The 61,563-nt window shown below is 31.5% G+C and overlaps 2 protein-coding genes, 1 non-coding gene and 1 pseudogene across 3 annotated transcripts; 2 read left to right on the top strand and 2 right to left on the bottom strand.

Annotated features, from left to right (window-relative positions):
- Positions 1 to 23,026: 23,026 nt before the first annotated feature.
- LOC140918771 (uncharacterized) lies at positions 23,027 to 25,092 on the bottom strand (annotated as a pseudogene).
- A 5,979-nt stretch (positions 25,093 to 31,071) lies between these two features.
- LOC101511119 (probable leucine-rich repeat receptor-like serine/threonine-protein kinase At3g14840) lies at positions 31,072 to 46,420 on the top strand. Its single transcript, XM_012712000.3, is given in 25 exon segments — positions 31,072 to 31,361; positions 31,435 to 31,597; positions 36,348 to 36,419; positions 36,521 to 36,589; positions 36,717 to 36,788; positions 36,869 to 36,940; positions 37,064 to 37,135; positions 37,424 to 37,495; positions 37,607 to 37,678; positions 37,776 to 37,847; positions 37,956 to 38,027; positions 38,287 to 38,358; positions 38,980 to 39,042; positions 39,833 to 39,898; positions 40,007 to 40,042; positions 40,542 to 40,582; positions 40,965 to 41,344; positions 41,570 to 41,765; positions 41,852 to 41,998; positions 42,281 to 42,399; positions 42,513 to 42,723; positions 42,839 to 43,088; positions 43,264 to 43,414; positions 45,390 to 45,734; positions 45,736 to 46,420. Coding segments are annotated over 25 exon segments (3,015 nt in total). The 5' UTR covers positions 31,072 to 31,264; the 3' UTR covers positions 45,769 to 46,420.
- Positions 38,423 to 38,530, top strand: LOC113784750 (U6 spliceosomal RNA). The gene has a single exon (XR_003470875.1). It is a non-coding gene; the product is annotated as a U6 spliceosomal RNA (small nuclear RNA).
- A 10,071-nt stretch (positions 46,421 to 56,491) lies between the features above and the next one.
- LOC101510793 (pentatricopeptide repeat-containing protein At5g04780, mitochondrial-like) lies at positions 56,492 to 59,447 on the bottom strand. Its single transcript, XM_004515966.4, has one exon. It carries the CDS (start codon positions 59,318 to 59,320, stop codon positions 56,543 to 56,545), a length of 2,778 nt encoding a protein of 925 aa, XP_004516023.1. The 5' UTR covers positions 59,321 to 59,447; the 3' UTR covers positions 56,492 to 56,542.
- Between the last annotated feature and the right edge of the window lie 2,116 nt (positions 59,448 to 61,563).

The raw sequence follows: 61,563 nt of genomic DNA on the forward strand, positions 1-61,563 counted from the left end.
TTTCAAAAAATAAAAAATAAAAAAAATGGACATTGCACTGCATGCTTTTTCATCAGAATTTATGGCTGTAAATGTTGAGAGTTTGTTTTGATTGGCATGATTGGATAATATTTTTGCATTCTTGGTAAAATAAATTTGATTAAAATGCTAAATTGTGTATCATTTGTGATAAGTCATTAACCTTTGTGAGATTTTTTAGCCTTATTATGAATGGAATACATTTTTCCATCTTTTTTTTCTTGTGTGTTATCTCACTCATGATTGCTAGTTACGCCAGAACTTGACTTGACTCTTGACCGCATGCATATATTAAAATGATGTAGGCAATTGTTTATGATTAAGCTACTAGTCAAATAAGCATAACCTACAATTATCCATTTGTTTAAGCCCCTTTGAGCCTAATTACCCAATTCTTTTTTATATAGCTCATTACAAGCCTAAAGTGAAAAACAATGAATTCACCCAATCTTGGAGGATAAATGAATCTTTCCTTAAATAAGTGTAGGGGTGCTCAACTTGTTTGTTTAAATTTGAGGGTTATGAAAAAAAAATATGAGGAAAAATGATTGTGTTGTGAGCAAAGGGAGTGTGAAAATAAAAATCATTGATGTTTTACTGAGTTACTTCTTAATGTTGTTTTTATCTCTTAATCATTACTCCTTTATCCTCTTTGATTTTCAGCCCTAGTCTCCTTATGATTATCTCACCCTTACCTTGGCTGCGTTACAACTTAAATAAAGACCTTTTGACCATTATGTGCATGTGTTTCAAATATAGATTATAAAGGTTTGCCAAGCCTATGGTAGTGTTAGCTTTAATGATGTGCTTTGAGTGTAAACGGTAGCCCAAACACTTTGAGATAATTTTATATCCTAGGAGGACTCTATCACTTATGATATATTCTTTAGTTAACTTGTCCTCTTGTTTCCCTTGGTTGTGATAACAAAACTATTCGCGATTGCCTTAAGCTAGAAATTATTTTTTTCTCTCACCACTCTGCATTCATAAGAATATTTGGAATCGCATGCATTATTTTGCTCGGAGTTCAAAAGTTTAAGTGTGGGGGAATTTGATCATAGCATTTGGACACATGTTTCTAGCTTTTTATTTTGGTATTTTAAAAGCTCTTTATAGCTTAGATTAATATTTTTAGCTTGTTTCTAAACTTTGGGTCGAATTTGAATTATCATTTTATTATTTGCATTTTAATTTTATTATTTGTATTTTGACTCTTTCTCGCTCTGTAGGTCATAACTTGAGCTCTGGATATCGGATTGACACATATGAGTAGGCGTTGGAAAGCTAAACATCCGAGATACAACGTTTGTGTTTAAAGAAAAGACCAATTCCGAACTTTACTGGGCCTAAATGGTAGATTTCGTAATCTGGACTTTTGTAATAATTTTAAATTAGCGGATCACTTGTTTTTAAACCCTAAAGCCCAATATCAAGTACTATATATTGACAGTTTTGTTTCTTTTCTAAAGACGGGAAAATTAGGATTCAAATTGCTACAAGAAATAAACAGTTTTTATTTTAATTTCATGGAAGGTTAATTTTATAAGATTAATCCACGAGTTCAGAGTTTCATCGACACATTGAGATTCAGGTTACACTGTCAATTTCGATTCACGATTCTATTCTTGTTTAGTTGATTATATTGATATTTTGATTGCTTAAATTGAATTTCAATCGAATTGATTAAATTTATTTGACAGAGTTTGGTTTTGGTTTCTAATTTAGTTGAATTATAATTTTGCGACATTTGATCGTTAATTGTAATATTTTGAGGATTGTGATGGTTAATCTAATCAAAGAAATCAACATCACATAGGATCGATTACGCTTGTTTGATCAATTCTATAGTCAAATAAGAATAGAATCACAAATTCGAAATTAAACTCATTGTTAAAATCTGTGATAGGTCTGAAACACGAATAAGTGGATTAATCGTTTTGCTCATCTGTTAAATCAAAAATCTAAAAATACACATTTTTAATTTCAATTTTCAATTCGGTTATTATTATTATATCAGAAGTCCTTGCGAAACAATTCGAGTTATTACCTCTATTTACATTTTATCAATTGTATTTGACCCGTGTGCGACAACGAATCAAAGTGTCTCCAAGTCCTCAATTTCATTGGGACTTTTTTGGTCATATTCGTATCATCAGACAAAAATGAACCGAAATCCATATTTTCAGACCAGATGATGGTTATTGTTTGAAATCTGACCTGGGACCGGAAATAGAGCACCGTGCTTATTGGGCGGTCAAGAGTTGTAACCTTGAGATGGAGAAAGCAGGTTTGGAGAGAAAGCTTCAATTGCAACATTTTGAAGAGCTTAGACTTGAAGCTTATGAGAAATCTCGGATCTATAAGGAGAAAACTAAGTACTTTCATGATAAGATGATATCTAGGAAGAAATTTTCCATTGGCCAAAAAGTTTTATTGTTCAACTCCCGTTATAAATTATGGCTGAGACACTTCGATCGAGGTGGATTGGCCCTTTTATTGTTACTAACATTTTTCCTCATGGTGCAGTGGAAATAAAAAGTGAAAACACCGAGAAAGTGTTCAAAGTAAATGGACAACGCCTCAAGCTATTCCATGAGAGCTTTGTGCTTGAAGATGCTATCATAGAAGAACTCTCCTTGAAAAACCCCACCTACACTGAAGTTTGAACACAGAGCTCCCTTTCCTTACTCTTATTTTATACTTGTTACTTTCATTAGGACAATGTGTAATTTAAGTTTGGGGGTATTATTTAGGATTTTATTTGTTTTAGGATTTTATTTTGTTTTAGAATTTTAGTATTTAGGATTTTATTTGTTATATTTCAAAAAATAATAATAAAAAATAATAATAATAAATAAAAAATAAAAAATAAATAATAAATAATAAATAATAAAAAATAAAAAATAAATAAAAATAAACATTGCACTGCATGCTTTTTCATCAGATTTTATGGTTGTAAATGTTGAGAGTTTGTTTGGACTAGCATGATTGGATAGTATCTTTGCATTTTTGGTAAAAAAAATTGGATTAAAATGCTAAATTGTGTATCATTTGTGATAGGTCATTAACCATTGTGAGACTTTTGAGCCTTATTATGAATGAAATACATTTACTCATGATTGCTAGTTATGCCAGAACTTGACTTGACTCTTGTCCGCATGCATATATTGAAATTATCTAGGCATTTATTTCTTAATTAAGCTACTAAGCCTACCCTACAATTATCCATTTGTTTAAGCCCCTTTGAGCCTAATTATCCCATTCTTTGTTATATAGCTCATTACAAGCCTAAAAGTGAAAAAAAATGGATTGACTCATCTGAATACAGACCTTTTGATCATTATGTTCATGTATTTCAAATATAGATTATAGAGGCTTGTCAAGCCTATGGTAGTGCTAGCTTTCATGATGTGCTTTGAGTGTAAACAGTAGCCCAAACACTTTGAGTGGAAACACTTTGAGAGAATTTTATATCCTGGGAGGACTCTATCACTTATGATGCATTCTTTAGTTAAATTGTCCTCTTGTTTGCATTAGTTGTGATAAAAAATAAAAAATAAAAAATAAAAAAAAACTATTCATGATTTCCTTAAGCTAGAAATATTTTTTTTCTCTCACCACTTTGCACTCATAAGAATATTTGGAATCACATGCTATGCTTTGCTCAGAGTGCAAAGGTTTAAGTGTGTGGGAATTTGATCCTAGCATTTGGGCACATGTTTCTAGCTTTTTAGTTTGGTATTTTAAAAGCTCTTTATGGCTTAGATTAATATTTTTAACTTGTTTCTAAACTTTGGGTCGAATTTGAATTATAATTTTATTATTTGCATTTTAATTTTATTATTTGTATATGACTCTTGTTCGCCTTGTAGGCCATAACTTGAGCTCTGGATATTGGATTGGCGCATACAAGTAGCGGTTGGAAAGCTAAAAATCCGAGCTATAACTTTTATGTTGGAAGAAAAGACCAATTCCAAACTTTTTTGGGCCTAAATTGTAGATTTGATAATCTGGACTTTTATAATAATTTTAATTAGCGAGTCACTTGTTTTTAAACCCTAAACCCTAAAACCCAACATCAAGTACTATATATTGGCAGTTTCGTTTCTTTTCTAGGGACGAAAAAATTAGGATTCAGATTGCTACAAGAAATAAATAGTTTTTATTTTAATTTCTTGGAAGGCTAATTTTATAAGATTAATCCACGAGTTCAGAGTTTCATCAACACCTTGAGATTCAGGTTACACTATCAATTTCGATTCATGATTATATTCTTGTTTATTTGCTCATCTGTTAAATCAAAAATCTAAAAAATCCTTTTTTAAATTTCAACTTTCAATTCGGTTATTATTATTCTATCAGAAGTCCTTGTGAAACGATTTGAGTTATTACCTCTATTTACATTTTATTAATTGTATTTGATCTGTGTGTGACAACGAATCATTGATCCTTCCTATATTATCACGTCAGGTGATATCCAGTTGAAGGAGAACATTTCCTTTGTAATTCCACCAGTAAGCATTGGAGATAGGACTACTAAGCACCTACGAGGCAAGGAGATCGCCTCAGTCAAAGTGATTTGGGACCAAACGACTGGAAATGCAACTTGGGAATTAGAGGAATAACTGAGAAAGCTCTACCCTAATCTTTTTATGTCTAACTAGTTTTGAGGACAAAACTATTTTTAAGGGGGTGAATATTGTAACATCCTCTAAAGTTATTATTTAAAAATAATTAGAACCTATCAATATTATTCAATATTAAATTACGTATGATAATTGTTTGCCTTGTTCGACTTATTGTAATTGATAAAGTTATTAGTAAGATTTATTAAATTAACGTGGAGTTTAAATATATATATATATATATATATATATATATTTAAGTAGATATATATTATATGTTGATGTGTTTTTCTAGTGCAAGAAGAAATTGGGATAAGAGTTTGAGGCTTGGTGTGACTCAACCCACTTGAATGAGTAGAAATTTGAGTTATGTGTTTGTGACTTGGTTTTTATGATGAAGGTTAACAACAACAAAAGGGACAAAAAGAGTGACATTTTATCACTTATTATTCATTAAGGCCCAATAATATCTAACCAACAAATTCCACTTTAAATTTCTCAAAGTCCACGATTTCTATATACGCACTAATAATAAACAAAAAAGAATACCGAACACTGTTGGTTGGATGACATGAAATAATGGCTTAAAGCTTTGAACTAGGAAGAAATGGAATAATGTAGACTAATGGATTAAAATAATAAAACCCCAATTTTTGTTGAGATTGAATTGTAATATATGAATTCTATGGAGTAAAATATGAAATTTTATGTTATATGTGATAAAATTGTACTTTTATGATGAATATGAAATAAAAATTGAATTTATACCTTATATGTAGGTGTAGGAATAGGCCAGGCCAGACTTTAAAAGACCTGAGTCTGGCCTACGATTAATTTTTTAGGCGTAAGCCTGGCCTACGGCCTATCATGGCCTCTTTTTTCGGCCTGACCTGACTTTTTTAAAAATCTGGCAGTGCCTGGAAGCCTATTTAAAAGTCTTACTCATATTAAAACATTTAAATGCTCTACTCATACCACATGATGCTCTCCACATACCAATATCAATGTACATATCTATATATATTACACAAAATAATTTTAAAAAAATCTGCCTTCAAACCCTAAAACATAATTTTTGGTTTCAAAGAATAGATTTTTTTTTTGAAACAGACGCACCCATTATTACCTCTCAAACAAATATGGAACGATTACTGAGTGATTGACTAATTGAATGACTACCGAATATGGAACGACTACCAAATATGGAACGATTGTCGAATATGGAATAACTATTGAGTGATTGACTAATTGATAGAATTTAAAATATGAAATAATATTATTAATATAATAATAAAATATATATAGGCCGGCCTGTCAGGCCTAATAGGTTTTTTTATAAGCTTGAGCCTAACCTATATAAATAAATAGGCTTTTCAAATAGTCTGAGCATTGCCTTTTTATTAAATAGGCCAGGCTAGGCCAAGCCAGACCATAAGTAGGCCAGGCCATATGTCCCTGACAGACGGCCTACTATTCCCATCCCTACTTATATGTGATAAATTTTTAACTTTTATTACATATATGAGTTGAGGTGTGAATTTTCTTGTTATATAGGTTAAAGTGTTAATTTTTATGGCCTATATGATATCAAATTTCTATTTTTATGTGTCTGTGGTGAAAGTCATAATTTTTATGATTATTTGTCTATGAATATGTGATACTCATGATATGGATGTGTGTATGTATTCTTAATGATATGTGAATAAGGTGATGATTTTAAAAAGTAATTTTGAATGCATATGATATGATTATTAGTGGATTGTGTGGGAATATATTTATTTGATACTATATCTTCATGTCATGGCATATGCATCTTCGTGGGAGTTGCCTTAGTGGCAGGTTTTTTTCCCCATTTGTATAGGTGATCTTTCTGTGTGGAAGTTTCCGTAGTGACATGTTTATATCCGGATCATATAGTTTTATGAGCATTCATTATGCATATGTTTTGATATATAATTTACCGGTTTACACATTTTTTTCTTTTAAATTGAAAGTTTTTACGTTTATAAGTTTTGTGTTATTCTTCTATATGTTTAGCTTTGGTTTGATGTAGATGATGGAAAAAACTAACCCTTACAACAACATTTTAGGTACTAATGAGTTCGAGGAGATTCAAGAGTAGTTAATGAGTATTGATGTCTGACGAACATGGGGTAAACATGGGTTTTTTTCAAGACGATTTAGTAATAATAGAATTGTCCAATATTTCTAAGTTCTTTTTAATCTTTTGTCACAAACTTTTAAAATGTACTAGAATTCAAGAAATACGGAAGTGGTTCTCTTCTGTTAAGAATAATTGTCTTTACTTTGTTTTAAATTTTGAATAAATATTTTCTTAAAGATATTAAATATTATGGTTGTTACCGATTATTTAAATGAATAAATGTAAAGTATTCAAAAAAAATGTAAACTTTTCTAAACAATAAGTATTTATTTAAGTAACATTTTAGATTAAAAATATGGGACGTTAGTGTATGGATATAGGATGAGTGTTAGAAACTAAGTCTATAGAGAACTCACTCTGCCTATCAAGTGGAAACCCAAGAAGTTCTTTAGAAAAAAAAAACATTTGGAAATTCACATGCTATTGGAATTTTTCAATTTCTCCTCAGCCACTTGTGTATCCCTTACCAAGGCTAAATACACTTGACAACATCTTCTCATTAACTTGCTAGTTCTCAAGGCTGAGATTTGGTTATGCGGTACCCAACAATATTCTCCTTGAAACGAGAAGACTGATTGCCCCGGTATCTCAAATTTCACCACTTTGTTATTACAATCCAAAGTGCATGATGCAAAGCCAACCAATCGATACTGAAAATCACATCAAAATCTACCAAGTCAATAAATACTAAATCAACTGGCAACACCTTACCCTCAATAGCTATATGACAAGAACGATACACTAACTTAGCAAACAAATTTTCTCCGAAAGGTGTAGCCACAACTAAAGTTTCTTCTAGAAATGATGAACACTTACCAAGTCGAGTAGCAAACCTCGTGGATACAAAAGAATGTGTAGCTCCAGGATCAAACAAAAGATGACCATCTTTGGAACAAATAAAAAGTATACATGTAACTACTGCATTGGACGTCTGAGCATCCTTACGAGTCAAAGAAAACACTCGAGCCTAACCTCTTCCTGCTGGTATTTGACCTCTACCATCAAATCCTCGACCTCCCTGTTGAGATGTTCCTAAACCTCTGACATAAGAATTTTCACTTTGTCGCGTAGATGCAAAATGAGCCTAAGAAGATGCCAAAGTTGTTAGTGCTGATGCATAACTAGAGGATGAATGTGTCGTGTCTATAGAACAATCCATCCTGATATGACCTACTTGGCAACATTGATAGCACACCTTACCATTACCATCTCTGGAACAATTTACAAAGTCAAACCTACCACAAATAAAACATTGTGTAGCTGAAACACTAGAATGTCTCTAACGGAAAGTGGATTGTGATGCTGCTCCAAAATCTGATCTACAACTCTGCACAGTCCCTGATGGCTGCCTGGTATGACCACCTCTTTGAGACATAAATCTTTGTTACCGCTGATAACCAAACATAGATCCACCACCGCAATTCAAATGGTTACTGTAAGATCTTTCAACCCTTTGTTTCTTCCATGAATCTTATTTATTGCCTCTTTTTTTCCTTCTGTTGTTGCTCAAATCTGAAAGGCCAAAACACCTCAGCAAAAGTAGAACAATTCAAACCAACCACATATATAAATAAGTAATCCCTCAATCCTTTGATAAACATCTTGACACACATCTCCTCAGTGATAGGGTAAGGATCGTGTCTAGAGAGCTATGTAAAACGAGCACTAAACTTTGAAACGGTCATGCCCTCCGTTTGCTCCAATCTCTCAAACTCATGAGCTAATCCATCTCTAACATTCTCTGGAAGAAAACGAGCCATGAACAACTGCGTGAACTCTCTCCATGCTAACGGAGGTGATCCAACATGTATACCACGTGACACTATATCAAACCAATCACGTGCCACACCTATTAGCCGAAATGATGTCAATTATATTGCTCTTACCTTAGAAAAACCCAATGTTCTCCAAAGCCGCTCTAGACTATCAATGAATTATTGTGGGTCCCCCTCATTGCAGTCGTCGTTTGAAGCTCAACTTGTCTAAGCTCTTGTTGACCATTGAGATTTTCATACTTTTGATTATCCTTATGTTGTTGTCCAACGACAACCCCAACAAGTTGTTGCACAACCTGTTGCAATCATTCCAGACCTGTAGCAAACTCTTCCATGGTTGGATTTTTGTGCCTCCTCCTAGGTACCATAACATTCGCATCCAAGCCACGTCCGCCAACATTAGTTCAACGCCTATTTCGAGCATAAAATGAAACACGACCTCGTTAACAAGCACTTTGGGATTGGGCAACTAACTCATCAAAAATTTCCCTTATAGTAGGATTCATAGTCTTGGGTGGAATTCTCACCTAATCAAAGAACAATGATCAAAAATTGAACAAGATGACAAGAAAATATGGAAAGATATTGTTGATGAACTTAAACACATATTTAGACAACAAATGAGACTCTCATAGAATGCTAATAGCCCTTGCAAGTAAGTTGCGCCCGGGTACATAATTTACTAACAAGAATCTATTATCACTCAATGTTTGCAGCTATTTTTAGACCTAAAACCTAGCTATGATACAAACTTTGTCACGACCCAAAAACTAAACACCGTGACCAGCACACAAGCTATACTCCTAGCTTGGCAAACCTATCGACTAACTTAACAATTAAGCAACTAAATCGTTCTCAATAACCGTTTAAAAAATATATATATATATATAATTTTTCTTGAAATTTCGACAGAGTATCTTCTATAACTTCAACATTTACAAATTTGTAAAATTCCTGTTTAAACTCTCGATTTAGTCATAATCCAAAAAGCATAAACTAAATAATCAGTACATCACCCAAAAGACTTTCTAGACTCAAAATAGCTGCAAATTACATAATGACTCTATAGACTATACAAAAAAAAGGATCCCCAGTCAAATAGGCCTACCAAAAAATTAAATGATCGAGACTTGAGTCTACTAATAACTTTCTACTCAACTTCCTGTGAATCTCAATGCATTAAGATTTAAGATCATTTTAGTCTTTTCTACATTTATTCTAGTCCATTTAAGTTCTTTTTCAATGTTGTTCTTCCAATAAGTGCATATGTTTGAACGGATTAAGATTTTTGGTCATTTTGGTCTTCAATAGGTTTATAGCTATCCATTTTGGTTCTTACTTCATATTGTTCTTCTAATAAGTGAACAATTCTAAATGGATTCAGACTTTTGTCATATTTTTCTTTCCTAGGTTTATTCTAGTCTAGTTAAGTTCTTATTTAATGTAGTTCGTCCAATAAGGGCAAATGTTGTAATGCAATAAAATTTTAGGCCATTTGATCTTTAATAGTTCGTCCAATAGGTTTAAATTTTTTGGTTCTTAGGCAATTTAGTTCGTCCAATAAGTGCACAAGTCTTAGTGGATTAAGCTTTTTGGTCGTTTCTGTCATTAATAAGTTTATTTTTGTCCACTTTTGTTCTTAGGAAATTTAGTTTGTCCAATAAGTGCATAAGTCGCAATAGATTAACATTTTACGTCATTTTAGTCTGTTCTAGGTTCATTATAGTCCATTTAAGTTCTAAGTCAATGTAGTTTGTCAAGTAAGTACAAATATTTCAATGCATTATGATTTTAGGCCATTTTGGTCTTAAATAGATTTATTCTAATCCATTTTGTGTTTTAGGCAATTTAGTTCGTCCAATAAGTGAAAAGTCTCAATGGATTCAGCTTTTAGGTCAATATAATCTTTAATAGGTTTCTTCTAATCAATTTGGTACTTAGGATTTTTAGTCCGTCCAATAAGTGCACAAGTCTCAATAGATTAAGATCTTAGGTCATTTTTGTCTTTAATAATTTATTCTATTTCATTTTTGTTCTTAGGCAATATAGTTCATTCAATAAGTGCATAAGTCTCAATGGATTCAGATGTTAGGTCATTTTGGTCTTAGCTTTTTTTATTCAAGTCCAGTTTGGTTCTTAATTAATGTAATTTTTCTAATAAGTGCACAAGTAATAATGGATAAAGATTTTTCATTTATGTCTTTTCTAGGTTTTTTCAAGTTCATTTAAATTCTTAGTCAATGTAATTCGTTCAGTAAGTGCAAATGTTTCAATACATTAAGATTTTCATTCAATTTGGTCTTTAATATATTAGTTCTAATCCATTTTAGTACTTAGGCAATTTAGTTCATCCAATAAGTGCATAAGTCTAAATGGATTAAGATTTTACGTTATTCTGATCTTTAAGAAGTTTATTCTAATCCATTTTGATTCTTAGGCAATTTAGTTCGCCCATATAAGTGCATAAGTCTCAATGGATTATGATTTAAGGTCATTTTAGTATTTTCTAGATTTATTCTAGTCCATTTAAGTTCTTTGTCAATGTATTTCTTCCAATAAATGCTTATGTTTTAAGGGATTAACATTTTAGGTAATTTTGGTCTTCAATAGGTTTATACCTAACCATTTGGTTCTTAGGCAATGTAGTTCCCCCAATAAGGGTACTAATGGATTAAGATTTTAAGCCAGTTTGGTCTTTACTAAGTTTATTAGAGCTCATTTTGGCTCTTAGTTGATATAGTTCTTCTTGTAAGTGCACAATTCTAAATGGATTAAGATTTTTGTCATTTTTGTCTTTTCTAGATTTATTCTAGTCCAGTTAAGTTCATAGTTAATGTTGTTCGTCCAGTAAATCCAAATGTTTCAATGCATTAAAATTTTACGTCATTTTGGTCTTTAATAGGTTTATTATAATTCATTTTGGTTCTTAGGCAGTTTAGTTCCTCCAATAAGTGCACAAGTCTCAATGGATTATGATTTTTTGGTTGTTTTGGTCTTTAATAAGTTTATTCTAATCCATTTTGGATCTTAGGCAATTTAGTACGTTCAATAAGTGCATAAGTCTAAATGGAATAACATTTTAGGTCATTTTTGTCTTTTTTAGGTTCATTATAGTCCTTTTAAGTTCTTTGTCAATGTAGTTCGTCAAGTAAGTGGAAATCATTCGATGCATTAAGATTTTATGTCATTTTCGTCTTAAATAGATTTATTCTAATCCATTTTGGCATTTAGGCAATTTAGTTCATCCAATACGTCAAACAGTCTCAATGTATCAAGCTTTTAGGTCAATATAATCTTTAATCGATTTGTTCTAATCCACTTTGGTACTTAGGCAATTCAGTTCATCCAATAAGTGCACAAGTCTCAATAGATTAAGATCTTAGGTCATTTTGGTATTTAATAAGTTTGTTTTAATCCATTTTTTTATCTTAGGCAATATAGTTCAGTCAATAAGTGCATTAATCTAAATGGATTCAGATTTTAGGTCTTTTTGGTCTTTACTGGGTCTTTTCGAGACCATTTTGGTTCTTAATTAATGAAATTCTTCTAATAAGTGCACAAGTTATAATGGTTAAAGATTAGTTCATTTAAATTCTTAGTCAATGTAATTCGTCGTGTTAGTGCAAATGTTTCAATACATTAAGGTTTTTGGTCATTTTAGTCTTTAATATATTTGTTCCAATCCATTTTGGTTCTTAGGCAATTTAGTTCGTCCAATAAGTGCACATGTTTAAACAGATTAAGATTTTAGGTCGTTTTGGTCTTCAATAGGTTTATACGTATCCATTTTGGTTCTTAGGCAATGTAGTTCACCCAATCAGATGTACTAATAGCTTAAGATTTTAAATCATTTTGGTCTTTACTAGGTTTAATTGAGTCCATTTTTGGTGTTTAGTTAAGATAGTTCTTCTAAAAAGTGCACAATACTAAATGGATTAAGATTTTTGTCATTTTTATTTTTTCTAGGTTTATTCGAGTCCAGTAAAGTTCTTAGTTAATGTAATTCCCCAAGTGCAAATGTTTCAATGCATTAAAATTTTAAGTAATTTTGGTCTTTAATAGGTTTATTATAATTCATTTTGGTTCTTAGGCAATTTAGTTCATCCAATAAAAGCACAAGTCTCAATGGATTAAGATTTTTTGGTTGTTTCAGTCTTTAATAAGTTTATTCTAATTCATTTTGGTTCTTAGGCAATTTATTAGGTCCAATAAATGCATAAGTCTCTAAGGATTAACATTTTAGGACATTTTAGTCTTTTATGTGTCCATTCTAGTCCATTTATGTTCTTTGTCAATGTAGTTCGTCAAGTAAGTGCTAATCTTTTAATGCATTAAGATTGTAGGTGATTTTGGTCTTAAATAGATTTATTCTAATCCATTTTGGTTTTTAGGAAATTTAGTTCGTCCAATAAGTCAAACAGTCTTAATGGATTAAGCTTTTAGGTCAATATAATCTTTAATAAGTTTATTCTAATCCATTTTTGTTCTTAAGTTATTTAGTTCGTCCAATAAGTGTATAAGTCTCAATGGATTAAAATTTTAGATCATTTTAGTCTTTTATAGGTTCATTCTAATCTATTTAAGTTCTTTGCCAATGTAGTTCTTCAAGTAAGTGCAAATCATTCAATGCGTTAAGATTTTAGGTCATTTTGGTCATTAAAAGATTTATTCTAATCCATTTTCCGGTTTAGGCAATTTAGTTCGTCCAATAAGTGCAACAGTCTCAATTGATTAAGATTTTAGGTCATTATAGTCTTTAATTTGTTTATTCTAATCAATTTTGGTACCGAGACAATTTAGTTCATCCAATAAGTGCGCAAGTTTCAATAGATTAAGACCTTAGGTCATTTTGTTATTTAATAAGTTTATTCTAATCCATTTTTGTTCTTAGGCAATTTAGTTCATTCATTAAGTGCATAAGTCCCAATGGATTCAGTGTTTAGGTCAATTTGGTCTTTACTTTGTTTATTCAGCTCCATTTTGGTTCTTGATTAACGTAATTCTTTTGATAAGTGCACAAGTGTAAATGAATAAAGATTTTTCATTTATGTATTTTCTAGGTTTATTCTACTTCATTTAAGTTCTTCGCCAATGTGATTTGTCTAGTAAGTACAAATGTTTCATTACATTAAGGTTTTAGTTCATTTTGGTTTTTAATATATTTGTTCCAATCCATTTTGGTTCTTAGGCAATTTAGTTCGTCCAATAAGTGCATAAATGGATTATGATTTTACGTCATTTTGGTCATTAATTAGTTTATTTTAATCCATTTTGATTCTTAGGCAATTTAGTAGGTTCATATAAGCTCATAAGTCTCAATGGATTAAGATTTAAGGTAATTTTAGTCTTTTCCACATTTACTCTAGTGCGTTTAAGTTCTTTGCAAATGTTGTTCTTTCAATAAGTGCATATATTTCAACAAATTAAGATTTTAGGTCGTTTTGGTCTTCAATAGGTTTATACTTATCCATTTTGGTTCTTAGGCAATGGAGGTCACCCAATAAGTGTACTAATGTATTAAGATTTTAAGTCATTTTGGTATTAACTAGGTTTATTCGAGTCCATTTTCAATCTTAGTTAATATAGTTCTTCTAGTAAGTGCACAATTCTAAATGGATTAGGATTTTTGTTACTTTTGTCTTTTTTAGGTTTATTCTTGTCCACTAAAAATCTTAGTTAATGTAATTCATCCAGTAAGTGCAAATGTTTCAATGCATTAAAATTTTAGGTCATTTTTATCTTTAATAGGTTAATTATAATTAGTTTTGGTTCTTAGGCAATGTTGTTCGTTCAATAAGTGCACAAGTCGTAATGGATTAGGATATTTGGTCATTTCGATCTTTAATAAGTTTATTCTAATCCATTTTGGTTCTTAGTCAATATAGTACGTCAAATAAGTGCATAAGTCTCAATAGATTAACATTTTAGGTTCATTTTAATCCATTTCAGTTATTTGTCATTGTAGTCAGTCAAGCAAGTACAAATCTTTCAATTCATTAAGATTTTAGGTCATTGTGGTCTTTAACAGATTTATTCTAATTCATTTTGGTATTTAGGCAATTTAATTTGTCCAATAAGTACACAAGTCTCAATAGATTAAGATCTTAGATCATTTTGGTTTTTAATAAGTTTATTCTAATTCATTCTTGTGCTTAGGCAATTAAGTTCATTCAATAAGTGCATCAATCTCAATGGATTCAAATTTTAGGTTATTTTTGTTTTTACTTGGTTTATTTGAGTCCATTTTGATTCTTAATTAATGTAATTCTTCTAATAAGTGCACAACACTTAATGAATAAAGATTTGTCGGTTTTGTCTTTTCTAGGTTTATTCTAGTTCATTTAAATTCATAGTCAATGTAATTCATACAATAAGTGAGAATGTTTCAATACATTAACGTTTTACGTCATTTTGGTCTTTAATACATTTGTTGTACACCATTTTGGTTCTTAGGCAATTTAGTTCGTCCAATAAGTGCATAAGTCTCAATGTATTAAGATTTTACATCATCTTGGTCTTTAATTAGTTTATTCTAATCCATTTTGATTCTTAGGCAATTTAGTTCATCCATATAAGTGCATAAGTCTCAATGGATTAAAATTTATGTCTTTTCTACATTTATTCTAGTCCATTAAAGTTCTTTGTCAATGTTGTTCTTCCAATAAGTGTATATGTTTCAACGGATTATGATTTTAGGTCATTTTGGTCTTCAATAGGTTTATACCTATACATTTCGGTTTTTAGGCAATGTAGTTCACCCAATAAGTGTACTAATGGATTAAGATTTCAAGTCATTTTGGTCTTTACTAGGTTTATTCAAGTCCATTTTGGTTGTTAGATAATATAGTTCTTCTAATAAGTGCACAATTCTAAATGGATTAAGATTTTTGTCATTTTTCTCTTTTTCGGGTTTATTCTAGTCCAGTAAAGCTCTTAGTTAATGTAATTCGTCCAATAAGTGCAGATGTTTCAATGCATTATAATATTAGCTCATTTTGGTCTTTAATAGGTTTATTATAACTCATTTTGGTTCTTAGACAATTTAGTTCGTCCAATAAATGCACAAGTATCAATGGATTAATATTTTTGGTCTTTAAGGTCTTTAATAAGTTTATTCTAATTGACTTTTTGTTCTTAGGCAATTTAGTACGTCCAATAAGAGCACTAGTCTCAATGGATTAACATTATAAGTCATTTTAGTATTTTCTAGGTTCACTTTAGTCCATTTATGTTCTTTGTCAATGTAGTTCGTCAATTAAGTGAAATTATTTCAATGCATTAAGACATTAGGTCGTTTTGGTCTTTAATAGATTTTGTGTAATACGTTTTAGTTTTTAGGCAATTTAGTTCGTCCAATAAGTGCATCAGTCTCAATGGATTAAGCTTGTAGATCATTATAGTCTTTACTAGGTTTATCCTAATCTGTTTTGGGTCTTAAGCAATTTAGTTCGTCCAACAAGTGCACAAATCTCAATAGATTAAAGTCTTTGGTCATTTTGTTCATTCATAACTTTATTCTAATCCATTTTTGTTCTTAGGCAATTTAGTTCATTCAATAAGTGCATAAGCCTTATTGGTTTCAGATTTTAGGTCATTTTGGTGTTTAATTGGTTTATTCGAGTCCATTTTGGTTTATAATTAATGTAACTCTTCTAATTAATGCGAAAGTCTTAACGTAAAAAGAATGTAATTTTTGTCTTTATTAGGTTTATTCTTGTTCATTTAAATTCTTCGTCAATGTAATTCGTACAGTAATTGCAAATGTTTCAATACATTAAGATTTTAGATCACTTTGGTCTTTAATAGATTTGTTCTAATCCATTTTGGTTCTTAAGCAATTTAGTTCGTCCAATAAGTGCATAAGTCTCAATAGATTAAGATTTTACGTCATTTTGGTCTTTAATAAGTTTATTCTTATCCATTTTGATTTTAATGCAATTTAGTTTGTCCATATAAGTGCATAAGTCTCAATGTATTAAGATTTAAGGTCTCTTTAGTCTTTTCTAGATTTATTCTAGTCCATTTAAGATCTTTGTCAATGTCTTTCTCCCAATTAGTGCATAAGTTTCAACGGATTAAGATATTAGGTCATTTTGGTTTTCATTAGATTTATTCCTATCAATTTTTTTTTCTTAGGCAATTTAATCCATCCAATAAGTGCATAAGTCTCAATAGATTAAGATTTTAGGTCATTTTTGTCTTTCATAGGTTTATTCTAATTCATTTTGGTTCTTAGGCAATTTTATTCGTAAAATAAGTGCACATGTCTAAATGGATTAACATTTTAGGTCGTTTTAGCCTTTTCTATGTTTATTCTAGTCTATTTAAGGTCTTAGTCAATGTAGTTTGTTAAATAAGTGCATAAGTCTCAATGGATTAAGATTTTACATCATTTTGGTCTTCAATAAGTTTACTCTAATCTATTTTGGTTCTTCGTCAATTTAGTTCGTCTAAAAAGTGCATAAGTCAAAATGGAATTAAGATTTTAGGTCATTCTGGTCTTTAATATGTTTATTCTAATTCATTTTTGTTTTTAGGCAATTTATTTCGTTCAATAAGGGCATAAGTCTCAATGGATTAAGATTTTAGGTCATTTTAGTATTTTCTATTTACGTCATTTTGGAATTTAGTAATGTTAGTCAAATATATTTTTGTTCTTAGGCAATGTGGTTCTTCCAATAAGTGCATATGTTTCAACGGATTATGATTTTAGATCATTTTGGTCTTCAATAGGTATATTCTTATCCCTTTTGGTTCTTACGCAATTTAGTTCAACCAATAAGTGTTCTAATGGAATATGATTTTATGTCATATTGTTCTTTACTAGGTTTTTTTCGAGTACATTTTGGTTCTTAGTTAATATAGTTCTTCTAATTAGTGCATAACTCTAAATGGATTAAGATTTTTTTTTTGTTTTTGTGTTTTTTAGGTTTATTCGACACCATTTAAGTTCTTAGTTAATGTTGCCCGTCCAGTAAGTACAAAATTTTCAATAGATTAAGATTTTAGTTTATTTTGATCTATTATAGAATTATTCTAATTCATTTCGGGTCTTAGGCAATATAGTTCGTCCAATAAGTGCACATGTCAATGGATTAAGATTTTAGGTCATTTTGATCTTTACTAGGTTTATTCGAGCCCATTTTGGTTCTTAGTTAAGGTAGTTCTAATAAGTGCAACTTTCTAAATGGATTAAGATTTTGTCATTTTTGTCTTTTATAAGTTTGTTCTAGTACATTTAAGTTCTTAGTCAACGTAGTTCGTCAAGTAAGTGGAAAAGTTTCAATACATTAAGATTTTAGGTCATTTTGGTCTTTAATTGGTTTATTCTAATCCAATTTTGTTTTTACTAGGTTTATTCGAGTCCAATGTGGTTCTTAGTTAAATGTATTCTAAGAAGTGCACAAGTCTAAATGGATTAAGATTTTTGTCATTTTTGTCTTTTCTAGGTTTATTCTAGTCCAGTTAACCTCTTAGTTAATATAGTTCGTTCAATAAGTGCAAATGTTTCAATGAATTAAAATTTAAGGTCATTTTAGTCTTTTCTATGTTTATTCTAATCCTTTTAACTTCTTAGTCAATGTAGTTTGTCCAATAAGTGCATAAGTCTCAATGGATTAAGATTTTACATCATTTTGTTATTTAGTAATGTTATTGTAATCCATGTTGGTTTTTAGGTAATTTGTTCGTCCAAAATGTCTACAAGTTTAAATGGATAAGATTTTAGGTCATTTTAGTATTTACTAGATTTATTCTAGTCCATTTAAGTTTTTTTGTCAATATTGTTCTTTCGACAAATGCATATGTTTCAACAGATAAAAACTTTAGATCATTTTGATCTTCAAAAGGTTTATTCCAATTCCATTTGGTTTGTAAGCAATTTAGTTCACCCAATAAGTGTCCTAATGGATTAAGATTTTTAAGTCATTTTAGTATTTACTAGGTTTATTCAAGTCCATTTTGGTTCTTAGTTAATATAGTTCTTCTAATAAGTGCACAATTCTAAATGGATTAAGATTTTTGTCCTTTTTGTCTTTTCTAGGTTTATTCTAGACCATTTAAGTTCTTAGTTGTAGTAGTTCGTCCAGTAAGTACAAATTTTTCCATACATTAAGATTTTAGTTTATTTTGATCTATTATAGATTTATTCTAATTCATTTCGGTTCTTAGGCAATTTAGTTTGTCCAATAAGTGGATGGATTAAGATATTTTTTTTTTTTATCTTTACAAGGTTTATTCGTGTCCATTTTGGTTCTTAGTTAAGGTAGTTCTAATAAGTGCACAAGTCTAAATCAATTAAGATTTTTGTCTTTTTTTTTTTTTGTTTTATAGGTTTATTATAGTCCATTTAAGTTCTTAGTCAATGTACTTCATCAAGTAAGTGCAAATCTTTCAATGCATAAAAATTTTAGATCATTTGGGTCTTTAATAGGTTTATTCTAATTCATTTAAGACCATTTTAGTCTTTTCTACTTTTATTCTAGTCCATTTTAGTTCTTACTCACTGTAGTTCATCCAATAAGGGCAAATGCTTCAATGCATTAAGATTTTAGGTCATCTTGGTCTTTAATAAGTTTATTATAATCCCTTTTGGTTCTTACACATTTTAATTCGTCCAATAAGTGCATAAGTCTCAATGGATAAAGATTTTAGGTCATTATGGTCTTTAATAAGTTTATTCTAATTCATTTTGGTTCTAAAGCAATTTAAATCGTCCAATAGTACAAAAGTCTCAATGGATTAAGATTTTAGGACATTATGGTATTTAATAAGTTTATTCTTATCCATTTTGAGTTCTTAGGCAATTAAGTTTGTTCAATAAGTGCAAATGTTTCAATGCATTAAGTTTTTAGGTCATTATTGTCTTTAATAGGTTTATTGTAATCCATTTTGGTACATAGGCAATTAAGTTCGTCCAATAAGTGCACAAGTCTCAATGGATTAAGATTTTAGGTCATTTTGATCTTTACAAGGTTTATTCGAGTCCACTTTGGTTCTCAGTTATGGTAGTTCTAATAAGTGCAGAAGTCTAAATGAATTAAGATTTTGTCATTTTTGTCTTTTCTAGCTTTATTCTAGTCCATTTATGTTTTTAGTCAATGCAGTTCGTCAAGTAAGTGAAAATGTTTCAATGCATAAAAGTTTTAGGTCATTTGGGTCTTTAATAGGTTTATTCTAATTCATTTAAAGTCATTTATTCTTTTCTACAATTATTCTAGTCCATTTAAGTTCGTAGTCAATGTAGTTCGTCCAATAAGTGAAAATGCTTTAATGCATTAAGATTTTAGGTCGTTTTGGTCTTTAATAAGTTTATTCTAATCCCTTTTGGTTCTTATACATTTTAGTTCGTCCAATAAGTGCACACGTGTGAATGGATAAAGATTTTAGGTCATTATGGTCTTTAATAAGTTTATTCTAATTTATTTTGATTATAAGGCAATTTAGTTCGTCCAATAGTACAAAAGTCTCAATGGATTAAGATTTTCGGGCATTATGCTATATAATAAGTTTATTCTTATCCATTTTGAGTTCATAGGCAATTAAGTTTGTTCAATAAGTGCAAATATTTCAACGCATTAAGATTTTATGTCATTATTTTCTTTAATAGGTTTATTCTAATCAATTTTGGTACATAGGCCATTTAGTTCGTCCAATAAGTGTACAAGTCTCAATAGATTAAGATCTTAGGTCATTTTGGTCTTTAATAAGTTTATTCTAATCCATTTTTGTTCGTAGGCAATTTTGTTCATTCAATAAGCCCGTAAGTCTCAATGGATTCAGATTTTAGGTCATTTTGGTCTTTAATAGATTCATTCCTTTCCATTTTGATTCTTAGGGCAATGTGTTCATCCAATAAGTTCATAAGTCTCAATGGATTAAAATTTTAGGTCATTTTTGTCTTTATTAGGTTTATTCGAGTCTATTTTGGTTCTTAGTTAATGTAGTTCTTCTAACAAAGTGCACAAGTCTAAATGGATTAAGATTTTTGTCATTTTTGTCTTATCTAGGTTTATTCTAGTCCAGTTAATTTCTTAGTTAATGTAGTTCGTCCAGTAAGTGCAAATGTTTCAATGCATTAAAATTTTAGATCATTTTGGTCTTTAGTAGGTTTATTCTAATTCTTTTTCGTTCTTAGGCCATTCAGTTCGTCAAATAAGTGCATATGTCTCAATGGAATATGATTTTAGGTCATTTTAGCCTTTTCTATGTTTATAAGTCTCAATAGATTAACATTTTAGTCTTTTCTTTGTTCATTCTAGTCTATTTAAGTTCTTAGTAAATGTAGTTTGTCCAATTAGTGCATATGTTTCATTGGATTAACATTTTAGGTCATTTTGGTCTTAAACAGGTTTATTCTAATCTAATTTTTTTCTTAGGCAATTTGGTTTGTCAAATAAGTGCATAAGTCTCAATTGATTATGAGTTTAGGTCATTTTAGTTGTTTTAAGGTTTATTCTAGTCCATTTATGTTTTTTTGTCAATGTTGTTCTTCCAATTAGTGCATATGTTTCAACAGATTAAGATGTTAGGTCATTTTGGTCTTCAATAGATTTATTTCCTATCCATTTTGATTCTTAGGCAATGTAGTTCATCCAATAAGTTCATAAGTCTCAATGGATTAAGATTTTGGATCTTTTTGACATTACTAGAGTTATACGAGTTCATTTTGTTTTTTAGTTGTTGTAACTCTTCTAAAAATTGCACAAGTCTAAATGGAATAACATTTTAGGGCATTTTGGTCTTTAAAAGGTTTATTCTAATCTATTTTTTTAAGGCTATTTAGTTCGTTAAATAAGTGCATAAGTGTAAATTGATTAAGATTTTAGTTCATTTTAGTCTTTTCTAGGTAGTTTGTCCAATATGTGCATAAGTCATAATGGATTAAGATTATATGTCAATTTTTTCTTTAATAAGTTTATTCTAATCCATTTTGGTTCTTAGGCAATTTTGTTCGTCCATTATGTGCATAAGTCTCAATGGATTAAGATTTTAGGTCATTTTAGTCTTTTGTAGGTTCATTCTAGTCCATTTAAGTTCTTAGTCAATGTAGTTTGTCCAATTAGGGCATATGTTTCAATGGATTAACATCTTAGGTAATTTTAGTCTTTAATAGATTTATTCTAATCCATTTTGGTTCTTAGGCAATTCAGTTCGTCAGATAAGTGTATAAGTATCAATTTATTAAGATTTTAAGTCTTTTTAGTCTTTTCTTGGGTTATTCTAATCCATTTCAGTTCTTTGTCAACGTTGTACTTCTAGTAAGTGCATAAGTCTCAATGGATTAAGATTTTAGGTCATTTTGGTCTTCATGAGGTTTATTTGTGTCCATTTTATGTCATAGGCAATTTAGTACATCCAATAAGTGTATGGATTAAAATTTTAGGTCGTTTTGGTCTTTACTAGGTTTATTTGAGTCTATTTTGGTTCTTAGTTAATATAGTTCTTCTAATAAGTGCACAATTTTAAATGGATTAAGATTTTTGCCAGTTTTTTCTTTTCTAGGTTTATTCTAGTCTGTTTAAGTTCTTAGTTAATGTAGTTCGTGCAGTAAGTGAAATGCTTCAATGCATTAAGATTTTAGTTCATTGTGGTCTATAATATGTTTATTCTAATTCATTTTGGTTCTTAGGCAATGTAGTTTGTCCAATAAGTGCACAAGTCTCAATGGATTAATATTTTAGTTCATTTTAGTATTTTCTAAGTTTTTTCGAGTCCATTTTGGTTCTTAGTTAATGTAGTTATAATAAGTGGAGAAGTCTAAATGTATTAAGATTTATGTCATTTTTATATTTTTTAAGTTTATTCTATTAAACAGGAGGAAACAGAAAAAGAATTAGTTGACACTACAATTGACGATGTTAGAATTTAACAAGTACGTAAAAGGAAACCTCAAAATACAGTTTCTTCGGGATCCATTCAGAAAGTTCCTTAGTTTCCATCATTTTGTTCTTTTTTTCATCCTCAAAAAGTGTTTGATCATATACCTGGAAGGTAAATCAAAGTCATCGCTTCAGCTTTTCAAATCTCACATGTATAATGAATGCTCTTTGTTTATTCAAGGTCTTAAATTATACCAAATATTAATTTCAAATAATAGGCACATCAATAGGCTTTTTAAGTACAACTAACCCCAAACATTGCGTAAAAAAAACATATACACTTGCAAGAATAGACAGAGCTTATCTTTCAACAATGGAGAATGGCGTCGAAAATGAGATCAAAAATGAAAATAGTGGTGTTGAGAACAAGATGAAGGAGAACATTGTTGATAATGGAGAACGAGAAGAACAGTGGCGGAGCTTGACTAAAAAGTTTGGGGTGAGTGACATAAAAATATAATGTATAAATTAAATATACATATAATATTATATAGCAAAAAAATTAAGTTATAATAAACACAAAGTGAAGTATCAAATAATTTAACTACATGACTTACGAATACCTTAAAGTAATGCTCTACGCTCTTTAATTAATTTGAAATCATCAATAATAGACTTAGAACTGATACTTGCAACAATTTCTCTTTCAATATAAACTGGCATGCTATCTGTCAAAAAGTCAGCTTCCATCTTATTTTTTAACCTAGATATAATTATTTTCATTGCTGAAAACGATCTTTTAGTTGTGGCAGTAGAAAATGAAAGAGTGATGATAAGACGAAGTAGCCTATCAATCAAGTAGAAATTTTACGCCTTTTCAGTTGCAACCAAACATGAGCACAATTCTTGGATAGTTGATAAATTCTTTAAATTTAAATCTTGACGAGCATCAACCAAGAAATGTTGGAGTTAAAATTTCAAATTAATCTTCTCTTGCATATTAAAATCCACAGGGTATTATTTTTCAACTAGAGTGCAAGTTTTCTCAATGTTAAAAGCTTTATAATTATCCTTAGGATTCAAAGCACAACTTAGAGTTAAGAAATCCATTGCTTGCTCACTAAATCTGTTATTCAACTCTTATAATTGATGATCAATGGCAGTAAAAAATATTTCAACTCTAAAATAATGCTCTATTATAACCTGACCTTGTTGAAGACGAGAGCGTCCAAATCTTGTTCTTGAATGAACATCGTTAAGATCAGGAATCTCAATATCATGTTTTTCACAAAAAGTCTTCACTTCAGTAAATAATGCATCCCAACCATCTTCTCTCAATGTTTGAATAAGAGACTTTGTTGTTCCAACCAAACACATGGCATTAACTATATCCTGAGATTGTTGTTGTAAGGTTTGACAAATTATATCAGTTATCCCTATAATTTCTTTCATCAAATGCAAGATAAATATAAAATCAAACGCCTTTAAATAATTATAGGCACTATCAACATCCCCACGTGCAGAATAACTTGATCTTTCATTTGTAATTTTTTTAAAACAATACAAGTTACCTCACACATATTTAGCAAGCTACAAATAGAAGAGAAATGTGATCTCCAACGAGTAACCTCAGCTCGTTTCAAAGTACCAATTTGATTTATACCTTAACCAGTAACAATCTCATCAATTTCTAGCAAATGTGCAATTTCCTTTAATTGAACAGCTTGTAACTCATCATGACGCTTAGTAAAAGAACAAACAACATTAACAACAAAAGTTAGCTTCTCCAAAAATTTATGAACTGAAACAAATTCTCTTGATACAGTGTCAATTGATGTCTTTAGACGTATTTGATTCTTCAAAATTTGTTATGAGCTTTCACTTAAAAAGTATTCCTAATATGTCCATCTTGATTCAACAAGTCTAGACAAGCTTTCATTGCATTCTTGTGTGGTGAGCAAGGATTCATCCCTATGTGTTTGAGAAAGGCGCAAAATTTTCCATTTTTAATTTTCTTCCAATTTCTAAAACTCATACGAATGAAGACATCTGATTTGGAACGTCCACTTGGTCTTTTACTAAATAGATAGCTTGGTAAATAATATGCAACATCTTTAGAAGGTGAATATTATAGCCATGAAGAAAATATGTTAACCAAGCATATTGAAACCGTTTTGGATGAACATCGTTGCCAGATAAAGGATATTCTTCTAAATTTAGTTTCAAATGTAGAAGTTATAATTTTTTCATCTCTTTCACTCTCACAAATTTTTCTCCTTAAAAAATAATCAATTATTTTACTCTTCTTCATTCTCACAAACTTCTCTAAATCAACCAATTTAGGAAACATAAAACATCTTTTCAGCGAAAATTAAATGGAAACAAAAATCAAACACCTTATATGAACAAAAAATCAAACACCTTATATGCAACAAAAAACTCCAAACAAAAATCAGCACTAACATCAAATTTCAAACAAACAAAAACTTCAAACAAACAAAACTCCAAACAAATAAAACACCAAAACAAAACTCTAAACTCCAAAGCAAAAATCCAAACTCCAAACATCAATTCTGATTATAAACGAAAATACAAAATTGAAATATGAACCTTTCGAGTTTTGACGAACGGCCAAGGCGGCGAGGAGGAGGCAGAGCGACTGAGCAACGCGACGCGAGGCGAAGCGACATGACGCGACGTTGGGCGGAGCGACTGAGCAACTGAGCGTATGGAAGAGAGGTGAGGTGGAGCGATTGAGCGGAGCGACGTGAGGCAGAGGCAGAGCGACGCGAGGAGCAAGAGGGGGAGAGAGAGAGTGGAAGATTGGAAGAGAGAGGATACTTATTTAGGTTTAAGGTATTGTTATAATTTCTTAATTTTAATAAGGGAATTTTGGTCATTTACTTATATATTTTTTTTGGTGGTCGCGGCCCTTCCCCCTATCCCTACCAAGATCCGCCCCTGGAGAAGAAGTGAATGAACGAGAAGAATAGGGTTTTTACTTTTTGGTTTTAAAAAGCTTTTGTTTTATAATTTCCAAAACTATGAAGTTTTTTTTATTGGAATTATATTAACAAACAAGTTTAATTAGTAAAATTTTTACTTATGGATTTTGCTGGTGATTAAATATGTAAAAAAAGTTCTTAGGATTTTTCTGCTAGATTAAATAAGAGAAAATGTTACTTTAGGATTTTGCTTAGAATTATTGCTGAAGAACATATCTTCTTATGTAAAATACTGTAGGAAAATTCTAAGATAATACATCTCGAAAATTTTCGCAGGTAAATTCATAGAAAAAAGTAAATTTCTAATACTTAGAGCTTAAAGGTTGAAGGTTGAGGAGACTTTGACGGTATTTTCAAAATAGGAAGTTTCGCGTAATAACTACATATATACTATATACTATTGAGACAATCCACTTTATCAACTAGACACTTTGACTAGACACCATTGCATGGGATAGTAGGTGATTTTTCAACCATATCAATTTAGTGTTAATTGAATCCATATATTAGAGTAGATGTTGTTTGTTTGTTGCATGAGCACCTATTATACTCTTTCTACTTTCATTGTATATATTGAATTGTGATTTTCACTGTACAACCAATAGCTTAGATATGCTACAGTGAATAAGACTTGAAGAAGTTGCTATTGAAGGTGCAAACACGAGAAAGTGGTTGAATTGTATTTGAAAAAGTTAAAAACGATAATTTATTAAAAAAACAAGTTTGGCTTGGGTGACTAACTTAGAGTAAAAGCAATCGGATCAGAGGTAGTAAACAATGAAAGCGTAAATAACTGGACACATAGATTTATCCTGGTTCACCACTAATTTGGCTACATGCAGTCCCCTCATTCAAAAGGATTTAATAAACTAATTCAAATACGTTGAATTACAAAGTACCTCACCCTCCAAGACAGTCGTCCCAAACAGCTTGACAACCCCAAAATTTTGAGGAACTTGTTGAGACAAAATCCCAAATCAATGTTTTGATGTAAACAAACAGTGGTTAATTAAGACTCTAATTATGATTCTAAATGATGTGTTAATTTAATATTTTCTTTTGAGTGTAATAATCAAAGATAAGTATTAAGCAATGCAAGCAAAATCAGTTTAAGAAAAAAGCAAAACATGAACAAACATAACCAATAACATTCTTGACAATATTATGGAAAACCAAGAATGTTCTCCACGTTTTTCATTTTCATCAAAAAGTTCAAATCATCTGTTAATGCATGGAAAGCTCTTGCAAATTACAAATGCATTTCCAATACATCTACCAGGAATACACAACTCTCATATCAACAAAAGAAACACTCCAAAAGTAAAAAAGAAAATAATCAATCTTCAACATATTAACATTAATCTCTAGAGTATTAACATCAATCTTCAGAATGTTAACATCAGTCTCTAGAATGTTAACATCATTATCCAACATGTTAAAAATAAATCTCCAACATATTAACAATCAATCTCTAGTATGTGGACACCATTCTCCATCCTGTTGGCACGAATCAAAGACGGTCTTAATCTAAATACATTTAGCACATCTCTAATATATTTGTGCACATTACAAATGATCATAAAATCACAGTCAAGAATGAGAAGCTACAGTACCCAACCATTATTAACACCAAAGCAAAACGTAGAATGTGGAAGTCAAGAACATTCCTGGTTCAAAAAAAGTCTAGTTTTTAGTCAAATCTGACACATGATAGTTGGACACTTTTCAACAGTCAAATTAGTTGTCATCAACCTTCTTGAAGCCTATAAAAGGAAGTCCCAAGCTCAAGAAAAAATCAGAACTTCAAGTGTTAAAATATTAATCACTTACTTACATTCATACACTTGAAAGTCTCTCTTCCATCAAAAGAATTAGTGCTATTCATATTCAAATCTCTTGTTATTATTTTACTAAATCTTTTGTAAAGAATCTAACCTCAAACAAGTGTTGATATTACTCAAATTCTGCCAAACACTTTAAATCATTATTGTGTAAACTCAAAACTATAAGTTTTGATTATAGTTTGAGTAGTTTGTAGAAAATCATTTTATGGTTAAAAAGTGAAGTGTAAAATTCTCTCTAAAGATTGGTCGGTGACCTGATTGAATCCCTTTCTAGGTGGAAAAGAATTGTTGTAACAAATCAAAGTTGATCCGAACAAACTATGTAAAACTAAGAACGTTGTAAAACCAAGAACGTTTTTCCGTTTGAACACTTAGTGGAAAATTTCATAATTGTGAAGACTAGACGTAGCCCGAGTTGGATAAACTAGGATATATCATTGTGTGATATCTCTTCTCTTATCTCTATTTACTTTCAATCCATTTGATGGATTTTTACCATTATATTCCCTTTTTTTTATTTTTAAATCAAAATACCCCACTTTGAGTTTTATATACTAAATTGCCCTACTTTTTGGGCCCAGTAGGAGGTTGTGGCCTGGGGGTGCGACCAGGTAAAGGAAAAAAAAAATTCATCCAGTAGGAGGTCGCTAGCCGGAGATGTGACCTCCCAAAGGAATTTTTAATTTTTTTGTTGTTGTTCGTTTTAGGGTTTATTTAGTTGTTAATATGTTATTAAATAATTAAATTAATAAATAATTATATTAAATAATACATTAATAAATAATAATATTAATAATACATTAATAAATAATAATACAATAATAAACTCGGTTCTAACATGATATGTACAAGCATAATTATTATTGTTATTATTATTTATTAATATATTATTATTATTTATTAATGTATTATTTAATATAATTATTTATTAACATATTAACAACTAAATAAACTTTAAATAATAAATAATAATATTAATAATACATTAATAAATAATAATACAATAATAAACTCGGTTCTAACATGATATGTACAAGCATAATTATTATTGTTATTATTATTTATTAATATATTATTATTATTTATTAATGTATTATTTAATATAATTATTTATTAACATATTAACAACTAAATAAACTTTAAAACGAACAAAAAAAAATCCCTTTGGGAGGTCGCATCCCCGGCCAGCGACCTCCTACAGGGTGAAAAAAATTTGTCTTTACCTAGTCGCACCCATTTGGCTACATGCAGTCCCCTCATTCAAAAGGATTTAATAAACTAATTCAAATACGTTGAATTACAAAGTACCTCACCCTCCAAGACAGTCGTCCCAAACAGCTTGACAACCCCAAAATTTTGAGGAACTTGTTGAGACAAAATCCCAAATCAATGTTTTGATGTAAACAAACAGTGGTTAATTAAGACTCTAATTATGATTCTAAATGATGTGTTAATTTAATATTTTCTTTTGAGTGTAATAATCAAAGATAAGTATTAAGCAATGCAAGCAAAATCAGTTTAAGAAAAAAGCAAAACATGAACAAACATAACCAATAACATTCTTGACAATATTATGGAAAACCAAGAATGTTCTCCACGTTTTTCATTTTCATCAAAAAGTTCAAATCATCTGTTAATGCATGGAAAGCTCTTGCAAATTACAAATGCATTTCCAATACATCTACCAGGAATACACAACTCTCATATCAACAAAAGAAACACTCCAAAAGTAAAAAAGAAAATAATCAATCTTCAACATATTAACATTAATCTCTAGAGTATTAACATCAATCTTCAGAATGTTAACATCAGTCTCTAGAATGTTAACATCATTATCCAACATGTTAAAAATAAATCTCCAACATATTAACAATCAATCTCTAGTATGTGGACACCATTCTCCATCCTGTTGGCACGAATCAAAGACGGTCTTAATCTAAATACATTTAGCACATCTCTAATATATTTGTGCACATTACAAATGATCATAAAATCACAGTCAAGAATGAGAAGCTACAGTACCCAACCATTATTAACACCAAAGCAAAACGTAGAATGTGGAAGTCAAGAACATTCCTGGTTCAAAAAAAGTCTAGTTTTTAGTCAAATCTGACACATGATAGTTGGACACTTTTCAACAGTCAAATTAGTTGTCATCAACCTTCTTGAAGCCTATAAAAGGAAGTCCCAAGCTCAAGAAAAAATCAGAACTTCAAGTGTTAAAATATTAATCACTTACTTACATTCATACACTTGAAAGTCTCTCTTCCATCAAAAGAATTAGTGCTATTCATATTCAAATCTCTTGTTATTATTTTACTAAATCTTTTGTAAAGAATCTAACCTCAAACAAGTGTTGATATTACTCAAATTCTGCCAAACACTTTAAATCATTATTGTGTAAACTCAAAACTATAAGTTTTGATTATAGTTTGAGTAGTTTGTAGAAAATCATTTTATGGTTAAAAAGTGAAGTGTAAAATTCTCTCTAAAGATTGGTCGGTGACCTGATTGAATCCCTTTCTAGGTGGAAAAGAATTGTTGTAACAAATCAAAGTTGATCCGAACAAACTATGTAAAACTAAGAACGTTGTAAAACCAAGAACGTTTTTCCGTTTGAACACTTAGTGGAAAATTTCATAATTGTGAAGACTAGACGTAGCCCGAGTTGGATAAACTAGGATATATCATTGTGTGATATCTCTTCTCTTATCTCTATTTACTTTCAATCCATTTGATGGATTTTTACCATTATATTCCCTTTTTTTTATTTTTAAATCAAAATACCCCACTTTGAGTTTTATATACTAAATTGCCCTACTTTTTGGGCCCAGTAGGAGGTTGTGGCCTGGGGGTGCGACCAGGTAAAGGAAAAAAAAAATTCATCCAGTAGGAGGTCGCTAGCCGGAGATGTGACCTCCCAAAGGAATTTTTAATTTTTTTGTTGTTGTTCGTTTTAGGGTTTATTTAGTTGTTAATATGTTATTAAATAATTAAATTAATAAATAATTATATTAAATAATACATTAATAAATAATAATATTAATAATACATTAATAAATAATAATACAATAATAAACTCGGTTCTAACATGATATGTACAAGCATAATTATTATTGTTATTATTATTTATTAATATATTATTATTATTTATTAATGTATTATTTAATATAATTATTTATTAACATATTAACAACTAAATAAACTTTAAAACGAACAAAAAAAAATCCCTTTGGGAGGTCGCATCCCCGGCCAGCGACCTCCTACAGGGTGAAAAAAATTTGTCTTTACCTAGTCGCACCCCTAGACCAACACCTGCTACTGGACCCAAAAAGTAGGACAATTTAGTATATAAAACTCAAAGTGGAGTATTTTGATTAAAAAAAAAGGGGGATATAATGGTAAAAAATCTTTATTTGATTATCAAGTTAAATAGATAAGCTAAATTGTTGATTTTAACTAACCAAAAATATTTTCCGTTTTCTGTTTCTAGAACCAAAAACGTTCTTTGTTTTCTGTTTTCACAACCAAGATCAATTTTGAGTTATTTTCTTAAATTTTTAATAGATGAATTTATAATTCAAACCTCCTTCCTTATAAATTAACATTACTACTTCATAATTAACCATTTTGACCCAATAATCGCATGTAAATTCGCAACAAAAGAAAAACCTAGTTTGAGAGACTTCTCTTTAGTCAATGATGACTCAAAGTGATAACTGTTGATAGTATTATATTCAAAATTTGAATTGGTCATATTATCTTGAAAATTTAAATTAAATATATTTTAAATTAAATCAAAATTTATTTGTTTACTTTTATTTATAAATATAATCGGAAGAAGTAGATATATATCAATCAGAGGAGTTGTTGAGCATACAACAATATATTGGACGTACTCTGATACAAATTCCATTTCACGAAAATACTTACCAAGCATTTATAAAACAAAACACTGATAAACCTCATACTATACCCTTGTTCCGAATCATCATAAAATCAACCAAAAAAGGATGACTTTCATCCTCCCTCTAATATTGTCTTTCATTTTGCTCCTTACTTTGTGCTTTGCTTCATGTGCTCTGATAGCCACTCTACAAGAAGATGAAGGTATCCCAATATATTTGCATTTTGTTATATATTTATTTATTTAGTTATTAATTTGTGTATTTACTAATTTCAGTGGAAGCACTGAAAGATATAGGGAGAACGCTTGGGAAGAAGGATTGGGACTTCAGCGTAGATCCATGTAGTAGACGGAATTACTGGATATCCCCTACTCAATACAGGGATATTACCTGCAATTGCTCTTTTCTAAACAACACTGTTTGTCATGTTGTTAGTGTGTACGTATACTCTTTCCTTTTCTCTCTCTTTTAACGTGTCTGGCTCCTCTCCTCAATAATGTCACCCAGATGTCGATAGATAATTTAATGAATAAATTGACATTAAAGTCTTTTTCATCATAAGGACTAGTTTGCTAGTTTGTTGATTTAAATTGACCACTCTTAGGATGACAAGTATGACAATGGATAGAATAATTTATCCTAGTCTCTATACTTTATATTAGAAAAATAATCTCTTGGCTGATCTTTTAATTTAATTTTAAATAATATTTTAAGTTTTTATATTTTTTAATTTAATTTTTTTTTAATTTTAAGTAATAATTTAATTATTTATATTTTATAAAGTTAATGATATTAAACTTTTTACAAAAATTTAAAAAAAATTTCAAAATTTTCAAACACAGCCATAAAATTAATTATGATTTTTAATATAATGTAAATTTTATAAAATTTATAACTCAAATATTTCAATAAGCTCACATTTTCATTCTTTATTTAAAGAATTTAATGTTATTAGAGATGAAAATATAAGTTTTATTTAAATATATGAGTTATTAATTTAATGAATATATAATTTTTTTTTTAAATTAGTATTAAATTTTATGAATTTTGTTTTATGATTTTAATGAATTTTTTAAGTCTGTAAAAAAAAAAGGACAATATTGTTGATTTTTTAAAACATAAAATATCAAATTGTTATTTAAAATTAAATAAAAAATTAAATAAAAAAAATAAAATAAAAAACTGTAGTGTTAATTAAAATTAAGTTAAGAGACTACATGAACAATTATTTCTATTTTAAAATTTAAAAGATTAGATTACTAATTTGTTAATTTGAAAAGTTAAATTGACCACTCTTACATTAACTACTGACTAGTATGACAATGAATAGAATAGTTTGTCTTTGTCTTTATACTTGCAGTTAGAAAATACTCGTATTCATATATATTTATATGTGCACGAATACAAAATTGAATATCCATATTCGTACTATCTAAGTTCATTCATAAATACTTGTACTTATACCTGTTATCTACTATTTAAAGTAAAAATCTTTTTGCCGTTATTTTTTAATCTTTTTAGTCATATTTATATTTTCTTATCATTTAAAAAATTTATGCTTTAAAATTTACATAAAACATTCATTTTCCATTCAAAAATGGTCATTTCGTACAAACCAAAAAATTATAATAACTCAAACATGATTAAACAACACTCTATCACTCTATTGTCAAGGAAAATCACGAGCATCATCACTATGGTAAATATGTTTTGGCAATATGAAAGAATCAATAAATAGATGAAAAAAATTAATCGCAATACAAAAACGACAGAAAAAAAAAAACAGAGAGAGAATTTAATTTAAGGATAAATAAAGAATACTATTTTTGTATCAATTAAAAAAATTATTATTATTAAATGATAATGTAAATAATTTTATATTATTATTATATAAATTAATCTATTAAAGATAAAATTAAATTAATTTAATATTAAAAAATTATTTATTTATTTATGGCGTATGGGGCTGTCGCCTCCACATATAAAAAATATTAATCGAAAAATGTCTAATAATTTTTATTTTACCTCTATAACAAAATAGATCTTACCTCTTTATAAAATAATTTTATTTAAGAAAATAAATATAGAAAAATTATAGTAGACTAGTAGCTATTTTTATCGTATATTTATTTAATTTGTAGTAATTTTTATCATACATCCTTCTAAATTTATCAAACCTTTAACATTAAACATTTACAATGATAAAAATTAAGTTAAATAGCACATGCGGTCCCTTAACTTAATTTCAGTTAACAATTTAGTTCTTGATCTTTTTTTTTTCTTTCGATTTCAATTTTTATTTAATTTTAAGTGACATTTTGATATTTTCTTTTTAAAATGTCAACAATGTTATCGTTTTATTTACAAAAATTAAAAAAAATTCATCAAAATTTTCAAAAAAAATCCATAAAATTAATAATCATCTTCAATATAATACAAATTTCATCAAATGCATAACTCAAATATTCAAATAAACTCATATTTTCATCTCCAACAACATAAAATTCATTAAATAAATAATACAAATATGAGTTTATTTTAAGATTTAAGTTATAAATTTGATGAAATTTGTGTTATATTGAAGATGATAATTAATTTTATGGGTTTTATTTGAAAATTTTGATAAATTTTTTTAACTTTTGTAAAAAAATAGATAACATTATTGACATTTTAAAATATAAAAGATTAAATTATCACTTAAAATTAAGAAAGGAAAGAGTATGGTTGAGTTTGATAAAGTTGTCATCCCTAATTTTAAGAAAGGAAGGAGTAAAATATATTATTATTATTATTATTATTATTATTATTATTATTATTATTATTATTATTATTATTATTATTATTATTATTATTATTATTTTTATTATTATTATTATTATTATTATTATTTAATACATATTCTTAGTAACCAAGTGTCAACCACTAGACCACGTGCAAAATACACTATTTAATACATATTCTTATTATTATTATTATTATCACTATTTAATACACTGGTTTATAGTTTATATTAGGTAAATCCGTTTATTTATGAGTTGATTTAAATTGGGTATTAAATTATCTACATTTTTTTTAAATGACATAGTCTTAACTTTTTTTTAAAATATAGTATGATTTATTTTTACAATTTTTTTAGCATACAATATATATAAAATATTTTCATCATGAGCATAAACTTCATAAAATAATGAAAATATCAAAATTATAAAACTTATCATAAACATTAAAATAATTAAAGTGTAATATAGTAAACTAGTGTTAAATTAATTGAAAAGCTTGGTAAATAGGTTTGGTCTAATTTTATTGGTATTTAATTTTTTTTGAGCGATTTACTATTTTGCTAAATCAAAATCGACTATTTACACTTATTTTGTGAAACCTAAATTTTTTTGGCAAATCCTTGTGCAACCCTAGTGACCATAGTGATTAAAATTCATTCAAGATCTTAACGATAATCAACAAAGTTTTTTGAAAAAATAAATTAATGATTTTTTTTATCTTTACGGTTAAACAATCACTTAATCGAACATTTTAATAAAATAAAAGATAATAAATATGTTCCTCAAAGGTCAATTTGTAAATCGACACTAATTAGATCACCATTCCAATCTCAATGATAGATAGAGACGTTAGTTTATACTTCAAAAAATATTGTCATTTATAGTTTTAAATGACTTTTAAGATTATTTACATTTCTTAAAACATTAGATAAGTTTGAGAAATACTTTACCTTGACTAAGCAAACAACAAGATCATTTGAATTAGTGAACAACTTCCGACCATACTTTTTGTTCTCTTGTAACAAAATATAAATAAAATTTGATATATTTAAATTACAATAAAATGAGTATAAAATGAGTTATAGTTAACTTTTTTCATTTATAAATTAACAATAATATACCGAGTTAAAAAAGAGTAGTATACCAAGATTATCTTACATTAAAAATAATAGTATACCGAGATCACCCTACATTTAATGTCTACATTTCAAAATTAAATGTCTATATTTTTTGTGTGCAATTAAACAAGATAATGTACTAGTTTAATGGTAAAAGATTACTCTTGTTATAAAATAACTATTAATGTCACTTTTATGTTGATTAATAATTTTTTTTTCTCTTCATTTAAAGAAAAATTAAGATGGAGATAACTTAATTTAAGTAATAATATTTTTAAAAGAGATTAATAAGATGAAATGTCAATAACTTATTATCTTAATATGTCTGCAAAGTAGTTAACTTTTTTTATATTTTTTTACAAAAACTGTGCAAATAATATAGAAATAATTTTAAAAAACATAATACTCCTGCCATATTCTGCCTGAATTTATCTAAATGAAGTCGTATCTACTAAGTGTTGCAAACGTATTTGGTAAAATATTTTTACAAAATTTCAAAGATATTGCTAAGATACAAATCGAGAATAACGTAGGGGTATGAACATTTCATATGTATTTTAGATACCTCTCTCTTTTATGTTTATATAGATTAAATATATTAATTTTTATTAATTCATTTTTATTTATAAATAAAAATAGAAGAAGTATACTTTAAATCATTCAAAACATCTTTTAAGTTGGAAAATCGGAACTATTTTAGAAAATTTAAATAATATACTAAATATTTTTATTATTGTGATTATTTATTGTATTAGATTTTTATTATAATATCTTTAAATCATATATTTGTTTTGAAGACATTGAATATACAAGTCTAATCTCTTATGTCATTTATTTAATCTTCAAAATATTTAAAAAAATTTATAGTATCACTTACTAACAACTAATGACCTAAACCTTAAAATTAGATTTATTTTCAGTGAACTCAAACTCATATCTTAAATTTTAAAAATGCTAAAGGCAAATATTAACAATATTAACAAGTGCTTCAAAGATGTTTTTAATATTTTAAAAAGATTAAATTTATAAATCTAAAAATTCTAATTGTAGATTCCATAACAGGTGTCTTATACACTTGTTGTCGAGACCCAACGACAACGTTAAAACACCTGAATGGAACTAACATATTTTTACCCGATCAGCTGCAGTTATGTACGTCTATGAATATTGAATATCATATCCATATGAATCCAACATAGAGTATAAAAGAAAAATTTACAGAAGACTTACGATGTGATTCTTTTTGATGTTTTGACTTGTAACAACTTTTATGGTGTGATGGCCTTACAGTGTTCTAAAAGCACAAAATCTTTCTGGTACTCTTCCACCTGATCTTGTCAGGTTACCTTTTCTCCAAGAAATGTATGTTACAATATAAAAACTTACAGCCTCACTATTAAATTATATATATGGTTTTTGTTAACTCATATCTTATTGATTATTTTTATTTGGTTTTGGTACAGTGACCTAACCCTCAACTATCTTAATGGTACAATTCCAAAACAATGGGCCACATTAAATCTTGTAAACATGTAATATATATGTATCCTTAACTCTTATGCTTGTTTATTCTTGAACCATTTTCTTTTTGTTCATTGTTTTCTGATGGTTTATTTATATTGAAACATGAAAAATTGTACAATGTTTCTTTTGGTTAAGTTCTGTCTATGGAAATCGTCTATCTGGTCCAATTCCAAAGGAAATTGGAAACATCGCCACACTCAAGAGCTTGTAAGTTTGTGGCTTTAAGAATTTGTCCAATTTCAATTATTTGTTGTAAGATTTTGAGTAATTTTAGTTTGAATGAGCAGGGTATTGGAGTTCAACCAATTTTCTGGAAATCTTCCTCCAGAACTTGGGAGTCTTTCCCAGCTTGAAAGACTGTAAGCCTTTCATATGATTTTTGTTAAAGAGACACCGACCTAGTGATCTCTTAATAGCAGTGAACGATATTTGATTTGATGCATGTTATTTTTTCTTCAATTTATTCTTTTGTGTTGCTGTAGGCTTCTTTCCTCCAACAATTTCACTGGAGTGTTACCTGCAACATTTGCTAAGCTCACTGCATTGAAGCAATTGCAAGTATCTTACTTCTATTAATGCTAGGCTAAATTTCTATGTCGCATTGACACTTTAAGTTGAAAGCATGTTTGAGCATCTGTTACGTGTTTGTTTCCGACACTCGTACAACATCGACGCATGTGGTTATGTTCTATCACTTTATTTTCTCAAATTATTTTCGATGTCTAGTGTCTACTGTCAGCATCGGTGTCATGTTCGGTATTTGTGCTTGTATTACTGCTTCGTAGCTGCATTGATATTTAACTTACAAGTTGATAATTACTAATACTTGTTTCTTGATGCAGTCGAATTGGCGATAGTCAATTCTCTGGAGCAATACCCAACTTTATACAGAACTGGATAAATCTTGACTTTCTGTGTGATTCTTTTTCTCTTCTCTTGTTACAAAATTTATTTGCTTTGCTAAATGTCATTTTATTATTGCCATTTTATTTGAAGCAATTTTCTCCTCCTAAATGTTTTCGCAGCGTGATCCAAGGGAGTGGTTTGAGTGGACCGATTCCTTCTGGAATTTCACTTTTGAAAACCCTCAGTTACTTGTAAGTATGACACGTGCGTGCACGCACTATACACAAACATATGTTTAAACCTTTCCTCTTCATTATGATTAACTAAACTTTAAAATGTGATACCCAGGACTATTACTGACTTGAATGGATCTGATTCACCTTTTCCACATCTTGAAAACATGTCAAACTTGTCCACATTGTAAGTTACCTACTGAGAAATTGCTGCAAAATACTGTAGTGTCTTATCATAAAACAAAATAAGGAGAAACTGCTACAAAATATTTATATATGGTCTAACTGGTTCCAGAGAATTGAGAAGTTGCAATATCATTGGACCAGTGCCTGAATATCTTGGAAAGTTAACTAATCTGAAAGTGATGTAAGTGTTGTTATACTTTTTTCCGTTTTGTTTGGTTGATGTAATGATAACTTTCAATTTTTTGTTTAGACACATTTATGAACATGTATTTAGTATCCTTGTTTCTTTATACTGGTTGATTTGATGAAGGACTATGACTAAATTTTTTAGCATCCTTATTAGTTAGTATCCCTGATTTGATGTAGGACTATATTTTATGTAAAATTCTATATTTTAACTGTTTCTTTGAAAAAGTACTTATTCTGAATATCCTTTACAGAGACTTCAGCAACAACAAATTAAGTGGACAAATCCCCATGAGCTTCGATGGTCTAAAGAACTTATATTTGCTGTAAGAACTTTTCTGCAGCTTATGCTATGATGACCTAATTGAGGACATATTTTAGTTTTTCTTAGTATTTGTCCCTTCGAGTACATCAGATAAAATTGGAATGATACAAAGAAGATTACCATTGCCCCTGCACAAGGATGACACACACAATCGAGAAATAGTTTTTCTTAGTATCTCTGGGTGTTAATTTGATTTTATTCAATGGCAATGATTTCTAGAAAGGTTCAAATTTGGATGCTTTCCTTGGAGATATAGGATTGTGATGTAACAATTACTAATCCGTCTGTTCGAAGTTTAAATCTTTGATTGGTTGTATACAAGTTATGTATACAAGTTAAATCCGTCTGCATTTGATTTCCTTGTGATGTTCCAAGCAATATACAAGTTATGTATCTTAACTTTCGGTGAATCATGTTCCTGCGTATTTGAGAAAAAATATACTTATAAAAATGTAAATGAAATTTTTTAAAATTGAAATATTTTTGTTCATTTGGTGAGTAGACTAAAACAAACTAATGCTACAAATTATTTGGGATATGGTTTACTAGCCTATCTACTATTTTTCTAGTTCAACAATATCTTGAATTCAACGAATTGACTTTTTGATGTTGATTTCACTAGATTTTTATCTGGGAATCATTTGTCTGGATCGTTGCCTGAATGGATAGATAAACCAGACTTTGTGTAAGTTGTCTCTTATGGATTGCTCCTGATTGTTTTCATATCTTGATTACTAACTGTTTTAGTTATTAATGACTTATCTTGACTGTGAAAGAAATAGACTTATTTTGATTTTGTGGCTGTCCGTTGGTGGAAATATTGAGCGGATACAATCAAATTAATCTTCATCTGCTTCACATGGTTGACTTATGCTCCCTGTTCTCATATTGACCAAGGACTGAGTAGTTAGGTGTATCTTTGTTCAACTGAGATAGATTTTCCTGATACAGAGTTTCACTATATATCGCGAAGATTTAATCTTTTTTGCTTGCAAAAAAAAAAAAACTATATATCCCAAGATGACCAAGGAGACAGAATTGCATGTTCTGCTAATCATATTCTTTGAATTCTCCTGATCAATTGATCCATGAAGTTGATCATCTAAGATTATGGACCAGATTTTGTTAGGAACATGCAATTCCTAACCTTCATGATTGATAAAAGAAAAAAAGATACACAAAAGACTCTAAGACTCTAATCCCCTCAAACTAGAGCACTCTCTAGTTTACAAGTTTTCACAAAGTAAAATCCTAATTCGCCTAAGTGATCTATCCCTATTTTTTATAGAACATAGGGATAAGCTCACAACAGAATAACTAATCCCTAACATACAAACAACCAACTAACCATCCTAACTCATTAAGAGTTTAAAATATTACCCCTTCTCTTATCTCTAGTCGAGTGCTCATTTGAGTTCACGACAGATTCTATACTCTCATTTGAGTTCATGACAGATTCTATACTCTTTATGCAGAGACCTGTCGTATAACAACTTCACTATAACAAACTTTGAGCAGTTGACTTGTCAACAAGGAACTGTGTAAGAGTCCCAGCATATGTAGTTTTTCACTTTTAGTTTATTTCTTTGTTTTCTTGTTTTGTATTTTATGAAGCAACCTGAGCGTCAGTCAATTCCCATATGCGACAGGAACTTGTTTGCATCCTCTTTGAAGGGAAACAGCTTGTAAGTTTTTATTTTCTTTCTCATGATAAATAATTATGGCAAAATACCTCCCACGGTCTCATGATAAACAACTTGTTTGCATCATCCTCCTCCTCCTCCTCCAAATCAAACCCCTAACCTAAATCTTAAAATGTGAGTTCTTTATATGATGGATTTGATGTTGTTGTTGTTGATGGTGATAAAAATATGAATTTGATGAACATATGGATTTTGGTGAAGATAATTATTAATTTTCTGAGTTTTGTTTCAAGATGATGATAATTATTTGGATTTCTATAAAAAAGGATAATAATGTTGATATTATAAGACATAAATAATCACATTGTTACTTAAAATTAAATAGAGGATCAAATCGGGAAGAAAAGCTAAATTATTACCTAAAATTAAGTTAAGAGATCACGGTAAGTATTTTGCTAATAATTATCTATTTAGTTGTATAAAACTTGTATATGTTACTAACCGCTTATTTGTTCTCTCCTTCCATTTTTTATTTTCTCAGAGGAAATATTTCATGTTTGGAAAACTATCGTTGTCCTAAAAGTAAGTTTATTTTCATGGATGTCCTATACATTATTTTAACAATTGAACTGTTTTTTTTTAATGTGTTTATGTTACAACTTGTCTTGATAGACGTGTTACAATAATACCCACTCCAAAAATTTGAGAGCTTGGCCTCTCCCTTCCCAATAACCATTCAATATTTTCCTGCCTTTCCTTTTCTTAATTTCCTACTTTTATTTACCCATAACTGCTCTAGAGCAGTTACTGCACTGACTTACAACCTAAACTGACACAATAAACTGCTTATAAGAGGCCTAACAGTTTATTTGTATCTTTTTCATGTTTGACCTTCAATGAAAACTAATTTATAATACTGATTGATTCCCTCTAGCAGTTGCTAACCTATTTATGCTTTTCCAAGCTTGGTACTCTCTCAATATAAATTGTGGTGGAAAGAGCACAACAATCGATGGAAATAAGACATATGAAGATGATTCAAGTGAGATGGGACCAGCAAGGTATCATCAAAGTGGAACACACTGGGCAGTTATAACTTCTGGTCACTTCTTTGGCAGTGGACTCCCTGACTACTACCTATGGCATAATACAACAAAGCTCTCTGTGGAAAAAGATGTTCAACTGTACATGGACGCACGTGTTGCTCCAAATTACCTAACTTACTATGCATTCTGCCTTGGAAATGGAAACTACACCGTGAATCTCCATTTTGCAGAAATAATGTTCAGCGATGATAATACTTTTAGCAGCATTGGCAGGCGTGTATTTGACATCTACATCCAGGTTCATGTTTTATCATTCTACCACCTTTGCTAACCACGTGTTAAATACTTAAAAAGGCTTTTACAGAGTAGGCACTAGTCTTTTTAATTATATCATGCTACCAGATTCAAATACTTTAGCAAACCATTTTTTCTTATAACCAAATTTGAGAATGGAATTCAATTCAGTGCTATACATTTCAAAATTGTATTAGTAACCATTATCATGTGCATTTACATATGGCAGAGAAACTTGGCGGTGAAGGATTTTGACATTGTAAAATCGGCAGGTGGTGTTGGTAAGGCAGTCATTATAACTTTTACTGCTAGTGTGACTAGTAATGCCTTGGAGATTCGCTTATATTGGGCTGGGAAAGGAACAACCACTATTCCATTTGGATCAGTATATGGTCCTCTTATATCAGCTATATCAATTGATTCTGGTTAGTTGTATTTCTCTGAGATTTCCTACTATCTTACATCATTTTTATTGTCCACAAAAAATCTAATGTGCAAAATTATCATGCAGATTTTACACCCCCGTTGGAAAATAATAGCAGCATACCTGTAGGTTCTGTGGCTGCGATTGTAGCTTCAGGAGCAATTGTTATCATCTTGATAATTGGCATAATGTGGTGGAAAGGATGTTTAAGACTGAAGCGTTTAGGTGCAAGAGGTAATCACTGAGAAATTACTTCAATTATCCTGATTACCGACCTTTTGAATAAAATTTAGTGCATAGTAATGAGATTTAGAGCGTGAAGGATATGGATTTATTTTGTCACTTATTGTTTGGTATTGAACTATTTGATCTTTCTTCCTACGTAAACACTTTACTTACTTCCCTTGAAGAAAGAAATAGGATTTAGATAATGAACTCGGTGATACCATTTATTTCGAAATGGTGCTAGTTTTCCTTATACGAGATATCTCTGATATAGCTTTCTTTTATTGCCAGAGAAAAAGGATCTTGCTTCACAAACTGGTTTATTCACCTTAAGGAAAATCAAAGCAGCAACAAACAACTTTGATGAATCTTTCAAGATTGGAGAAGGAGGATTTGGTCCAGTTTACAAGGTAGGTATATTCTGCACAATTTGATATTATTGTCCGATCATCATGTATTATGACTTCGATAATAAGTTGTAATTGGGGTAATCATAAGTTGTATATTGTTTCCCAAACTGCAGGGTGTTCTATCTGATGGCACAGACGTAGCGATTAAGCAGCTTTCTTCTAAATCAACACAAGGATCTCGTGAATTTATTAATGAGATAGGCATGATTTCTACTTTGCAACACCATAATCTTGTTAAGCTCTATGGCTTCTGTATGGAGGATGATCAGTTGTTGTTGATATATGAATACATGGAAAACAATAGCCTTGCTCATGCTTTATTTGGTAACTACTTTACTCTATGTTCAAGTTTCGTTCTGGTATCTGTAATCATTTACAATCTTGAAAATGTAACTTATGTTCATATGAATAAATGGTATTGTTGTCTAATTTTTATCAGCCAAGAAAGAAGACCTAGAAAATCGGCAATTGGGACTGGATTGGAAAACAAGAAAGAGGATTTGTGTTGGTATTGCTAAAGGTTTAGCTTACTTACATGGAGAGTCAAAACTTAAGATCATTCATAGGGACATCAAGGCCACTAATGTATTGTTAGATAAAGACCTCAATCCCAAGATATCTGATTTTGGTTTGGCAAGGCTCAATGAAGAGGACAAAACCCACGTGAACACCAGAATAGCCGGCACTTAGTGAGTTCCCATAATACTATTTCGTTATGACCTTTATTGAGTTTTCATAATTTGAAGATACAAAGTGTAGAGGTCAAATATTGAAGTATGTGTCAAATCATCTACATTTCATTAATATTGTAAACAATTTAATATGATATATAACTATTGTGTTTGATTTATTTTAATGCTGAAGTGGATATATGGCTCCTGAGTATGCTATGCACGGTTATTTGACGGACAAGGCAGATGTTTATAGTTTTGGAATTGTTGTGTTGGAAATTGTTAGTGGAACCAATAATGCCAATCACCATCCTCAGGAGGAATGCTTCTCTCTTCTTGATTGGGTAACTTATGTTCTTATGCTCTCCTTGATTCATGTCAATCTTGTTGTTCCTTAGAGTATTTGACATGGTTGTGTACATTGTCTAGAAAGTAGAAAATTTGTTGCAAATTGCATTACATTAGAATATATAAAAACTATCTCATAATATATGGGTTGTATTTTCAAGTAATTTAGAATATCTTATCCTTTGTCGATGTTTTATAGCATTTTTTCTTTTCTTTCATGATATGTTTTCTTATTTAATTTACATTAGGATTCTAACATTTAACCAACTTAGGTTGTACGTAGGGGTAGGGCTCGAGCCCTTTAAACAAGTGGTTAGAAGTTTGACTCCTGATTCTTGTGAATGAAAAAAAATGGTTCAGAGGGTACTATCCACTTTTTGTGCCTTTAAGTTTCTCGATATAGATTAGTCACTGGTAATGCGGTGGATACTTCACAACTATCACATAGCTACAGAAAAAGAGAGAGTTTAGCATTTAAAATTATTAGTTTTCTTGTTTTAATACAAGTACAAGTCTAGTATATTATAAATATGGTTCATCATTGAGTCTTTTAATCAAACCATCATCACAATTTTAAGTCTCTATTGTTTTTCTTTCTTTCTTCCTTCCCTATCTAGAATCACGTAACTTCAACACACTCTATTTTCATCTTTTGACACCATTGAATGGAATAATTTAAAATAAAAAATTTAAACATGCCAATTATGAAAATTGCTATAATGTCTAAAACTAGGTAGTTAATCCCAGTATTTTCCGGCGAGATCCCGCTGTCCCGGTGCGGTACAACGCCTGACCGCGACGGCGTGTCCGCGACAGCGTGAAACAAGATCCCGACGAGATCTGGGCAAGATCCCACTATCCCGACGTAGTTAATCCCAACGTTTTCCAGCAAGATCCGGCTATTGTTTCTTCCTTCTTTGTTTTATTGTTTCTACTTTCACCTAAAAAGAAGAAGTAGAATATGTTAATGAAGATGATGCTTATCTTTGATTCTTATTTAGTTATTTTATTATTGAAGTTTCAATGTTTAGTTATTTTACTACTGTGTTAAAGACTTCAATATGCATCATCTTTATTTCCTTGACTTTTGTTGGTATTTCAATGTATGTTTTGACTAAGAGTAAGACTTGTAAATTCTTATTACTAATTATGAATGTTTCAGAGTTTGAGTCATTTGTTAATTTTTCATTAAATGTAGATTTATATAATATTATTCATGTAATTTGTTCAAAAAAATAGCAATTATCCTGCCTATCCCGGAACGCGCTATCCCACTTTTGGGGTTGGTCGCGACGCACTGCTATCTGAGATTAACTACCTAGGTCTAAAATTGAATATATCATTTAATTTCTTGCTTTTGTGAAATTATGGTATTTGGCAAGGCTTGGCTAGGAAAATGTGATGAAATATTCCTTTGCAAAATCCACAAGGTAGTGAACATAGTGAATCGCCATTTAAGTCGATAATATTGTAGGGATAGGGCAATTTTGCCTCCTAGAACTAACAAAATTTCAAAATTAACCATTAAATTGAAATTCCTAGATAAAATTAGTCATTTTGGTCTGTTCTTGAAATTAGTCCTTCAGATTGTTCCTTAAATAACTAATACACTTGTCAATTGTTCCTTAAATAACTAATCATTTTAAAATTTCATTAATTTCATAGACCAAATTGACAGACTTAGATTACATTATATTGTTCTGAATAACTTGTCTCGTGCTTATAAAAACACCTTATGGATTTTATATCTTGTTTTCCTCGAAGGTATAGCCCAATGGTAAGGGTTGAGACATTGAAGGTGTTTCATGAAGAGGTCCAGAGTTTGATCTCTAACGCTAACAATTTCCTTATCCTCTAACTAATTACTAATCACTAACATTTTCCTATTTAAAAAAAAGATTTAATATCTTGTTATTGTGAATGACCGTGTAATCAAACCTTTATTAGAAACTTTGAATTGTACATTAACAGGTGCACCTGTTGAAGGAAAAAGACAATCTTATGGAGCTCGTTGATCGGAGGTTGGGCGAAGACTTCAAGAAAGAGGAGGCAACAATGTTGATCAATGTGGCTCTTTTATGCGCCAGTTTTTCTCCATCACTCAGGCCTTCCATGTCTTCCGTTGTAAGCATGCTTGAAGGAAGAACTCATGTTCAAGAGGTGGTGTCTGAATCAACTGAGGTGTTGGATGACAAGAAATATAAGGTGATGCAACAATACTATCAACAAAGAGGAGAAAATAGTATAAGTGAGGTTCAGAGCCAAAGCATCCCAACTGATGAATCTCGTGCCTTTATGTATGATACAGATTCTTCTTGCTGGGAACCAAGAAATTAGAAAAACTATATAACTTGCATCATTAATACATCTGTTTATCCTAATTACGTAACATTCATTTTTGTTTGGAGAGGGTGTAAAAGAGAACCTGGGTATTGAACTTGTGAACTTAATTTACACCCTAGTCTAGAGAATTTGAGCTTGTGCCAATTCTGTCATAATGAAGTAAGGTATTTGTTATACGAAAAATTGAAGTTTCCAGATTCGAGTGAGATGGATAATTCGATGAAGTTTATACACACATCAGGCAATTCAAGTCTTCTATTTGCTATGTGCTTGTCAGTTCAAACCTACAAATTGAATATTAAGTGAAGACTTGAAAAGAAAAATCTCAAAAAGGTGATAAGTGCGCTCGGAAATAAGCGAGATGCTCGAGTTCGAAAAGAAAATAATTGCAGTTGGAAAACTTATAGAAGAATTTTTAAGTTTGTTAAGAAAGTGTCAAGTTGACAAATAGTAAATAAGACGTGCCAAACATGCATGAGGTCAACCCTTGTTCTATGTCTATAAATAGGGGGATTAGGTTCCCATTAGAAAAAAGACATTATTTTTAAGAAATTGCCTACAAGATACAATATATGCCATCATAGGATTATCAAATCTATTTGGCTATTCGAAGAATGTATGTATTCATGTTTAATCAATAAAATCATTACTTTTACTTAGTTTTGCCTTTAGTTTAATTTCGTACTTTGTTTTACTTAACGCCCTTGCTTAGTGTAATTAGTATAGTTTTGCACATCATTAAAAATTGCATGTTTCTTATCATTAAATCAAACTTTGATTAGCAAATCTATCAACTTAGAACCCTTCAAGAATCTAATTCGTATCTTAGATTGACAATCGAATTCTTTTCTTGGTGTAAGACCCTTAGTTTTAATTTCTGATGTTTGTTTTTTGGTGTATTTTGTGTTGAATTTCTGAGGTTTTTTAGATAATTTTATGGTATTTTGTGAGTTAAATGCCAAAAATATCCTTTTGAATTCCCGATTAAAATTATTCATCGATGAATAATTTAGTTTAATTACGGTGAATCTTTTATCGAAAGAAAAATTTTCTCAGATGCAGCATTTTTCAGAAAAGTTCATCTCCCAAATTGAATTGCAGCGAGACTGAATATTTTTCTGAAAATGTGGTTTGAGATGTGATGTGAGGTGTCGGAGGTAATGATAATTTTTATAAAAATATCTAGATTTTTATTTGGATATTTGTTTTATTTATTATATATATATATATATATAGTCGAAAGGAAAGAAGAAAAAGAAAATCAGGAAACATTTTCCCATTTCACGCCTACCCTTTTTCTCCCTTCTATCTTCATTTTTTCTCTTTGTTTTAAAAAAGGAAAAACATACAAAGTATGGGTAGAAAACCAAAACCGACAAACACAAAACCTTTTTTTCTCTCTAGATCTAAGCTCCCTTTTGAGAAGTGACAGAAGGGAAAGTTGTTTCTTGTCACGCTACGGTGCTAGTGAGCTAGTTTTCGAAGCGATGACGCGAGCGAAAGTTTTACCAAAATTAATCGCGGTGCCGTAAACTTTTCTTAAAGTGATAGTTAAGGTAAGGGATCCTTCCAAACTTTTAGATTGCATATAGAACTCTATATGTGTATTTGTGGAGGTGGAAATTTATGAGATTTGTGTGTGAAATTGTGGAACATCAATTTAATGTGACTTATGTGTGTTTGTGGAGATGAAACTTGGTGTTTTATGTGTGAAATGTGGAGTTTTAAAATTGGGTGATTTATGTTTGAATTGTTGAAATTTAATTGAGGTGTTATATGTGTGTTGTGGAGTTTGAATTGATTAAATTTGATGTGAAATTGTGAGATTATGAATTAAATATGTTTGAGTATGCTCTGTGGTGAATTTGAAAAAAAAAATCATTAGTGTTAAATGAGTATTAAAAAAGGGAAATCTTTTAATAGATGCATTTACTTAATGATTGTGGTGAAAAGAACCAGAGTATGCTCATGTTTTTCATAGTACATGATGACCGCGACGGGACCATGGTGATAGTGGTGACCGTGATGGGCAACGGGATGATGCCATGTGATCTATTGGTTCATCTTATCCTTACAAGGATTATCGCGTCGTGCTGATCTATGAGAGATTGTTTCTTCGTAATTAGTGCTGGTCTGTGAGAGACTGCACTCTAGAATATGCTGATCTGTGAGCGATTGCACTCTAGAAAATCGTGTTGATCTATGAGCGATTGCACGCTAGTAAATTGTGCTGATCTGTGAGAGATTGTACCTTGGTAATTAGTATTGGTCTGTGAGAGGATGTACATTTATGATTTACCCTCCTTCGAGGAGGGTTTTGTTTTGGAAATTCCTGAATCATGCGCATTGGCATATACGCATTTCATTAGGGTGCTTGGCACACGAGTCATGTTTGTTATACTATGATGATTGTATATACATATTCGGTTGTTGTTGTGATTTGTCGTAATTACTACGTAAGATTATTGATTTTGTGTTGAGTGTTGAATGATTTCGAAACATTTTCAAAACTGAAAATCTGCGCTTTTCACATTTCTATTCGAATACGACAACACAGAGTTTGCTACTGACTTATGATTTCGCAGTTGTATTCGAATATGACAAGACTTTATTCGAATACGTGTATTCGAATACGACGAGATTGTATTCCAATACGACAGGATGATTTTTGCTACTGACTTATGACTTAGCACTGTATTTGAATACGAGTTTGCTATATTCGAATACGATAGTGCAGTTTTGTTAAAAACATCATTTTTCAACTTTGATTATCCATGTTTGGCATATGAAAACCCTTTCAAGGAGTATGCTTAGTTGAAAGTTTATTTTGTGCATTTAAAATTGAAATGCTAAGTGATATTTGTTAATTTCAGTTGGTGACCCTTTTACATTACTATGGAAATTTGGACTTTGCCCTCATATGATACTCGAGTTAATTCCACCGACGGTTACCTTGACGACGGAAACATCGTTAGACTATCAGGTACCTTGTGGAGCTCACTTTCGAGAAGATCGACTATCCGGTACCAGCATGATTGGTGCTCGGAATCAGTGGAGCTAAGGAAGATGCAAAGGATTCCTCAGTTGGAGTTGAGGTAGAGGGCACCGTAGGAGCTGGAGATACAGAGCTTCCACTTCCGGTGAATGATCCCTTATCGACGGTCACTAAAGTAGCAGATTATTTTGAGGTTTCAGCGCCTCCAAAGCCACCTATCTCGTGGGTGGATCTGACTTCTGAGGAGATTGATCCTTCTATGGATGATGAGGAGGAGGAAGTCACTTCGAGGATAGATGTTGCATTAGATGAGACTTGTGGAGTGTGTGGAGGTCACCCTGTTACTATAGTTGCTAGGGTATGATCAGATTAGTTTCGTGTATAGGGACTTGATGTCTTTCTTTTGGTGGTTGTACTTATTTTATTTTGGGATGACTGTAACTAAACTTATATGGTCAGTTGACTTTTGTTTTGGTGGGTCCATGTTCTTTTTTTTTACGTGACTATGGGGTGGAGTAACATTCTTGGAGCAATACTTTTGTGCAGGTGTTTGCTGGGAATACCCCAGGGGTACGAGTCATGCCTGATAGGTCTCATAGCCCCGGTGTATTTTGTTTATTTGTATAATTTGGATTATCGTTTCAAAAACTATTTTAGTTGTTTGTAATTAATTATGTCTTTAGTCGTTTGTGTTACGATTTGGCATCTTTGTTAAATTGGTTTTAAAAAAAATAAAATACATTCGCACTGTTAAAAATTGGGGTGTTACATCAGTGGTATCAGAGCTTTGGTTTAGATTGTAGGTCGACATGTAGGTTGGGAGTCGTTTTTAGAACTGAAAATCTACATTTTTCTTAATTGTATTCGGTTGCGACAGTGCTGTATTCGAATACGACAATGTAGTTTTGTTAAAAACTTCCTTTTCGACTTTGTTTATGCATTTTTTACATATGAAAACCCTTTCAAGGAGTATGCTAAGATGAAAGGTTATTTTGTGCATTTAAAATTTAAATGCTAAGTGATATTTGTTAATTTCGGTTGGTGACCCTTTACAATTATTGTAGAATTTGGGCTTTGCCCTCAGTTGATACCCGAGTTCGTTCCACTGACTGTTACCTTGACGACGGAAACATCGTTAGACTTCCCTGACTAAGATTCGCCGACTGCTTGGGCATACGACCCCATCTCAAGTAGGGCTACTTATACAGGGAGAGTAGTGAGGACAAGTAGGAGAGCTGAAACAGTATACCTCGTGGAGCTCACTCGCGAGAAGATCGACTTTCCGGTACCAGCTGGATTGGTGCTCGAAAAGAGTGGAGCATGGGAAGATGCAGAGCATTCCTCTGTTAGGGTTGAGGCAGAGACCACCGTAGGAGCTGGAGATACAATGATTGGATCCGGGACTGGCGAAAAGGATAATGGGCCGATGTCAGTGGAGCGAGAGATTGCAGGACCGTCCAGGCAGGCCGAGTCAGAGCTTCCATTTTCAGTGAATGATCTCTTACCAACTTTTGCTGAAATAGCAAACTGTTTTGAGATCCCAGCGCCGTTGAAGCCACCTATCTCATGGGTGGATCTGACTTCTGAGGAGACTGATCCTTCTATGGATGATGATGAGGAGGAAGTCACTTCGAGGATAGATGTTGCATCATATGGAACTTGGGGAGTGTGTGGAGGTCACCCGTGTTATTGTAGTTGCTAGGGTATGATCAGATTAGTTTCGTGTATAAGGACTTGATGTCTTTCTTTTGGTGGTTGTACTTATTTTATTTTGGGATGACTGTAACTAAACTTATATGGTCAGTTGACTTTTGTTTTGGTGGGTCCATGTTCTTTTTTTTTACGTGACTATGGGGTGGAGTAACATTCTTGGAGCAATACTTTTGTGCAGGTGTTTGCTGGGAATACCCCAGGGGTACGAGTCATGCCTGATAGGTCTCATAGCCCCGGTGTATTTTGTTTATTTGTATAATTTGGATTATCGTTTCAAAAACTATTTTAGTTGTTTGTAATTAATTATGTCTTTAGTCGTTTGTGTTACGATTTGGCATCTTTGTTAAATTGGTTTTAAAAAAAATAAAATACATTCGCACTGTTAAAAATTGGGGTGTTACATCAGTGGTATCAGAGCTTTGGTTTAGATTGTAGGTCGACATGTAGGTTGGGAGTCGTTATTTGATCATGCATAGGGGTAAGTTGTCTAAGTTTTCAAGTATGGAGTAGTTGTTATGTATTGATGTAGTCGAAAGTTATTTTTGGAATTATTCTAAGTGGTGATAAGATTTCTTCTTGATGTTGGTTTTGAAGGAAACAATGCCTTCAAGAAGGAACGACGCTGCAAGAGTCAACATCAACAGGGATAACCAAATGGTTGAAGCAATGAATAACATAGTTGCTTCTGTTGTTGCACAGACTACTGCAAAGACTCTACAGGAAAGAGAGATCCGTGCTGCTGAGTCAAGAGGATTGGATGATTTTCGTTGTTACAATCCTCCAAAGTTCAAGGGTGATGAGATCCCAGAAAAATCTGATTAGTGGATTCAAGAAGTGGAAAAGATCTTCGAGATGATTAATTGTCATGTAGGGGTGAAGGTCAACTATGATACGTATCTGCTACTAGGGGATGCTGAATATTGGTGGAAAAGTACAAGAAATTTTATGGGACCAACTCATGAGGAGGTGAACTGGGAATCATTCAGAAGGAAGTTTTTAGACAAATACTTCCTGATGAGTACCATGACTAAGCTGAGTGATGATTTCCTTAAACTCTACCAGGGAAACATGACAGTGGGTGAATATGCCGCTAAGTTTGAATCGTTGTCAAGGAATTTCAGGTTTTTCCGTGAAGAGATTGATGAACAATTCATGTGTCATCATTTCCAAGACAGACTAAAGTATGAGATTCAAGACTCTGTCTTGCCATTGGGAATTCAATGTTTCCAAGTTCTTGTGGAAAAATGTAGAGAAGTTGAGGATATGAAGAACAAAAGGGCTAGCCGAGGAGGGAGTTTTAATTCATGAGGGCCTAGTCGGATGAACTATTAGAACAACAAAGGAAAACAAGTTGCTAAACCTTATAACTGACCAGAGAACAACAATAGGGGTCAGAATCGCCAAGGGAACCAGAATTTCGGAAGACAATTGGGACAAGTGAGTCAATGTTTTCGATGTGGAAAAGAGGGACATTATGCTACTGCTTGTACCTCTAACAGTCCCATTTGTTACAATTGCCAAAAGTCAGGGCACATTGCAAGAGATTGCAGGGATTCGAAGGTGGAATCAATAGTGAATGCAACTAGGGCTACTCGTCCTACTGCTTTCGGACGCGTTTATTGCATGGATGCTGAAGCTAGAAATCCATCTAACAATTTGATCCAACGAGACTGCAAGATCGCAGGTAACACTCTAACTGTGCTTTTTAATTCGAGGGCAACCCATTCCTTCATTGCTATGGACTGTGTGAATCATTTGAAGTTATATGTGTCTTCTCTACCTTTTGATTTGGTTGTTTCCACACCTGCTAAGACTTTGACTGTAAATATTGCATGTTTACATTGTCAAGTAACTATTTAGAATAGAGATTTCTTGATTAATTTGATTTGTTTACCCCTACAATCACTCGAGATCATTCTCGGTATGGATTAGATGTCGTATCATTATGTGATCTTGGATTGCGCTCGCAAACTGGTTTTTTTCCCCGAGCTAGGAGTCGTTTGGTATCTAGCTGCTAACAAACTCAGAATGTCACTGAGAGAAGGAACTCATGAGTTTTTTTCGGTTGCTAACGTGGAGGCAAAGATAAATGTGAGCATAGAAGACGTGGTGCTTGTCAAGGAGTACCCAGACGTATTTCCAACAGAAATTCCAGGATTGCCACCAGTAAGAGAAATGGAGTTCTTCATTGATTTTCACCCAGGAACCTGGCCTATTTCGATTGCGTTGTATCAAATGTCACCGTTAGAATTGAATGAGCTCAAGGGCCAAATTGAAGAGTTATTGCAGAAAAGATTTATCAGGCCAAGTGTGTCACCATGGGGGGCTCCGGTACTGTTAGTTAAGAAGAAGGATGGAAGCTCGTGCTTATGCGTGGATTATAGACAGCTTAATAAGGAAGCTATTAAGAATCGTTATTCTTTTCTTGGTCTAAGACCCTTAGTTTTAATTTCTGATTTTTGTTTTTTGGTGTATTTTGTGTTGAATTTCTAAGGTTTTTTAGATAATTTTATGGTATTTTGTGAGTTAAATGCCAAAAATATCCTTTTGAAGCCCCGATTAAAATTATTCATCGATGAATAATTTAGTTTAATTACGGTGAATCTTTTTTCGAAAGAAATTTTTTCTTAGATGTACCGTTTTTCAGAAAAAAATTTATCTCCTAAATTGAATTGCAGCGAGACTGAATATTTTTATGAAAAAGTAGTTTAAGATGTGATGTGAGGTGCGGAGGTAATGATGATTTTTATAAAAATATCTAGATTTTTATTTGGATATTTGTTTTATTTCTAATATATATATATATATAGTCGAAAAGAAAGAAAGAAAAAGAAAATCAGTAAAAATTTTCCCATTTCACGCATATCTTCATTTTTTCTCTCTGTTTTAATGATGAAATACAAACAAAGTGTGGGTAGAAAACCAAAACCAACAAACACAAAACCTTCTTTTCTCTCTAGATCTAAGCTCCCTTTTGAGAAGTGACAGAAGGGAAAGTCGCTCCTTATCCCGCTACGATGCTAGTGAGCTAGTTTTCGAAGCGACGGCGCGAGCGAAAGTTTTACCAAAATTAATCACGGTGCCGTAAACATTTGTTAAAGCGATAGTTAAGGTAAGGGCCCCTTCCAAACTTTTAGATTGCATATAAGACTCTATATGTGTATTTGTGGAGGTGGAAATTTATGAGATTTGTGTGTGAAATTGTGGAAAATGAATTTAATGTGATTTATGTGTGTTTGTGGAGATGGAATTTTGTGGTTTATGTGTGAAAACGTGGAGTTTTGAAGTTGGGTGATTTATGTTTGAATTGTTGAAATTTACTTGAGGTGTTATATGTGTGTTGTGGAGTTTGAATTGATTAAATTTGATGTGAAATTGTGAGATTATAAATTAAATATGTTTGAGTATGCTCTGTGGTGAATTTGAAAACAAATCATTAGTGTTAAATGAGTATTAAAAAAGGGGAATCTTTTAATGCTGCACTAACTTAATGATTGTGGTGAAAAGAGTCAGAGTATGCTCATGCTTTTCATAGTACATGGTGACTGCGATGGGGCCATGGTGATAGTGGTGACCGTGACGGGGCCATGGTGATAGTTGACTGTGACAGGCCACGAGATGATGCCATATGATTTGTTGGTTCATCTTATCCTTACAAGGATTATCGCGTCGTGCTGATCTATGAGAGATTGCACCTTGATAATTAGTGTTGGTCTATGAGAGGCTGCACTCTAGAATGTGTTGATCTGTGAGCGATTGCATTCTAGAAAATCATGTTGATCTGTGAGCGATTACACGCTAGTAAATCATGTTGATTTGTGAGAGATTGCACCTTGGTAATTGTACTGTTCTGTGAGAGGTTGTACAATTATGATTTACGGTCCTTCGAGGAGGGTTTTGATTTGGAAATTCCAGAATCATGTGCATTGGCATATACGCATTGCATTAGGGTATTTGGCACGCGAGTCATGATTGTTTTACTATGATGATTGTATATACATATTCGGTTGTTGTTGTGATTTGCCGTAATTGCTACGTGTGATGATTGATTTTGTGTTGTAAGCGTTGAATGATTTCGAAACGTTTTCAAAACTAAAAATCTGCATTTTTCACAATTGTATTCGAATACGACATCAAGAGTTTGCTAGTGACTTATGCTTTCGCACTTGTATTCGAATACAACAGGACTGTATTCGAATACGAGTTTGCTGTATTCGAATACGACAGTGCAGTATTGTTAAAAACTTCATTTTTCAACTTTGATTATGCATGTTCATCATATGAAAACCCTTTCAAGGAGTATACTAAGTTGAAATGTTATTGTGCATTTAAAATTTAAATGTTAAGTGATATTTGTTAATTTCGATTGGTGACCCTTTTACATTACTGTGTAAATTTGGATTTTTCCCTCATATGATACCCGAGTTCATTCCACCGACGGTTACCTTGACGACGAAAACGTCGTTAGACTTTCCTGATTGAGATTTGCCGACTTCTTGGGCATACGACCCCATCTCAAACAAGGCTACTTATACGGGGAGGGTAGTGAGGACAAGTAGGAGAGCTGAAGCAGTTACCTCGTGGAGCTCACTTGCGAGAAGATCGACTATCCGGTACCAGCAGGATTAGTGCTCAGAATCAATGGAGCTAAGGAAGATGCAAAGGATTCCTCAGTTGGAGTTGAGGCAGATGCAAAGGATTTCGGTGAATGATCCCTTACCGACGGTCACTAAAGTAGCGGACTGTTTTGAGGTTCCAGCGCCGCCAAAGCCACCTATCTCGTGGGTGGATCTGACTTCTGAGGAGACTGATCCTTCTATGGATGATGAAGAGGAAGAAGTCACTTCTATGGAACATGTGGAGTGTGTGCAGGTTACCCATGTTACTGTAGTTGCTAGGGTATGATCAGATTAGTTTCGTGTATAGGGACTTGATGTCTTTCTTTTGGTGGTTGTACTTATTTTATTTTGGGATGACTGTAACTAAACTTATACGGTAAGTTGACTTTTGTTTTGGTGGGTCCATGTTCTTTTTTTTTATGTGACCATGGGCTGGAGTAACATTCTTGGAGCAGTACTTTTGTGCAGGTGTTTGTCGAGAATACTCCAGGGATATGAGCGATGCCTGATAGGTCTCATAGTCCCGGTGTATTTTGTTTATTTGTATAATTTGAATTATCGTCTCAAAAACTATTTTAGTTGTTTGTAATTAATTATGTCTTTTGGCGTTTCTGTTACGATTTGGCATCTTTATTAAATTGGTTTTAAAAAAAATGTACATATACACTTGCGCTGTTGAAAATTGGGGTGTTACAGTTGGGGTGATAAAATTTATTTCAAGTGATAAAATTTATTATGAAATGTATTTTTTGTTTGTATATACAATGGTGTATCTTGTATTGTTAAAGAGGTTGCTAACATCAAGTACAAATACATGGAATTTTCTTTCATTGGGTTAATAGATTGCAGACTGAAACATTATGTGGCTGTTTTAGTTGTCAGTTTCCATTTTAATTGAAAATAAATAAATAAATAATTGGTTAGATACATATTTGTGTTTGATAAAAAAATATTTGTTTAGCAAATGTGTTTGCTAAAGAAATTTTAAAACTTTACGTAAACAAAAATTGAAATAGTCTAAAAATAACAATATAAACGTTCAATAAGCAAAATAGTCCAAAAGTGAAAACATTGTATAGAGTTATTCAAACAATAATTTAGAGGATGAAATGGTTGGATTTTTTTTTAGGTTTGGGGAACCCTAAAAATTTAATGTGTAGTATTGTATTTTTTTTAAAAGTAAATTTATTAATAATAATTCTACATGACTTACCATCTCAATGTTTTTTAAGATACACCAGCACTTTTTTCAACAAAATGATAACTTTGTGCATGTTTAAAAAATAAATATTCTTAACAGAAAAAAATATATATATAAAGGACCCCAAGAGATGTTTTTTGATTTAACTAATAGATTTTATAGTAACAATGCATATATTAATCTAGTTGTACTAGTAAAGATATAGAATAATGAGTCATGTGAAATTAAAAGAATGAGCTGTCAAATGATGATATTACCAATAATCACCACAGGAACATGATCCATCTTTAAAATGATGAAATCTATTAATATCTCTAACAATGATTTGCCTTGAAACAATTTTAGATACGAATTTAAGAAAAGTGTGGCAGTCAACACAAACTCTCAAATTCTTCTTTACTCTTATTGGGGCTCCATGTGGTGTAGCAACTAATCCAAAAGCTACAGCAAGTTTCTCACTATGATGATATAAGAGCTTTTCCTTTTCACTTTGATTCACATTATGTATATCAATCTCTGTGATGGGACTATATCCAGCTTTACTTAAAAGGTCACTTAACTCCTCCAATTTAGCATATATTTCATCACTTCTAGAATGACTTCTATCTCCAACAATGAAAGTGTGTATCTTGTCTTTGACCTCAATCCAACTCATTCCAGGTTCCTTCTTCACCATGCTCTCTTTCATAACCTTTCTAACCTTAGCAACATTTTCCCACATCCCTACTGATGCATAGATGTTTGCAAGGAGAACATGAGTACCAGATTTGTCTGGTTCAAGAGTGAAAAGCATCTCTGCAGCTTTCTCACCGAGTTCGACATTTTTATGGATTCTTGCAGCTCCAAGAAGTGCTCCCCAAACTGAACCATCACCTTCAAATGGAATGGAATTTACAAGCTCCACTGCTTCATTAAGTTTTCCTGATCTTCCAAGGAGATCAATCATGCAAGCATAATGCTCTTGTGTAGGTTTGATTCCAAACTTTTCCTCCATTGTTTCAAAATATTGTTTCCCTTCACTTACCAAACCGGCGTGATTACAGGCACATAGAACACTAACTAATGTAATATGGTTTGGGGTCACACCGTCTTTAAGCATTTGATTGAACAACTTAAGAGCCTCTTTACCATGACCATGTTGAGCCAACCCTCCAATCATTGCAGACCATAAGACTATTCCTCTCTGCGGTATCTCAGAAAAGGCGCGATGAGCATCCTCTATGCTTCCACATTTTGCATACATATTGACTAGAGAACTGCTGGCAAAAATATCAGACATAAATCCAAACTTAATGGCATGGACATGTAACTGTTTCCCCTGCTCATATGCAGACAAGTTTGCACAAGCATTTAAAAGAGAACTGCAGACAAATGAATCCGGCTTAATGTCTGAAACTTGCATTTGCAAATATAGCTTTAGAGCCTCCTCTCCATCCCCATATTGAGAATATGCAGTTATCATGGACGTGTAAGCCACCAAATCTTCCCAAGTACGCTCGTCAAATATTTTTGAAGCTTCATCTATATGACTACATTTTCCATAAGTGTCAAGAAGACTGTTTATAACATAGAAATCTGAACAAATTCCTGATTTGATGGAAAGTGTATGAATTTGCTTGCATATCTTAATTTCCTGCAAACTGGCCACAGATTTAAGAACAGTTGACAAAGTAGTTTGGTTGAAATCTATAATTTCATGGTGCATTTCAGAAAAAAGTGAGACTGCTTGTAAGTCATCACCAAACTGCGAGTAACCGGTGATCAAAGCATTACATGCAATAATATCCTTCTTTGGCATCAAATCGTAAGCTCTTCTTGCATCATCCATCATCTCACACTTGGAATACAAATCAATTAGTCCTACAGCCACAAACAAATCTGAATCACTATCAATCTTTACCAGACAAGAATGTAATTGTCTACCCAACTCCTTCAACCTCATTGCAGCACAGGCCTTTAAGGCACTTGATAAGGTAAACACATTGGGACAAGTTCCTGAATTTCTCATCTCATTCAACAGTATCAAAGCCAAATCGCTATACTCATGAAGAACACAACCAGCAATAACTGCGTTCCAAGAAACAGTATCAGGGTGTATAATTTCTCGAAAAACAGAAACAGCATCTTCAATCCTCCCTGCTTTTGCATACATATCAACCAAGGCATTTGTAGAAAATTGATCGTAACTGTGACCAAGCTTCATTAAAAGGCCATGAACCATCCTTCCGAGACCTCCATCCCGCAATCCAGCACAAGCATTCAATATAATTGAAAGGCTGAACTCATTAGGCCTTACTTCAGCATCAACCATTCCTTTAAACAAATCAACAGCTTCAGCTAAGAAATCACTCTGCACATAACAAGAAACCAAGGTATTCCACAAAACAACACTCCGCTCCACAACCATACCAAACAATTTCCTAGAATCACCAAACATCCCACATTTAGCATACATAACAACCAAAGTGGTAGCAACAAAACTATCAGACTCAAACCCTGAGACCACAGTCATGGCGTGAACCTTCTTCCCCATATTCAAATCCTTCTTTATTGAGCATGCTTTGAGAACACTTGGGAAAGTAAACTCATTACACTTAACACCCAGCATACACATCTCATTAAATGCTAACAGGGCCTCTTTATCAAAACCATTTTGCACATAACCAGATATCAAAGCAGACCAAGAAACAACCATACTTGGTTCAGTACTTTGATCAAACAGCTTGCGGGCATACCCGAAACGACGAGATTTTGAATAAATTGTTACCAAATGGTTTCTGAGACTTGGGTGGTGGGAAAATCCAAACTTGATCATGTGGGCATGAATTTCCATGCCTGAATTGAGGGACTTGGAAGCAACACAGTGTGATAATAGGTTGTTGTAGGATATGGGGAAATTTGTGAAACATTGTGAGGTTGAATTTGACACGACTGTGGTTTGGGAATCTATGAAGCAACGACAAGTGGTTTGTATGGTTGGGTGTTTGATGCGACAAAACTGTAGACTGGTTTTGTTGAAACACAACAACATGCTCTTAATATTGCACGAATGAGATTTGTTCGTTACGTGACTACTAATGGCACGGTTTATTAAACTATCAGGATCAGCCTAATACTTACTACAGAAATATTATTTAAATATTAAACTCGCATTTTTACACAAAGTTTTAGTTGAAAACTAACAAATGTCGATATTTTTAAGTTGAATATTTTCTTCTAGGTTCGGACTTGTGACTTCGTTGGAGTTGTGTGAGTTAATTATGACAATATTTACCATTTTTTAAGGAAAAAAAACATGGATATGTATTCTCTTATAGGAATAGAGAGCTTTTTTATAGGAAGTTTCATTTTCTTTTTGATTAATTGTAAGAAGTATTTTGTTTAAAACTAGTTTTTTTTAATCGTATAAGAGATGATAAATTTTATCATAATTAATTCACACAACTGAGGTATCGGAATCGAACTCGGGACAAGACTTTCAACCTAACAATATCGACATTTTTCAATTGAGTTATGACTTAAGGACATCTTGTTAAAACTTTAACAACTTTATTAACTACTCTTTACACCAAAAAATAATGAGATGTTAGCCGAAGGTGACCAACAACCGAATTGGATTTAGCTTATGTTCAAGTAGCCGATTGAAGGCTAAGTGAAGTAAGAACAACTGAACACGAGCTAAGTGAAGTAAGAACAACTGACCCACAATCGTGGGAATGTCATAACCTGATCTTCTAGTTGTAAGACTCGTTTTCCTTATTTTTACTCTCCATGAATTGATATGGCTATTTTTATGGAGTACAAACATGAGTAGTAATAAATTGTTGGGTGGGCTCACTCCCCAAGTGGAACCCACCAATTTTACTAATATTATTATTATTATTGAAATAAAAAGAAAAAGAAAAAAACAAGGTTTTAATGGGATTGGCCCACTTGAAGGTAATAAAAAGGATTTAGAAATCCCTAAGAAGACATGCAGAAAGACAACGGAAGAAGAACGGTTGTCAGAGAAGAAAAATAAGGGTTTGGTTCCAGTGGTGGTAACAGGTGTGTAGCAAACTTTCTCCGTTTGATCTACAAATTTAGTATGTTATTCCTACCACTGAATTTGTTATTTTAATATATAATTTGAGTAGTTTTATCTTCTCTGAGAGTTACTTTGGCATACCCACTTTAGTGGAAGGTTGTTATAAGGTTGTTATAGGGTTGTTATTGCTGATTGATATTCCTTATTGTTATTAGGAAGACTCTTGATGTACCCATTAATTATTATAGTGGAAGTTTTACCGGACTAGGTCCCGTGGTTTTTATTCTCTCAATTTGAGGGAAGTTTTCTACGTTAAAATTGTGTTTGTCTCATATTTAACTTTTTGTCAATTATTATTGCTTTTGGAATTGTATTTTCTGTTTGGCCATTTATCTGCACAAGTGGAAAAAAAATATTCCGCATTATTGAGATAATTATTGCTAACTATCTCTGGTTTTTCCCAACAAAGTAGTATCTAGAGCTCGGTTATTTGATTTGTGCATTTAAATGGAGGAGGAAAATAAAGGTCCCAATATGATTAAACTCAACTCTTCTAATTACACACTTTGGAAGACTCTCATGGAAGACATGTTATACAGTAAAGATTTGTATGATCCTATTGAGGGTGACATTGCTAAACCCGCAGATAAATCTGACGCTGATTGGAAGAAGATGAATAGAAATGCAGTGGCGTTGATCAGGCAGTGGTTGGATCTTAGTGTGTATCCACATGTTGAAACTGAAATAGATGCTAACAAGATGTGGGAAAAATTAAAAGAGTTGTATGAACGAAAGAATGTGCAAAATAAAGCATTCTTGATTCAGAAGCTGGTGAATATGAAATACAAAGACGGGGATTCAATGGCAGAGCATATGAGTATTTTTCAGAATACAGTGAATCAGTTGAAAACCGCAGAAATTAAATTAGATGATGAGTTGCAAGCGTTGTTATTATTGAGTTCCTTGCCTGATAATTGGGAAGTCCTTGTTGTGACGTTGACCAATTCAGCTCCAAGTGGAAAGTTGAAAATGTCAACAGTTAAAGAGAGCATGTTGAATGAAGAATCTCGAAGAAAGGAACGTGGGTTGATTGGTTCTTCCTCAAAGTCAGAAGCACTAGTTACAGAGTCACGGGGGAGAAGTCAATCTAGAAACTTCCATAGACGCAACAACTCTGAAAGTCGTAGCAAGTCAAAAAGCAAGTCGAGGACTAGAAAAGAAGTGATATGCTATCATTGTGGCAAAAC

Source organism: Cicer arietinum, chromosome 7 (assembly GCF_000331145.2).
Source record: "Cicer arietinum cultivar CDC Frontier isolate Library 1 chromosome 7, Cicar.CDCFrontier_v2.0, whole genome shotgun sequence".
NCBI classification, from domain to species: Eukaryota; Viridiplantae; Streptophyta; class Magnoliopsida; order Fabales; family Fabaceae; genus Cicer; species Cicer arietinum.

What these genes read in the sequence shown, in the direction of transcription:
- LOC101510793 (XM_004515966.4), bottom strand. Translation starts at nt 59,320, where the DNA reads ATGTTGTTGTGTTTCAACAAAACCAGTCTACAGTTTTGTCGCATCAAA.